This window comes from Rhinolophus sinicus, linkage group LG05, assembly GCF_036562045.2.
Source record: "Rhinolophus sinicus isolate RSC01 linkage group LG05, ASM3656204v1, whole genome shotgun sequence".
In the NCBI taxonomy this organism is placed as follows: domain Eukaryota; kingdom Metazoa; phylum Chordata; class Mammalia; order Chiroptera; family Rhinolophidae; genus Rhinolophus; species Rhinolophus sinicus.
The window spans coordinates 46,260,426-46,332,514 of NC_133755.1; the positions used below are offsets into that span (position 1 = coordinate 46,260,426).

The 72,089-nt window shown below is 42.4% G+C and overlaps 1 long non-coding RNA gene across 1 annotated transcript; it reads left to right on the forward strand.

The window, feature by feature from the left end:
- Positions 1-556: 556 nt before the first annotated feature.
- Positions 557-20,746, forward strand: LOC109438322 (uncharacterized). Its single transcript, XR_002136367.2, has 3 exons — positions 557-867; positions 15,345-15,433; positions 20,587-20,746. It is a non-coding gene; the product is annotated as an uncharacterized LOC109438322 (long non-coding RNA).
- Positions 20,747-72,089: the final 51,343 nt, after the last annotated feature.

Sequence of the window (72,089 nt, forward strand, 5' to 3'; positions counted from 1 at the left end):
GTGTCCAGTAGGGCCGGTAGTGTAGATCTCCCCGGGGTGGGGGTGGCGGGGGACCCGACAAATCATTCCCTCTTGCCCCGCCACCCGGGGCGCGCGTGGTGGGCTGATTTCGCAAGGACTCTCCTGTACGCTAAGGTGTGTGCGGCCCGGCCCGCCGAAGCCCCCCACTACCGCGGCGCCCCTCCTCTCCGCCCCGCGAGGCTCGCGCAGCTGCGCGGGGGCATGTCCTCATCTCACCCCGATTCTGCCCCTTCCGTATTTCTCAATGACCGGCGCTCGAAGGACACTTCCGACGGGGGAGGGAGCGGGTGTCATTAGCACTCGGTTTATCAGTTCCTTCCGGTCTGCAGGGAGCCCAGCCCTGCGCGCCTCGGGCGCTGTGGTGCCTTTATTATTTTGTTTAAATAAGCAGTCGTGTGTGCCCGTGTGTGCCAAGTGAGTTTGTAGCCCAGCTGTCTCCCCCAAGACCCGCCGGCAGGAATGGAAACCCAAGCTCCCTAGTAATGAAGGGGATGATGCAAACTTAGAAACTGACCCGGCGCCCGGGAATGGTACCCCCCCGCCCGCCCGACACCCGGCGCGCGTCGTCCCAGTCTGGGTATGAATGGCTGCAGCTAGATTGCATAATCTGCGCAGTATAAATAGCCGGCGGGCGGGCCGCTGACGCGCTGGCTCGTACCGTTATCGTGCGTGCAACACTTCATCCCTGATGCAGTTCACTCCCAGGTCATTTTCCCTTTCAGCTGCAATGCTGGGATTTTTAATCGCAGAGGCGAAAAGCTCTTATCCCTGCCTCCCTCCTCCTTTGAGTTCATATATTATGAATGAAACGCCAACCTCGCGGCTTCCTGAGGTGCTACACTTCAGGTAGGAGAGAGGCTCAATGTCAAGGCAGCGGTCCACCAAAGCTTGTGTGTGTACATGCGCTGGGGAGGAAGAGAAAGCAGAAAATGATTGACAGGGCTGAGAAACCTTGTCGAGAAAATGTAACCGCTTAGGGTTTGCTTCTGGAGTTTCAGTTTGGAACTCTACAAGCCTCAGTCAATTCAAGAGTGGGTTATGCAAAGGGTCTTTCGACTGTGGCTGCTCTTCCGCCCACCGTGGGCCGCCGCCTCCCTACAAGTGCTGTTTCATTCAGTAGACCTGGTTCCCTTTCCCCTCTGAGGCAGCTAACATCTACGATTCTAAGAGCCCTTGGAACCTTGGAGGTTGGGAAGAAAAGCTAGTATGGCCAGTTTAGCTAGTCTCTCGTTCTAGAACTCTTCTTAGAAGCCTCAGCTATGTCCAAAGGTAAGGAAGTCTAAAAACTTATTCTTCCCAACTGTATTTCACAAATGTGTGGTCCTTTTAAAAATGAAAGTATGCAGAGGGGTTTTCTTCCCTTCTCTCAAACACCAAGTTTCAACTTAATATCTCAAAATAAAACTTACCAGTTCTTCACAAATGGATGAAAGGTGTGTGAAAGGCAATGGTCAGACTCGTTATTTTTTTAATTGGATGCCCAGTCCTTCAATTTGCATTTAAAGGGCTAGGTACTCTATGAAGCAATGGGGATACAGAGGTGAATGAACCCAGGGACCTGCATTCTAGGGGTGCCATCAGGTGGGCAACAGCCCTGAAAAGAAAGCGTTAGGGCAATGGGGTAACTGCTTTAAAACATGGGGTAAGCAGAAGAGAAAATAGAGATCAGGGAGAAGAAAGCTGACCAGAGGAAGGGGTGTTTGAGCCAAATCTTCGATGGCAGGCAAGAATGCAGATAGATAACTGGAAGTTCTCGGGGATAGCCTAGTGAACACAAAGGCCCTGAGGTGTGAAACAGTATGGGGGTGGGGGATAACAGAAAGGCTATAGAAAGGGGTAGGAGCCAGGTCAGAAGGCCACCCTAAAGGAGGTTAGACTATCTTGAAATCTTGGAACCTTTTGTAGCGGTTCACAGCTAACCTTTGTCCACTCAGTTCATTGCAATGGCCCCTATAGTTATGCAAATATAGGGCAAGTGGGCATTCATTATTCTGGGATCAGGGCGTAAAACCAAATTCACAAACTGACAGCCCTAGGACAGATAAGGACCCAGACAAGTTTTGGTTTTCCTGCCTTTAAAAACAAAAATCTAGCTAAATGTTTAAAATCAGAATGTTTCACATAAAAATCAAGATCTTGGGCTCCTCCTGAAAAAACTCTAAAGATGTGACTGTGAGTGCCGAGTTCCTGCTTGGTTACAATTGGTTGGTGCTGAGTGGTTGGCTGCCCTGTCTGTCAGGCTTCTGGCTCCTATAGGCATTTGAGTTTTGACTTCTGGCATAAAAGAATCTTTTGTGACTGGATCAAGACCCCACTCTGAGCCCCAGGTAGGTAGAGCTTGTTACTGGGTACAGCAATTTACATGAGGGGCCCAGGGCTTCTTAGGAGGAAAGACACCGACCCCCTATCTTCTGCCCCAAGATTCTGTATTATAGTTACAGGCCAGGCAGGGTGGATTAGAGTGGGCTCAGCCCCAGCCCAGTGGCAGTGAACAATGAGGTCCCTACAATAACAACTAACACTTATCCTCAGCTCAGGCTCTGTTTCTAGGGAACTCAACCTAAGATAACTAACTAGGCTCTCTGCCAACAAGTCAGCTGGAAGTTCACGTGATCAACTGGAAAAATCACCAAATAGGGTCACGTTGTACCCTAAATTTGTGGAGAAACTTGTGTAAGTTATATAACCAAAGATTTTAAGCAGGGAATGCTAGACTCAGATTTACATTTTTAATAGATTACTCCAGGTACAGAGGATGGTTTGTAGGGAGCAAAGCAAAGACTGATTAGGAAGAAATTTTCTTCTTCCATGACAGGAATAACGGAGCATGACGAAGCACAGTGGCAATGGCCATGAAGAGGGAAAAACAATTCCAAAGATACAGATGGGGTAAAAATGGCTTGGCTTTGTGATCTATTAGATATGGGGACTAATGGAGAAGTCTGGGATGACTTCCAAATTTTTGACTTGGGAAATTGGATGGATCTTAGTGCCTTTAACATGATAGGGTAACAAGTGGGGAGGAGAAGAAGGGCTTGGTCAACCAAGATGGAGAGATATAATAGACAGTGGCCACCACTCAACTCTGGGACCCACAAAATAAGGGATTGAGGGATCCAGGGAAACCAAAACACAGGGACGTGGAACCTAGAGACAGAGATGGAGAGACAGTGCCCTGAGGACATCATGTGAGCAACCGGATTCAATCTTGCCTGAAGCCTGAGGATAATATTGGATATTTAAGGTCAAGTTGGGCTGCTGTCATTTACAGCCCAAATAATTCTAACTACCAAAATAGAAAGCCATATTTTGGATAGTGAAAAAGATTGAGAGGAACTAAGGAATGGAACATAAGGGGAATTTTAGAATGTGTGTTTGCAATTTAACATGGGGACATCTGGGGGCAGTGCCAGGGAGTTTCATAGAGATTCTGATTTAATAGAATGAACTTCTCCCAGGAAGTTACTCAACACATTATGAGCTGTACTGCTGTCTCTTTTTCACCTCCCCGTCCCACCGTCATCACCTTAATTCACATCTCCAGCTCTCTTCTCACCCTTAACATCAGGCCTCATTTTTATTACCTTTGTTCCCCAGCCCCTTTCTTCTGTAAAGGCCATAACTGAGAAAGGAAGCTTATAAGAGAATAAGAGTTTTTAGAAATGGAAGAAAATGAAAGATCATATGTTTGTGGCAACTGTGGCTCCAATAAACCAAACATTTTACCCAAGCTTTTTGGAATGGATAAAGAGAGAAGAGGAAAACAAAACTCAGTAAGATATGGTCTGTGTATCAGTTAGCTTTTGCTGTATAACAAACCACCCCAAAATTTTATGGTTTACAACAATAAACATTTTATTATTTCTTGTGAGTCTCTGGCCTGTCAATTTGGTGGCTCTTCTGGCCTCTGCAGCTCAGCTGGGGCTGAATGGTCTCTCACATATCTGGTGTTTAGCAGACTAATTGGTCAAGTAGGGCCTGAACTGTGCTAACTCAGCTGTGCCACATGATCTGTTATTCTCCAGCAGGCCAGTCCAGATTAGATCACATGGTGAGGTTGCAGGGTTCCCAGATCAGCAAGAGAGGGCAAACCCCAAAGTGCATGCCTCTGCTTGCGTCACATTTGTTAATATCCCATTAGCCAAAGTAGTCACACAGCCAACTCAGGGTCAAGAGTCAAGGAACAGCGAAATAGATTCTTCCTTGATGAGTGGCAAAGTCACATGGCAAGGGTTGTGCTACACGGGTGAGAGGAAGTTGTGACCACTTTTACAATCTACCTTAGTCTCTAACCCAAATTTCACAGTTAGAAAAGGATGTTTATAATAATACCATGTTTTCCCAAAAATAAGACCTAGCTGGACAATCAGCTCTCATGCATCTTTTGGAGCAAAAATTAATATAAGACCGGGTCTTATATAATGTCATAATATAATATAATATGATATAATATAAGACCCGGTCTTACACTAATTTTTGCTCCAAAAGATGCATAAGAGCTGACTGTCCAGCTAGATCTTATTTTTGGGGTAACACGGTAATATACATTGATCAAATATATTTGATAAGTATTGCATATTTATGTATACAAATGAATAATAAATATTTTGTGAAATACACTATAAGCATAAAAATATATGTACCATATATATTATGTACACTTATGTACCAAAAGTGTCACATTTATATATAGGTATACTATTTATACTATTTATATGGTATATAGAATTAACTTTAACGTTTACAGTCATTGATTTATGGGCAAGTAACTAAAACTGCCTAATGCTTAGTAGTTTTGTGCGTGTTACAAAACTCTTCACAATTGATTTAACGAATAAAGAAAGAGATCTTATGAGCTACTTATTATGGTTGCCCTTTTTTCTCAGCATGAAAATCCTGTCTCTGATATGCCTTACTTCTTAAAATAGGTATATTCCTAAAAAGATCTGGGTAATTAAAATGTTGGGAAACTAAAGCACATATAAAAAACACTAGGGAAACTTAACTATTTAAGGTTGCTGTATATTGAATAATTTAGAAAAGCAAATAATCATCCCTTAACTTTGTTCATTATATTAACTCAGATTTTACACATAGTTTTGGGATTGGTTAAAACAAGCCTCACTTGTGTACTTTTTTGTTGATGCAGAGAGGTGGTGCTTATGGTGGTAATGATGGAGGTGTTGAGAGGTGAGGAAGGTGGAGGTGGTGACATTGGTGGGAGTGCTGGTGGTAGTAATGGTGGTGGAGGTGGTGATGGTGGAGGTGGTGATGGTGGTTACGGAAATGAGGTGGTGGAGGTGGTAGAAGGACCTGAAATAGAAAACTTCAGTTTGCTGCAAGAGTTTCCCTGTGATCCTCTCACCAGGTCCCACACTATACAGACAGCTGGGTAAATACATTAAAGAAAGGAATAGAAAAACAATAAGAAAGGAAAAGTGGATAACATGTAGGAGGTGCACTGTAGGCCCAGCAGTTTCTCATGCTGCCAGAAGGGGCAACGAAGTGCTCTTCTTTCAGGCCTCAGTTGGTTATCCCTCCCTCCGAGGAGACTTCTCTCACCTCTTCCCAGCTGGACTAGGTGCTCCCCCCATGTACACCCTCTCCTTCCTCTGTCCTAGCCCTCTCGACACCTTTTGTAATTGCGAATCTGCTTATCTATATTCCCACTAGACGGTAAGCTCACTGAGAACAAAGACCGTGTCTTATTCTCTGTTATACAACCTAGAGTCACTGTGGCACATAGCATGTGCCCTGTGATACTTCCTCAGTAAATGAATGACAAGCCACCATGCCTTGTCTTCTTCCTTCCCATCTAAAAGTACATTTTGCCCCATGACATCAGAGAAAGTGCCCTTCTGAACGACCTCTCATGTGTTGCTGCCCCAGCATGCTGGTGTCAGATAAGGGCTGGGAGGGTCCCCCAGTTAAGCAGGCATATAAAATCATGGAGTATACTAGAGTTCAAAGGACATTAAAGAACTACCTATTTTAAGATGAGGAGTTTGGGCCCAGATAAGCCACGTGACTCAATAAAAAGCACACAGATAGGGTCACATCCAGAATCATAACTCAAAGTTCAAATTCCATGACCAAGGTGCCTTTGTTGGAATACCAGATGGACCCTTGACACTTAGAAAATGCCACTTGGCACTTCTAATTATGCTGGTTGCTTAGCAATGTTGTATGTAGCTCATTCATGAAGGAGAAACTGAAGACTTCCTTTTAGCTACTCTGATATATATATATATATATCGCATTATGGCTCACATTAAATTCTACTGGATACTGTTGATCTGGAGCAATAATGATAATTCCTTTCTCCAGTTCTTGCTTTAGAAGTGGTTATGGTTTTAAATTTCGACTGAGTGCAGTTTTCTTCCCCTGGTTTTCTTTTTCCTTGCACTGAACTGTCACAGTGGCCAATACAATGCAGGGAGATGCCTGCTAGGGAAATTCTGGGCAAGAGTTCAGTCCCTGAGAAAAAAGGATGGAGGAAGAAGGAATGCCCGCTCCCCGCCCCACCATCTCCCGCCTGTAGACCCCCCATCTTGTGTGAGGCATGATGTGCAGTGCTCCAGCCAAGAGAGTCGAAGGAAAGCTGACCCGGAATCGTGAAATTGCTGAGCTACTGAGTTAACCCGACTTGGAATCCCCCTACTTCTGGACTTCATGTTATGTGAAATAGTAAATATTTATTATTTAAGCCACTTTTTACCAGTGTCCTGTTACTTGCGACCAAACTAAATGTTTTATGCTATATTCATTTGTTGTATGCACACCACTCCCTTTTTAAAGTAAATTCCAGTGTTTCCACAGCAGGTGCCTGGCTGGCGTGCTACCTTGCAGAAAAGGACCAAGAGAGTCAACTCCTAGACACATCTCTTTGAGATATCATCTGCTGACATTTGTAGGCTGAGAAATTTTTGTTGCTATTCATGTAACAACTAAACACTGGACAGTCTTAAAAAAACATAAAAATCCCTAGCCTCTGTGCTTACAAGCATACATGTATGCTTGTAACATGTTGTGGTTAAAACTCAATGGTTTTATTGTTATTTGTGATTATAAAAATAAGCCCTGTTTATTGTATAAACATTTAAAGTGCAAAATAGTATAGTGAAGAAAATAATCTTGCAGCAATCCCACCACCCAGATATAACCCTTGTTAATATTTTAAACATATATCTTTATAGACTTTTTCCATTTATAGTATATATTTAATAAAATATTATATAGTGTATATCTTAATAAAATAGAATCAAACTAAAGATACTCTTCTGTAGTCCCTTTAAAAACCCTAAATGTCTCATCCGTGTTCTCCAGAAAGCAGCTGTGAGTTGATGTTAATTAATTTATTTAGTCTTAATGTACATGTGTACAGATGTAAAAATAGCTGGCAAATAGTTTCATATAAATTATTTTATTCTTTTGTACCCCAAATATAACTCATCTAAACTTCTACTTTAGCATTGATAACAAATATTGAACCTATTTGCTCAACTAGCTTTTCTCGCTAACTAAATCATAAATTCCTGAAGGTGATGGGGAAGGCAACGACCAAATTAACTAAGTTCTATACACACCGATTTATATTTACCAGAATGCATAGTGCATTCAAAGTACTCAGTAAATGTTTATGGAATGAGCAAAACATATGTTTGTACAGTTTTTGTTTGGCAATTACTGTAGGTAAATTTCTGTCAGTAAATTTACTGTAGGTAAATTTACACTCCTATTTGTATTGAATGCTCATTTCAAACCAGCTAAGATCACACAATGACTAAGATCCCAAAAGAAACAAAGGAATATTATCGTCATCTGCTTCACCATCATAAGTCTTTTAATGGTTCTGAACTTGAAGTTTCTGCCTGAAGTTCTGTCTGCTAGTTCTAGACTTGAATTTTAATCATTGATGTTTTACCCAACACCAAACCGCTCAAAGATAAGTGGAACATCCATCAAATACCTCAATATTCTAATAAACCTGATATTTTTTGGTAGCAGATTTAAAAAATTCAGGTAGCAGACCAAATGTTTTCATTTTTTTCTTGATACCTGCTGTCACATAGCTGTATAATCTCTACTTTCCTATTTCTTCTTCCTCATTTCCATTCTCTCCTAAACCCACCACAGACTAGATTTTGTCCTCCCCACCATACACATGCTGTTCCTTGGTTAGGTCATTCCATCTGATTGCCAAATCCGATGGTCTTTCTTCAATATCGATTTGTCACTTGCCATAGCTGACCACTTCCACCTTCTTGAACGTCTTCATCCAGTGGGTTCCATGACCCCAACTTCTGGTTCCTCTTTGCTTATCTGTTTATTCACTTATTCAGCAAAATTTTACTGAGTACCCATGTGAAGTGTTATCATAAGGGTATGCAATAATGTTAACAAAACTGGCATCTATTGAGTGCTAACCAAGTACCAGGCAATGTTTTTAAATTTCAGTACTTTCCATGTATGAACTCAATCTCACCAGAGCAGGGGCCAGCAAACTTTTTCTTAAAGGTAAATATTTTTGGCCCTGTAGGCCCTATGGTCTACGTTGCAACCCCTGTAGTATGGAAGTAGCCATAGACAATATGTAAATGAATGAGTGTGGTGATGTTCCAATAAAACTTTATTTACAAAACAAGTGGCTAAATTTGGCCCAGTGGCTGCAGTTTGCCAACCCCTGCTCTGAAAGTTCTACCAGGGCAGGAATTTTTCTCTGTTTTGCTATACGGTAGTCAGTAAATATTTGGTGAATGAATACTCTCCTTCCAAAATAAGAATTATTCTATCTCCATTTTACAAATGAGGAAATGGAAGCACAGAGGTTACGTAACTTGCCCAAGGTCACCAACTGGTAAGTGACAAATCCAGGATCTAAACCCACAGAGTCTGTTGTCAGATCCTGTACTCTTAATCACCACACTCTACAGCAGTGTCACAGAGGAGAAGGTCATCAGCTATTTTCATGGCAGTCTGTCTGGAGAGGCTATTTTCACTGGGTCTTGAAGAATGAAGAATTTACCAGGAAGAAGAGGGGAGGGAGAGGCTTTGCATTCTAGGATGTGGAAACAGACACCTGATACAAAGTGGCATTATGAGCAAAGTGGCAACAAAAGAAGAAAGTTCCTTGGGGAATGCATTCACTTTTCAGTAATTCACATGTCTGGACACAGGGTTTGTGGTGGAAAGCTGCGGAGATGAGGCTAAAGAAGTATGCCAGGGGACTTGTGTGACATGTGAACGAATTTGGATTTTAACTTTACGGCAGATGGGCTACTGAAGTGTTTGGAGCATGGGAAAGAATGACCATATTTGCATTTTGGGTCAAGTTTTAAAGTTACATTTTATTTTAAAATTATGTGACAACACCCATACGGTACAACACTCAAAAGCTGAGGTCTTTCTCCTGTCCCCCACTAGCCATCTAGCTCCCTGCCGCAGAGACACCCACTGTTTCCAGTTAGAAAGACAACTTTCACTTATAGTGAGAAGGGTGGATGGGGTTGAGGTGAGCTGTCTGTCTTATTAATTAATTTAATTACTAAAATTAATTAGTAAATTGATTTAATTTTTCTCCTTAGGGTGGATGGTAATGAAAAAAGGTTGAGAAAGACTGCTCTACACCTTTACAAATAGTTCCTCTGTTAAATCCTCTTCCGGCTGACTGTGCATGTGTTTCTTCCCAGGTGCCTAAATGATAATGGATATTGAGGCTCGGATGAAGGGTAATAGTTATCCACATGGTACATGGTCATAGAAAACGAGCAGCGTACCGTCTTGGTAAGAAATAAGCACGGACTGCTGGAATTAGAATCCTGGCTCTGCCATTTGCTAGCCATGTGACCTTAACCTTTCTGTGCCTCTCTGCAAATTGGGGATAATAATAGTACCAACGTCCTAGTTGTTGTGAGGCTTTCGCTCAGTGTGTGTTAGGTATTGTTCAAAGAGTGGGATGATAAGAGCATCAAAGGAGGAGAGGGTTTTGCAAGAGGGTGGAGTGTAAAGATTTGGAAGTAGGATCAAGGAACGTGGAGAATGTCAAAAGCATTTCCCAGGCCCATGAGTCGGGGGGCATGGGAAATTGAATAGCATCCTTTCTAGAATTCAGCAAAGGAAGACCGTTTGTTAGGGAATGCTTTCACTTTGCAGTTAAGGCAAGGAACGAGCTAGGAGGTTAAAGGTGGAAAGAAGTTTATGTATGATTGAATGGTGATTCCTGGGCACAGAGGAACGACCTGGGAAGGTAGACGGCAGAACTTGGAGCGCAAGCCCAGAGCAGGATGGCAGATTGGAGACGAGGGTAAGGGAGAAGAAAGAGACCTGGCTGGAGGCAGGGGAACCACAACTGACAACTCAGGCTGAGCAGGACAGGGAGGGGTTGGGAAACTATGGCCATATCCAGCCAGCATTTTTTTTTTTTTTAATTTTTATTGGGGAATATTGGGGAACAGTGTGTCTTTCCAGGACCCACCAGCTCCATGTCAAGTCATTGTTTTCAAGCTAGTTGTGGGGGGCACAGCTCAGCTCCAAGTCAAGTCGCTGTTTTCAATCTAGTTGTGGAAGGCGCAGCTCACTGGGCCCTTGTATATACATATACATATACATATACATATACATATACATATATATACATATATATATATACATATATAGTTCACGAGCTAAGAATGGTTTTTACATTTTCAAATGGTTTTTAAAATTGAATGTAAGAATACTATTTCACGATACATGAAAATGATATGAAATTCAATGTCAGTATCCATCAATACAGTTTTATTGGATCGTAGCCATGCTAATTCATTTACGTATATTGTCTATGGCTGCTTTCACACTACAATGGCAGAGTTGAATAGTGGCTACAGAGACTGCATGACCCACACAGCTGGATATATTTACTCTCTGGTCCTTAAAGCTTGCAGGCCCCTGCTGTAGGGCATTATTCCCAGTCTACAATGGGAATGGCCCTTCCTGGAGTTGTGCGACGCAGGGGACCTGGCCCTAGGAGCACTCACGTTGGATGATGATAAAATATCACGGTGCGTAGCGGCAGGATGGAATTACATGGCCTCTAGGCTCTTTGGGGGATGTGGGCACACAGTTTTTTTGTTAGAACAGAGCCAGGCTGTCAGCCTGGATTCAAGCGGCCAGCTCTGGGCTGATGAGGAGCTGCTGTGGGAGACACTGGGGTCGCCTACACAATCTCGCTTCCCCTCTTGTTGCTTACTACCCGAAACCTGATTTCATCAAGGTGGTCATGGGCCCTATTAAAAATAACCTCAGATAAGAAAAGTACTCTGAGACTGATGGGAACATGTCAAAAGGACACAGAAGCCAGCTTCATGGGGCTCCTCATGTCCTATCTGTGACAATTTGAGCACTCAAATAAATTGATAGTAGTGGATTATAACCCATTGACTAGACTAGGACTCTATGAGGCCATACTGAAACAAAGAAATACACACATGGAGGAGGAGGAGAAGGAGGAAGTGCTTCCATAGGATGGAAGGCAAACTAACAAATTACAGAATGAATGACAGAATTAGAAAAATCACCGTTTTGCAATCACCATATTATTATTTCAGGCAAGAATCATCAACAGATGTGAAAACCAGTAGGTGAAAACTCGGTGGAAAACATATTTATATTGTTTCAAAGTGCCTCCCACAGATTCTTTACTAATTTAATTTCAAAGTGTCAAATAGTAACTTTGTAGGAGGGAAATCTGACCAATATTGTCACCTTACCACTGTAACCAAGTGATCAAAGTTAATATCTCTTCAAGTTAATAGGACAAATGAAAACGAGGGGCCTCCTGATAGGTTGCACTGAGAAGGACACCCCATCATTTCTGTAGTGTTCTAGTTGAAAATGTGCCACGTAGAGTATGAGGCAACATCAGATAGATCCAAATAAGGGGTGTTCTACAAAGTAACTGGCCTGTGGTCTTCCAAAATGTCCATGACACGAAGGATAAAGACAGATAGAGGAACGTTCTAGATTAAAGCAGCGAAAGCAGCACAACAACCAAATGCAGTGTGTGATCCTGGGTTGGTTACCGGACCAGAAAGAATTTTTTTTCTGTGCGATAAAAGACATTAGTGAGACAATTGGCCACAGCGGTAGATGAAATAATAGCACTTCATCAATGTTAATGTTCTGATGTTGATCGTTGTACGATGATTACAGAAGAGAAGATCCTTATTTTTAGGAAGCACTGAAGTATGTAGGAGTAAATGGGCAGGTGAGAGATCGCAAACGTGATAAAGTAAATGTGGTAAGTGGTGATATTTGGAGATTTTGGGTGGAGGGTATACAGGAATTCTTTGTATTATTTTTGCAAGTATTCTGTCAGTTTTAAATTATTTCAAAACAAAAGGTTAAAAAACAAGCAACCTCATCTCCCCAGGTCCCCATGCAGTGAGCTATTCATATCCCCAACCCTGGCCAGTGAACGGTAGTTTTTAGTCTGATGAATGGGGCTTCGCAGAAAACTTGTTTTCTTTTTCTGATAAAAATGGGAGCTACTAGGCAAATGCCTTTTGCCCTTTGCCCTGCCCCTTCTTCCTGCTTGGAATGAGGATGTAATGCCTGGATGTGGAGCAGCCATACCTGACAACGAGGAGAAAAGGGGAGAAAGGAAGGCGAGTCTTGAGGACTCCATTAAGCCCTGCCTGGACTGCTCTGGTGATGAATCCACTGCACTCAGGCTTGTGTTGTATGCAGCCACACGCAATTCCAGCTAAGCTAGAACACCTAAGACTCCCAGGGGTGTTTAGAGTCTGGAGTTTGTGTGGCTTTACTCCTCAGTCTTCTTCATGGGCCACTGCTTCCAGCTGCCCCGTAAATGTTCCTATTCCCTAAGTTTGGCTCCTCAGCCTTCTCCTCTCTCTGGATGGTCTCCTTTGGTTACCTTATCCACTCCTACGGACCATTTAAACTCTGATGACTCTCAAATTACTATCTCCTGCCTGGAATTTTCTCCTGAATTAAAGACCACACATCCATCTACCTATTGGAAACCTATGCCCGTGGTCCATAGTCACTTCAACAGTTACAAAACAGAACTTTCTTTACACACACACACACACACACACACACACACTCCCTCCCCCCCACCCCTTCCAACTACTCCGGAAACTCAGAAGCCATCCTCTCCTCTTCCTACTTTTCTCACCCCCTGCATGCAATTACTCATCCAGGTCTTGATGACTCTATTTCCTAAATAGTTTCTTAACGCATTTCCTCCTCTTCATTCTCATGATCTAGGTAGATGCCTCACCATCTCTCACTGGTAGTTTGTCATTAACCTTCAAAACAATCTCCCTGTCTCTGTCCTCTATTCCCCTAATTCATACTGCTTTCCGTTATCCTTCTAAAATGTGTGTATGAGCACCACACTTTCCTACTTAAAAATGTCCTGTCACTTCCACTGCTTATGGTAGTGGTAATAGCTTCCCCCCCTCCAAAAACAAAAATTCCTAATATGGTATGACAATGACCACAGAGGAACATTGGCTGCCCTTCAGGGCCGTGTCTCCATGACAGAAGGACTGCTGACTGCCCTGGCTGGTTTGTTATATTCTTGTCAGGCAACTTCTCGCAGGTTGCAGTAAACTAGTGGTCTTCCCTTGCTCTCTTCCCTCTTACAGCAAGTCATGCGTCACTTTATTTTATGTCAGATGACCTGCAGTGTTCTTTCATTTGTAGCAAAAATAGATTTTATATGTTGATTGAAATGAGGTGTTGGGGCCACTGTGTGTGATAGTGAGGGCTGAGCTTTGCCTGAGTCCAATGAACACTGTTCATATAGATGCTGCTTCAGTCTGTATATGGTGGCCCAGGTAGGTGAGCTCTAGGGATGTTTGTAACACAACCTGACAGCACACTGTGAATCTCTTGTTTCATTGTCTGCTTTTGAGCTCAGCATGCCTGGGTTTCTGGGACTGATTCCTCCATTTCCTGAAACCAGGGCTTACTGCGGATGGGTGACTGACAGCAACATAGCAGGAAATAAGGTCACCTGTCCTTGGAAGCGCCACCTGTCAGCCTTGTCCTGTACTAACCTTCCCTGTTCTCTTCCTAGCAAAATGCTTCCCCTCACCAAAACTGAGATCAAATGGATTCATTTAAGCCTTTCCCCACACAGGCAAAGTTAGACATTCCTCCTAGGAGCTCTCGTGGTACTTACCACATTGTAGTGCAATTAGGTATTTGCATGTTCACTTCCTTCCATTTGGTTTCCAGCATCTGAAGGCAAATCTGACTCCATTTTGTATGTCTCCCATGAGCATATTGTAGAACGTGACATAGGGAAGAATCAGTAAGTGCCTGTGGAGTGATTGTGTTTCTTCAGGTTCCAGGTGGAGCGTAGTGGAAAGAGCTGAGACCTGGGTACCGTTCCAGTTAGTTCTTCCACTAACTTTGTGTCCACAATCTCTCAACAGCTCCTCCCTCTCATCAATGAAGTGCAAATAATAACACCCACCTTAGAAGAAGTTTTAAAAATTAAAAGAGTTCCTGATCACATATATTCATTCAACTATAGGGATGTATTGAATGCCTTTTATGAACCAGGCACTGTGTTAGGTACCAGGGGTTAACATTGTCTTTTCCTCATAAATCTTTTCAACTAGCCAGAAAGACAGATAATTAAACAAGTATCTACAATCAACTATAGTGAGAATTATAATTGGGGAAGAACAAGAGACCCTGGGAACACAGAAGGGGGCATAATCTAGTCTAGGGGTCAGGAACGACCTCCAAATAGTGTGAAAGAATTGTAAAGTACTCTCCTCATGTCACATAGGATAATATTACTAAGAGGAGGCTGCCCTTGAGTTGCATAGGAGGCAGACGTCACACTGTGTGAAGTAAACCTTCCTGGGAAAGTCAAACGTTGAGCTGGACCCTATTTCCTTTGATGTTGCTGACTAATCTTTATCAGGAAGGCATGCCCTTTGCATAGTGTTTCCAGGACCAGGGATGGATTTGCCTTCATCTGTCCATGCTCCAGCTTGCCTTGTGGCTCTAAGAAACGGAGCCCTCCAGTTAAAAAAGACTACGAGCATAAACCACAGAGATAGGGGATGCCAAAGGGAAATCTGAGAGGCCAGTGATGTCATAGGCAAGGCCGCAATGTGACACGCTTGACTTCTGCCTTCAAATGCATCCAGACTCTGACTGCTTCTCACCACCTTTATGGGTCGCTGTGACGACTGTAAAAGCTTCCAAACTGGACGGTACCCTTGCCCTCTACAATATGTCTTCACACATATTCCAACTCTAAAATTCTTTGTTTGTACCTTGGTCACATTAACTAGGAGAAGACCAGTGGTTAGCAAAGAAAGCGGCCCTTGGATGAAAGAATGTGGCAGGAATGTCTGCTCATTTGCAGGATGAGGAAATGCAGGTGAGTGCTGTCTGCCTACCTCACAGTGGGAACCCATGGTAGGTAAATAAACAAGACCAAATAAGCCTTCCCCTGTTGTTTTTGTATTAAACGGTTTTTAGATAACCCCTGCTCCTTCACCCTTTCCCAGACTCCCCTCCTCCACATTTCCCACACATTCCCTCAGTTGTTTCCTGGCTGCAAACATCCCATCTCTGCTCCCTCATCTTTCCCAGTCTTTTCTTGACTCACTCTTCGGGGACTCTCCCAGCAATGCACTAATATCCTCTGTCTATTCAAAGCCAGCTCCAAACAATCATCCTTATGCCCCAGGCTGGGAGAAGCTGCAGGGGAGCCAGCACCCCATTTGGTCAGCTCCTGTGTGTGTGGAACTTAAAGGCTGGACACTCAGTGTGGGTTTGCAGTGAGGACAGTTAACCTGACTGAGCCAGGCTTCAGACAAGACTGTATCTCCCAAGGATGATTTATTTCAAATCTCGGTGTTTTTCAAATGCCAGCAAGGTAAGGAATTGAGGTTCCATTTATTCCAACACCTTTATTTTTCTTCCCCCAATTTTTGTTCTGAAACATTTCTAACTTACAATAAAGTTGTAAGAAAAAGCAATGAAATCCCTGGATTCTTCACCTAGATTAACAGTGGTTAGCATTTGCTTTCTGGCTACATCTCTCTTTTTTCCTCTCTCTTACACTTTCAAGATTATTTTATCTATCATCTATCGTCTTTCTGTCTATGTATCTATCTATCTATGTATCTATCATCCATCTATCTATCTATCATACATTTCTTAAGAATAAGGACCTTTTCCTACACAACGCCATCTCATTATCACCCCCACAAAACTTAACATTAACAAGTTATCTAAAATATAGTCCAAATTTTTCCAGTTGTTCCAAAAATGTCTTTTAAAATCCTCCCCCAAATCCAATCAAACATCAAGTATGGCATTTTTGCATTTGTCATGTCTCTTTGGTTTCCTTGAATTTAGAACAATCTTCTCACCTGTTTTTTTGTTTTTGTTTTGTCTTTCATGACATTGACATTTTGAAAGAGTCCAAGCCTGTTGTCCTGTAGAATGGTTTCAATCTAGACTTGTCAGATTGTTTCCCTGTGTTCAGACTCTGAATAAACATTTTTTGGGCAAGAATATTACATAGGACATATTTTCCATTGCAATTCATCAGAAGGTATATAATGTCAATTTGTTTCATTATTGGTGAAACTAAGTTTTACTGTTTGGTTCAGATGGTGTCCATTAGATTTCTCTATTGTATAGGTACTTTTTACCCTTTGTAATTAATAAGAAATCAAAGGGGTAACACTTTGAGACTGGGAAGTATCTGTTCCCCAACAATCTTATACCCAATTGTTTTGTAACTATTGATGATTCTTGTTTAAAGCATTTATTACATCAGTTATTGTAAAATGATTTTCTGATTATATCACTTCTACATTTATTAGCTGTCATTTATTTGTTTGAAAAGAGCCCTGTTCCATCTTTTAAAAAAGTTTAACTCTAAGTTATAGATTCCTTTTTGTTGTTTTGTTCAATGTTACAATTTTTTATTACCGTTATTATTTTTAATGCTCAAATTGTTTCAAATTTGGCCAGTAGAGCCAATATCTTTAAATTTGATGATTATGTTGATGTCTAAGATTGTTATCCCAGGGCAAAGAGTTGATTTCTGCTTTTTTTTTTTTTTTTTTTGGATAGCGTTTGGGATTAGATTTTGGATGAGAAATTTGAAGAGCTAATCAAAATTGTACGTTCTGGGATGTGTACCCATTTGAAGAATTTCTAGGGGGCTTAAAACACGTTTTCACAGGATGTGAATAAGAAAAAAAAAGAAGCTAATTTATTTAGTAGGAAAAGATGAAGTCATAGGTATCCCCCAGAAATCACCATTTTTTTTTTTTTTAAAGATTTTATTGGGGGAAGGGGAACAGGACTTTATTGGGGAGCAATGGTCAAATTGTTGTCCTTTCAGTCTTAGTTGTGGAGGGTTCTGTTTAGCTTCAAGTTGTTGTTCTTTGAGTCTTAGTTGTGGAGGGCGCAGCTCAGCTCCAGGTCCAGTTGCCGTTGCTAGTTGCAGGGGGCACAGCCCACCATCCCTTGCGGGAGTTGAACCGGCAACCTTGTGGTTGAGAGGATGCGCTCCAACCAACTGAGCCATCCGGGAGCTCAGCGGCAGCTCAGCTCAAGGTGCCGTGTTCAATTTTAGTTGCAGGGGGCGCTGCCCACCATCCCTTGCGGGACTCGAGGAATTGAACTGGCAACCTGTGGTTGAGAGCCCGCGCTCCAACCAACAACTGAGCCATCCGGGAGGCAGCTCAGCTCAAGGTGCCGTGTTCAATCTTAGTTGCAGGGGGCAGAGCCCACCATCCCTTGCGGGACTCGAGGAATTGAACTGGCAACCTTGTGGTTGAGAGCCCACTGGCCCATGTGGGAATCGAACCGGCAGCCTTTGGAGTTAGGAGCACGGAGCTCTAACCGCTTGAGCCACCGGGCTGGCCCCCACCATTTTTATTTTATCATGAAGTTAGCTGACATTAGAGAGTATTTTCTTTTAAGCTAGAACCTTCCAGGACAATGCCAGACTTATGCGAGGCAATATGGTTGATCAAAACAGGGCTTTGTAGCTCTGCACAACTGGCTTCAAATCCCGTGTCTGTCCCAGCTGTGTGACTCTGGACAAACTACTTCACCTTTCTCACCTCAGTTTCCTCGTGTATATAATGAGAATACTGCTAACCAGTCTAAAGATTTTGTAATGATTAAAAATAATGTAGTTTTTGTGCTTGTCAAATAGTAGGAACTCAGGGCAAGTCACTTCTTTCATAAGGGAAGTAGAGACGGGAACTAACTTGGGTTATATGAATGGCTTAAAGCCTGAGTTGTAGCAGCTAAACACATGTAAGAGAGCTGGCTGCACCGCGGTTAAGACATTCTAAAACTATTTCCCCTGCTCTGTTCCTGTAAGCCTGCAGCAAATGCCTGTCACATACTGGAATGTAAGCTCCGTGGGGCTTATTTACTGTTTTTTCCCTAGTGTCCAAAATATAATAGAGGCTCATTAGATATCTTTTGAATGAATGAATGAATACAGCTTACCAGATGAAATAGAGACACTTTCTGCTTATGTAACTCAAAAGTGTCAGCCTCTATCCTTCTCCTATTCTGAAGTTGGCTTCCTCTAACATAAATTGGTATATCAGTCAGCTACTGCTACAGTTATGCTGTCTAAAAAATTATCCTGAAACTCAGTTGCTTGAAAGAGAAATCTTTTATTCTCATGCTAATGGGTCTACAGGTTGGCTTGACTGATCTGGGCTGGCCCTTGGCTCTGGGCTCCAAACTCCAGGTTAGATTCAGTTGTGTTTCTCATCTTCCTTGGACCGGTGGTTACCTGGGGCATGTGACCTCTTCCCGTATCACATTCTGGAGCCCCAGGTATAGAGTATGAGTGTTGGCATGGGCATGGTCTCTCTAAGCTGAGTTGGCTTTTACGTTTTCACTGTAGCTGAAGTATGAATAGTCATTTTCCTGACAATTTCAGTGGGTGATTTTTGGATCTGCTAGATACAGACATAAACACACACCTCACATTTCCTTCTTAAAGACAGACGTGAATTTTCAGAGGCAATACAAGCTACTAGGAATAAGAAAGGAGCTATGCATCTCTTAATGAATGCTCTTACCTTCTGAACTTTCTGGAAGGGACTTTTTCTCGGTTTTCATGGTGGTAAGAGTAGGAAGTGGTTTATTCCTTAAATTAGACATATGTAAACGAATCATGGTAGGATGAAGAAAAAAACCCCTGTGATTACAATAAACCTTTACAGTTCTCCTTCAGCCCTCCATCCAAACCCCAACTTCTTCAGGCCATCCAACATCCCTCTATCTTAAAACAGGTGACTTAACAGGTGAAGCCTTCAAAGAGGAGATCTTGCAACCTATCTCTGCATCCCCAACCTACCATCTTTTCCACATCCCCACCCACCTTTACTTTCTTGTCTTTTCCCGTCCAAGGCTAATTCTGCCATCTCTGCTAAAAAACAAAACAAAAAACATTCCAGATTTCCAATGTATCAAATCACTCCCTTTCTCTCTTCTATCTTTAATTCTTTCTCACCAAGTGCTTTTTTCCTGTGGCCATTTAAATCTCTTCCATCTTAAAACAAAACAAAAAAAGGTGAATGGATTAAAAAGAGCAATTAGTTGTCACAATATAGTCATGGGGATATGAAATACAGCATGGGGAATATAATCAACAATGTTGTAAAGATCATGTAAGGTGCCAGATGGGCACTGGACTTATCAAGGGAATCACGTCATAGACTGTATAGATGCCTGACCAATGTGCTGTACACCTGAAGCTGAAGTAGAATAATATTGTATGTCAACTATTTTATATATATACACACACACGTATACATATATCTGTATATATATAAATTCATGGGAGGTGGAGTATAGCATAAGGAAAATAATCAATGGTATTGTCACAATTATATAAGATGTCAGAGGGGTAGTAGCTAGGGGGAGGGGGGTTATCACTTTGTGAGGGGTGTAAATGTCTAACTATCATGTTGCTTTGTACACCTGAAAAAAAAAAGTTAACTATGAAAAAAAGAAATCCTGTTCTTGACCTTGTTGTTCCCCCTGGAATCTGTCATACAGAGTTGTCTACAGGAATCTAACTGGAGAAGGTGAGAGAACTCCTACAGGAATTGGTAGCCCTTTGGAAATGAAGCTGGTTGAGAAGGCTATTAGATAATGAAGTAAATGTATAATTGATGGTGAAGGAAACAATCAACATAGAATTAGATTTAATAAGTGAGTTCAGGAACGTTGCTAGTTAACATATAAAAATCAATAACATTTGTCTATACTAGCAATAATCTTCTAAAAATGCAAGTAGAATAAGAGAGCATTCAATGTAGTCATCAAAACCATAAAGTATCTAGGAATTAACTTAACCAAATAGTATGGGATGAATTGTGTATACCCCCCAAAATTGATATGCTGAAATCCTAAACCCTAATAGCTCAGATGTGACTATACTTGGAGATAGGGTCTTTAACGAGGTTATTAAGTCAAAAGGAGATCATTAGGGTGGGCCCTAATCCAATATGACTGCTATCCTTATATAAGATGAGAAGAGGAGGAAACAGACATGCACAGAGGAAAGACCATGTGAAGACACAAGGAGAAGATAGCCATCTACAAGCCAAGGAGAGACCTCAGAATGAAACCAATTCTGTGGACACCTTGATCTCCAACTTCTAGCCTCTACAATTTGTGAGAAAATAAATTTCTGTTGTTTAAGCCACCCAGTCTGTGTTACTTTGTTATGGGAGCCCTAGCAAACTAATACAGCAAGAATATACAGAACTTCTGTTGATAAAACTTTAAAAACTCTAAGCAAGGTTCTTCCTCTTCCTTTTGCTCCCCTCCCTTCCTGCTCAATTTGGTTCTTAGCCATGAGGTGGGGCAGAGTAAGGTGAGCTTCTGTGGTTGGGGGATGGGAGCCAGTGGCAGCTGGTGCAGGGTGAGGGGTGTGTGTGTGTGTGTGTGTGTGTGTGTGTGTGTGTGTGTGTGTCTGGGGAGGAGTGGTGACCTAAAATGGAAGTCAGACTTCAGGTGAAATGGGGTGATGAAAGTACCCAGAGAGATGTCCTGGCACATTCCATTGTGCCAGAAATCAAGGAAGTGCTCAAAGAATGATGGGGACATATAAAAAATTCTCACCAAAGGGACTCCCACTGGCCATTCTGGGGATGGTTTGAACATCAAAATAATCGTGATGATGATGGATTATATCCCTTTGAATAAAACAGAACATCTTTTCAATACAGATATAAATAAGTAAGTTAATAAATTGAACATTTAATGAGGAATGGGATATTTATGTTGTTTCAAAATATCCCCCCAAACCCTCATTAATTCTAAAGGAGGAATTAATAACTTCACAGAAGAGAAACCTAGCATGCAACACCATAGACAAGTGATCAAAGAGAAGAGAACATCACCCATAATGAGGCAATTTGGCACACTATATACCTCTTGACACGCAGGACGCAGCAAGAGAAACACAGCATCACCTCTGTGGTAGTGTGCGTAACCTGACTCATAACCTGAATCTAGTCCCAAGAAAACATCAGACAAAGACAGTTGAGGGACATTCTACAAAATAAGGTCGTAAAAACCCAGGTCAGGAAAATCAAGGAAAGACAGAAAAAGTGTTCTAGACTGAAGGAGATGAAAGAGACATGACAACTAAATGCAACGCCTGATTCTGCATGGGATCCTTTTGCTATATAAAATGGTATTAGAACAATAAATGAAACTTGGAGTCCTAGGATTAGAAGGTAAAGATGAATCAGTGTAAATTTCCTGATTTTGATGGTGTGTTGTGTTACATGGGAGAATGTCCTGGTTTGTAAAAAATACACACTGAAGTACCAAGGCATGATGATAAAGCATCAGGTCAGAAATTTTCTCTGAAATGACTCAGAAAAAAAAAAGTGTTTATTTTGCATGTTCGCATTTTATTGTAAGTTTGTAGTTATCTCCAAATTTTTTAAATGAAAAGAAAAACTCTAATAAAGGACAGAAGACGATCTGCATACTCATCTATGCTCCATTGGATTGGATAAGTTAATACAGAAGTATCAATTCTCCCCAAATTAATCTTTAGTCTTACGTCACCTCCTTCAAAATTCCAGTTACATCTTGTGAGAAACTCAAAACAAAAATAAAAACAAAAACAAAAAACCTACTCTACAATGTACGTAGAGAAGTAAAGTTCTATGAATAACTGAATCAACTTTATATTGGAATCAGTATATTTTATGCTGTATATGAGGCAATATATTACCCTTAAAAAATAAAGTATGGGGTTTTACCCTACCAGATATTAAAGCATATTAAAAAGCCATAGTAAGAGTAGCATGATGGTTGCCAGGGCCTGTGGGTGGGGAAATGCAGAGATGTTGGTCGAAATGTACACACTTGCAGTTATGTGATGAATAAGTTCGAAGGATCTAATATACAGCCTGGTAACTATAGTTGATGAATCACACTGTATTGTACACTTGAAATTTGCTGAGAGTAGATCTTAAGCATTCTCACCACAAGAAGAAGTTAACTCTATGAAATGGTGAGTATGTTCCTTAGCTTGATTGTGGTAACCACTTCACAATGTATCTGTATTGCGTACATGAAGTCATCACATTGTACACTTTAAATATATAAGAATTTTTTGTGTCAATTATTCCTCAATAAAGCTAGGGGAAATTTTTTTTTAAAGCCGCAGTAGTAAAAATAGTGTGGTATTGGTGCAAAAACAGGCAAATAGGTCAATGAAACCTAGTTCAGAGACAACCTCATGTATGTATGAGAATTTTGTTATATAATATGATTCATAAATCAATGGGCAAAGGGTGAATTACTTACCAATTGGGGTTGGCTCACCTTATGGAAGAAAATTAAGCTAGATTTCTATCTAATCCCATATACAAAATTGGATTCTGGGGAGATTAGAAACCTTAGTTTGCATGGTAATAGTTGAAAGTTAATAAACAAAGGTGTAATGGAATGTTTTGTGAACTGCAGTTTAGGAAAGATTTGTTAAACAAATTAGAAAAAGCACAAATCCTAAGACAAAACAATCCAATAAATTATATCACCGTAACATAGAGGATTTCTGTTCAATGAAGGGTACCATGGACAAAATTAATAGACAGCTAACAGAAGAGAATAAGGTACCATTTGCAATGTCTAGAACAAACCAGAGATTAATATCTAGACTGTACAACGAACTCCTACAAAATCACAAGGGACAGAAAGACAGCGACCCCAACAAGAAAACAGCCACGTCAGAGTTATGTTTATATGTAGGGGACGTGGGGCTCTGAGAGCTTGCAGCATGAATGTTCCTGCTTCCCCTTGCTCTTCAGTTTAGCAGACAGGAGCACCACGCTGGTAGCATTTCAGTAGTGGAGGAGGTGGCCAGAGAAGAGTTCAGATTCCCAGTGGATTCTGACGGCGGTCAACAGGATTTGCTGATGCATGGAATGCCAGGTATGAGAGAAATAAAGGCATTGGGGTGACTACCAGGTTTTCAAGCTGAGCAGCCCCAAGGATGGATTTGTATGAGACTGGGAGATGGAAGGCTGCAGCTGGAGCAGGTCTGTGTGGGAAACGATCAGGCGTTCAGTCTTGGACAGGCTGAGTTTGTGCCGGCTCTGTCATTCAACACTGCTCAAGCCCTTAATTGCGCTATGTTTTAATTAATTTTCCTTTCTGGCAACTTTTTAAGTCTTAGAGTACTTTTTGTTGTTGTTCTTAGAAGGACTCTTGGAGAGTATTTAGTTCCTCTTGCGCACTTTGCAGGTGAGGAAACTGAGGCGAGAGAGAGAGAGAGAGAGAGAGAGAGAGAGAGAGAGAGAGAGAGAGACTAATGCTAGGCTTAGAACCCCAGCCTCCCATTTCCTTTCCCTTCTCTTTCCCTTGTATGATTTTGCTTCTCCTCTGCTCTAACCAAACAGAGGTAGAGAATAGAGAAGACCACTGCTCTCTATGGAGTGGGATACAAATGCTACGTATCAATGTTGTTTGAGCTGCAGGAAACGGCTTTCTAATTCCCTGTCAAATTCGCCTTAACTAAAAGATAAGGGCATCTGTAAGTCATATAATCCCCCTCCATCCCTTTTTCTGGTAGCAATAATACAAGTGAAAACGTATTTCTTCTGGTACATACTTTTCCTTATGAAAAGGCAGGGCCTTCTAATTCAATTTGGAGCCACGCTCCTGTCACTCTAAACAAAGCAGACCTTTCTCCCTCCCTGCAAGCGTGAGGCCACCTGGTGAGTGGGCACTTGGCTTGGATGTGGGGAAGAAACCAACTGCCCAGGAACCCCACCTGTCTACAGCTGGGCTTGAAATGCCATCATCAGTGATAATAGCTAATGTTTACTGACTACTTACTATGTGCCAAGCACTGTTCTAAGTTATTATTAGAACACATGTATTAATTCATTCAGCCTGCCAAACCATCCTGAGATATGGTACTATTAATATCAAACCCTTTTTAGGGATAGGAAAACTAGGTCCAGAAAGATTGAGTAACTTGCCTAAGGTCTCGCACTGGTAATCAGGGGCAGAAGCAGGGTCTGAACCCAGGAAGTCTGCCCTTAGGGTCCAGGCCAGTGTTTCCATTACACTGTGTCTGGTAATTAAACACTGCATTGGAAATGTACTTCTCTAAAAGCCTTCCTCCTCCTCCACCTCCTCTTCCTTCTTTTTCTTAAATGCAGGCACTTACACTGAGAAGATGATAGGAAATCCATTTTCAATCATTCACAGTGCCGTGTGACTTAGATTCTTAGATGATTTCCTGTCCACTTGAGAGCAGATCCCCAAGACACTAGATGTTTTGGCATTGAGGAGGAAGCATTATGCACACGGATTTAACATTTCCTGGGCAATGACTGGGATTTGACACGTTATTTATAGAACCCTTCAAATGTCCCTGCAGGGTAAGAATTAGCCTCCTTTTATGTCTGAAGGGAAATGAGGGTCTCTGAGGTTGGAGCCAAGTTTGATCCCTGGGTGTTCTGAGTGGAACACTTGTGGCTGGCTAGAAGGACAGAAAAGCTTTCTGGAAGGGAGCTGCTGGGTGCTAACGCCAAACATCCTAGTTCTGTGTAGCTCTGAGCCTAGAAAACACAGCTGGATTTATTCAGCAATAACATTGGGACAAGCCAGCACTTCCCCACCTCTTAGGGCTTTCGTGTCAGTGTGGAAGACTAGGACATGGCAGTAGGCACTGTAATCCCAAATTAGTGCCACAGGCTACCTGAACCCTCCACCTCCCCAGCAGGGACATTTTTGTGGTTGAGGACAGAGAAAAGAGGACTGGAGCTAACTTACAGCTTTAAAATTTGTCATTACCTTTGTTATTTGCCTCGGTCTTTCAAATACAAATGTCCTAAATGCATCAATTTATGTGCATCTGGAATCTGAAATCTAAGGCCACCACACCCTATACAGACCATTCTTTGTTTTGTGAGTTAACTTTATCTACTGTGCATTTCAGTTTAGTCTGGAAACTTCTTTGCTTGAGATTACCAGCTTTGGCTTTTTACAGAGGCTTAAAGAAGGGGTGACTCTGGCAGACTCAAGCTCTCTGATGTTTCAAGGTACAAATATGTGACCTGAAGTCACGGTTGGTTTGCACATCTGGATTTAAAAAGTTATTATTTATGAACTAACTGACTGATGGACAGAGAGGCTCCAGTGGAAGCAGGTTGAGAGCAAACCAGGCTTTGTGGTGCAGTCACCGTTTGGCCTAACTCTTCTTTCAGGAAATATCTCTCTGGAAGGGAGGCCTCAAACTGTGGGTCCCCATCCAGGCATTGAAATGGCAGCATACAACCCTCCTTTTGTAGGCACCTCCCAAAATAACTCTCAACAGGATATGGCTCATTATATTAGTTCTGTAATTTTATTTTCCAAATGATGCTTGTCTTTGAAGCTTGGCTGGGGGAGCTATAGCTAAGATAAAATGGGGTTCAATGTTTTGTGACAATACTTCCTTAGATTTACACATGACTTAAAAAAAAAATATATATATATATATATATGTAATCTCTTAAAACCTGTGACACAAAATATTATAACATCTTCCACCCTGTCATTTATTTCCCATATTTGATATAAGTATCTAGTGCCTCTTTTTTGTCAGGTTCTTCCCTGGAGCTGGGAACACACACCAGTGAGCACAAACCAACGGGCCTCTGATCTCAAGGAACTCGTGGTCCAGTGGCGAGGTGCATGATAAGCCAAGGATCTCAAAAATAAATGTACAATGCAGCTGTGAGATACGCTACAGAGGCCAGCATTTAGGGTCAGGAGAGTGTGCATGGGAGCAATTTGGGATAGTCTGGGGAGTCAGGGAAGGAATGCTTAAGTCAAGAGGGGGCACAGCGTGTGCAAATGCCCTGGACCGTTTCCAGCACCAAGGACTTGGCCAGTGAGACCCAGCAGAGCCAGTCAAGGGAGGGCAGTGAGGGGACTGGGGAGACCACGTGGCTTTTACAAAATTTTAACCGAGGCCCCACCCACAAAGATTCTGATTCAGTTGGAGGAGGAGCGACTAGATACAAGGATTCTTTTTTTTTTTAAGTCCCCTAGGTAAAGCAGCCAGGGTTGAGAATTATTAGCCTAGGTTATTGGATCCTTAATCTAAGGGCTGGGGGAAACTACTCAGTTGTTAATCGCAGGGATAACACATTCAGATATACATCTGGTGTCCCTAGGATGCCTGCACATACATACACCCAGTGAAGAAAAAAGGAAGCCTTAAAAAAAAGTATTTAAATATCTTTCAACTTTGCAAAAATAACTTTTGTTTTTAATGTCAAGATAGAGGCAACAATAGATGTGCATTCCCCCGCCCCCTTAATGCTAGTTAGGTATTGCTTAGAATCTCTGGTATTAGGAATTCAAATTTAAATAGGGTTGTGTCAATTTAAATTCCAAGTCTTTAAAGCATTTTCTGTTTGTCCTCAGACACTGCTCACCTTAAATCATGGCAGCCCCTTCCTTTAAAATGAAAAGCTTATAGTCACCTAGGCTCTTTATTTTTTAGAAAATGTTTTCATAAAAGGACCACAGATCCCAGAAATTGTTCTGATGTGAACACTACGGTTGCAGTAGGGAATTTGTGATGTTAGAATCATGGGATACCCTCCCAAATAAATTGCCTTCCAAATAAATCAGTTTATTGATAATGAAAGTGTTTCCATAGTAAAATCTCATTTGATCCTTACAGTGATATTGTGAGGAAACTGGGGAACAATGAGTCCTTCAAGATCAAACAGAAGTCAGTAGCCAAACCAGAACTAAGCTTCAGTTCTGACTTCTAGCTTCATGGCCTTGTTTTCCCCTCGTGCAAAAACTAGGAAATGTGATCTCGTAAATCAGGACTTTTCAGAAGATTCTGGTCATGTGAGTGTAATAATTGTAATGTACTGTTCCCTTTTGTAATTAACTCAATTAATCCTCACAACTCTACTTCAAGGTGAGAGTTATTTCCATTTTGCCTTTGTTCACCCAGGTTCAATGTTTTCCCCATTAACAATAAGCCCCATGAGGGCAGGTTCCATGTCCGTCTTATTCACCGATATACCTCACCCCGAATGCCTAGCATAGGTAGGCAGTCCCTAAAAATGTGTTGAGTCAATACATGAATAAATGACTGGAAAACGAACTCAGATTGCAAATTCTTTGAGGATAAGAAATAAAACTCTTTTTCAATTTGTCTTTATTTATCTAATATCCCCTGAGGTGGCCTCTGGAATTTAGTAAATTCTTAATGAAGTAGTTAGCCTGATGAATTAGTCCAAAGTTTAAAAAGGTTAGGGATGTCATCATCTCTTCTACTCTTACATTCTGGTTGGCTCAGGACTGTCCTGGGTTAGCACTGAGAAGTCCTGCATCCAAGGAAACTCTTCAATCCCAAGAAGACCAGGACAGTTGGTGTGGGAACAGAGGCAGGAGTGCAGTTTCCAGGCTCTCGGCCTCACGTGGAAAGGTGCTGGCTGAGGTAGTAAATGGCCATCAACTGTGATTGGATGGGCATCAGTTGTGGTTAGTTGGCCGTCAGCTGTAACCAGTGAGCCATTGGCCACTAATATAACTGCCGTGGCTACGCTAGCAGCAAGTGGGGGCTAGCAAGAAGATGGGGGCTGAGCTAGCAAGAGTGGTTGCAGTTAGCTTGGCTGATTGCAGCTAGCAAGTGGGGTTGGATACCAGAAAGAAGCAGACGGCAGGTTGCAGATAGTGTGACTCCTGCTTCCTGTATCTCCAACCCAGCCACCAGCGTGACTATACTGTTATGACTCCCCTATCTGTGGCTCCGTTGGTGTTCCTTTTTGGCCTCACCATGTCCTACATTCTTATGCAGGGAGCGGGACTAGAGACCCCGCATGACACCCCACATGACAGTTGGTTACCCTAATTAGGTACAGAATCTATGAGTTTCACCTGTAACAGTGTACCTTTCAACATTAACGTAGTGCTTCTCAAAGGGTAATTCCCGGACCAGCAGCAGCAACGTCTCTTGGGAAGCATCTGTCGGAAATAGGCAAATTTTCAGCCCCCTCCCTGGTTCTAACTGAATCCAAAATTATGGAGGTGAGGGTGGGCCCAGCAATCTATATTTTAATAAGCTCTCCAGATGACTCTGATGCCTGACAAAGTCAGAATCACTTGTCAACCTGAGCATTGTCTGATCAAACAGGAAGAGATAAAACCAAAACGCAGACCATTGAAATAACCCCATTTGTGTCCTTCTTTGGCTTTAACTTTCTTTGATTGCTTTAAATCCTCTAATTCTGACTAGCTCTCCTCCGACTGAAGTGGTAAAGAAGGGAGGGGTGGGTGCCTCTTAACACACCTTACGGCTTCAAGACTTGGAAGACTTGGTTTACAATACAGCAGTTTCCACTTTCAGGGGCAACATCCCTGATTCCTCACACTGAACGATGGGTAGAGAAGATGAAAGAAATTATTTCGATATATGAGTGAGCAAGAATATGGCATGAATAGCTCCAAGAAGATAGTTGTAATACTTGAAAAGAGTGTCTTTCAGAAAGGATGTGTTCAGCAGTTTCTCTTGTTTAAATCACCAGATTCTCAGAGACGCGAAAGACAGGGTCAGATCTAAGGCTCATCTTTACATCATCCAGTTATTCTAATTCCTGAACCATCAGTGACTCCAAAGAGAACGAACCAGGCATTTTGCTAGTCTCTGTAATGCTGGGCACTTTAAGTAGGATTCTTAGTTACACAGATACACTGAAGTACTTAGGGAGATAAGTAGGTACAGAGGCACTGAAAGGATTCTCCTTTTTGTAGATAAGGAAATTGAGTGGGGTGGTGACTTCCTTGAATGACTTTTTAGAAATGGCATCTGAACCAAGAAGGGAAGTCAGGATCAAGGGGCTTTGCACACAGCTGGGGCCATTAGGGTTGATGGGCATTTATCTTTGAAGACTTGAAGATGGTGAAACATTTTGAATGACTTAGACCAGGGTGGCCTGCGGGCCAACTGCGGTCCGGTCCGCAATCCATTGTTAATTGGCCCGCAGCAAATTCCAAAAATATATTCAGTTTATTTAAATAAACCAGGTGAGGCAATACGTACTTCACCTTGAGTGAGTGGCCTGGCTGTTTGGCTGAGTGGCCCCGCATATGGCCCTTGGTAAAAAATGTTGAAAAAAGTTTGGACACCCCTGACTTAGACGGATGGAGTGATGGCTTCTAGCCATGGAACTCACTTACCCTGGATGGCTGTCAAGATTAAAAGTTCCACTTCCAGGTCTTCTCATCAGTTTGTTTTGTTTTAATTTTTTCCTAACATGGCTCTCAACTTGTTTGGTTAGCCTGAATAAAGGCATTCATCCACTGGTCTTTGGGGTGTTGGACCATGTAGTGGGTAAAGGTGTGGGCACCATGCCGGAACATAAACAGGTAAATGGTGCCAGTCAAGACCAATTTCTTACTCACCAAGAGATAATGCCCTAGGATTCTTTAAGGTGCCAATGTATTTTTCTAGGGCAATGAATTGACCAAATGACCTTGCATATCTACCTCCTTCCCATCTCCATTTTCTCAACATGTTGTGGCTCCATTAACTAGGGATGAATGAAATATCCTCTCAAGTTGACCTCCAAATTTAAATTAGCTAAAAATAATAATAGGAAACACAAGTGGTGCTTACTTTGTGCCAAGATCTCTTCCAAGTGCCTTACATATGTTACTAACTCATTTAATCCTTACAATTGCCCTCTCAGGTAGGTACTATTACTATCCCCAATTTACAGCTAAGGAAAGTGAGGCTCAGAGAAGTTAGGTTACTTTTCCAAGATCACACAGCTAGTAAGCAATACAACTGGAATTTGGGAATTTGACCGTGTGCTTGCAATTGCATCCCCCCAATTATTCCGTTTATAAAGTATAAATTAAACTGATCTTCTGATCTCCTCCACAACAAATATATCTACAACACATTTATCACATTGACCACAGCAAAGATGGGTGGTGTTACCTATTAATAACTAGAATGGGAGCTGCTTGAGGGTCTTTCTCTAAGTCTTCCTTGGAGACCTAACACCTTACGCAGAGTAAAGGTCACTAAGTATTCCTTGAATGTTATGCCAAATCATTTACAAAACCAGGAAGCAGTCTAAAATCTATCTATAAATGTTCATATATGCTCTTATGTACCCATATTTCTATGCCAATGAGAACTACCTTTATCAGTATTTCTACCATTTCCTTTTTTCTCTCTTTCTATATATATCATGCATGCTTTGTACAGACATTCCTCGAGCCATAGAGCTTTGTTAATTATTCCTCAGTTGCCCCTATGGCAGCTGTAGCATGATGTACCCAGCTGTAATGCCTCAGCTTGCTCATGCCTCACTCTCTTCTGCCTTTCTTCCCTTCCATGTTCACCCAGCAGAACACATTTCTACATTACCAGATTGGCCTAGTCAATGCTTTAAAAAATAATCAAAACCTTAAAAATGCTTTTCAGTGGTCACAAAATAGTAAAGTCACCTAAAAGTAACACAATTGTCATTATTGCATTAGTTGGCAATGATTTGAAAAACGACAAACACAAAACCTTCACAGCATGAAGAAAGTGATTCTCTTATTAACACAATTTCTTTTTAAATTTACATTTTGAATGAATAGAATTCAAGTATTTATAACATCAATTTTATTATAAAGACCCAAATCCAGTTTTTATCGTCTATGCAGCAATTTATAAACGGACCTACCCACTTGTGAATGGGCTAGATTTTTTTGTCTCTGGCATATTACCACATGAAAGACTAGCAGATGTATAACTAGCCTAGTGTTTGTATTTCTTTTCTTTTTTAGTATTTTCAAATAATTTCTCATAGTAACTTAAGACAATAGCCTATTTTCCATACAAATAGCACTTGAAGTAGAAAATTACATAGGAAAAAAACCCTGATCTATGACTTCACTAGAACTGATATTGATTGTGATTTTAGGTTGTTTTTTGTTTTATTTTTTCCTTTTAAATTTTCTAAAGGACTATTTCTCAACCTTTTTGGCCATTTTATTTATTTATTTATTGTTTTTTTCCCTTTTTAAATTTTCTTTCTTTGTAAAGACTTTTAATAAAAATATAGCTAACATGCAACATTATATGAGTTTCAGGAGTACACCATAGTTATTCAACATTTATGTACCTAAAGAAGCTATCACCATGGTAAGTCCAGCAACCATCTGACACCGTACTACGCTATCACAATATTATTGGCTATGTTCCTTATGCTATACGTTATATCCCCATGACTTATTTGTTTTATACATGGAAATTTGGACCTCTTATTTCCCTTCACCTTTTCCCCCTTTTTAAATTTTTCAATTACAGTTGACATTCAATATTATTTTATATTAATTTCAGGTGTACAGAATAGTGGTTAGACATTTATATAATTTAAGACGTGATCCCCCTGACTAATCTAGTACCCACCTGGCACTATACATAGTTATTACCATATCATTGACTGTATTCCCTATGCTTTACTTTACATCCCAATGACTATTTAGTAACTACCAATCTGTATTTTATAATCCCTCCACCTTTTCACCTTGACCCCCCAGCTGCCTCCCATCTATCACCCCAACAAATCTAGTACCCATCTGACACCGTACATAGCTATTACAATATTATTGATTATATCCCTTATGTTATACCCTACCTCCCCATGACTACTTTGTACCAACCAATTTGGTACGATCCCTTGCCCTTTTTTCACCCATACTCCCCTCCCATATGGCAACCATCAAAATTTTTTCTGTATCTATTAGTTTGTTTCTGTTTTGTTTGTTAATTTTGTTCTTAGATTCCACATATAAGTGAAATCACATTGCATCTGTCTCTCTCTGTCTGATATACTCCACTCAGCATAACATCTTCCAGGTCCATCCGTGCCACCACCAATGACAAGAACCCATAACGTTCCATGGCCAAGCAATATTCTATTGTATATATGTACCACCTCCTCTTTATCCATTCTTCCATTGATGGACACCCAGGCTGCTACCACATCTTGGCCATTGTAAACAATGCTACAATGAACATATGGATGCAGACATCCCCTCAAACTAGTGGTTTGGGTTTCTTCGGATAAATAACTTGAAGCGGGTTTACTGGGTCCTTCATTGTCTCTTCTTATAGCCTTTGTTTTAAAGTCTATTTTGTCTGGTATAAGTATTGCTACCCAAGTTTTTTCTCCCCCATTTTTCATGAAATACCTTTTCTATCCCTTTGCTTTCTTTCTGTGTGTGTCTTTCACTCTGAAGTGAGTCTCTTGTAGGCAGCATATGTAAGAGTTTTGTTTTCTTATCCATTCTGCCCTCCTATGACTTTTGATTGGAGCATTTAATCCATTTACATAGAAAATAATTGTTGACAGGTATATAGCTATTGCCATTTTATTATTCATAATTCTGATTTTTTTTTTTTTCCGTCTTAAAGAAGTTCCTCTAACATTCCTTGCAATACGGGTTTAGTGGTGATGAACTCCTGTAGCTTTTTGTTGTCTGGGAAGATCTTTATTTGTTCTTCTGATTTTAAATCATAGCCTTGTTGGGTAGAGTAATCTTGGTTGTAGGTCCTTGCTTTTCATCACGTTGAATATTTTGTGCCAGTCCCTTCTGGCCTGCAAAATTTCTGTTGAGAAATAAGCTGACAATCTTATGGGGGGCTCCCTTATAAGTTACTAGTTGACTTTCTCTTGCTGCTTTTAGGATTCTTTCTTTGTCTTTAACCTTTGCTATTTTAATTATAACGTGTCTCGGTGTGGGACTGTTTGGGTTCATCCTGTTTGGGACTCGCTATGAGTTTTGGACTTGTATGTCTATTTTCTTCACCAGGTTAGGAAAGTTTTCAGTCATTATTTCTTTACTTCTTTCTTTTTTAAGGAGAGCACAGCTCACAGTAGCCCACGTGGGGATCAAACTGGCAACCTTGGTGCTATCAGCACCATGCTCTAACCAACTGAGCTAACTGGCCACCCCTTATTTCTTCAAATAGGTTCTCAATTTCTTGCTTTCTTTCTTCTCCTTCTGGTACCCCTATGATGCAAATATTGTTACACTTGATGTTGTCTCAGAGATCTCTTCAACTATTCTCATTTTTTAAAAATTCTTTTTGGTGTTCCAATTGGATGTTTTATGCTACCTTATCTTCCAAATTGATGATTCGATCCTCCGCTTCATCAAGTCTGCTGGTGATTCCTTCTAGTGCATTCTTCATTTCAGTTATTTTATTCTTTACTTATGACTGGTTCTTTTTTATGGTTTCTATGTACTTTTCCTGTTCTTTCATTTGGGACCTAGTTCTTTGTTTCCTAATTTTGGCTGCCTCTCTGTGTTTGTTTCCATGTATTAGGTAGATCTGATATGTCTCCCAGTCTTGGCCAGGTGGCCTTATGTAGTAGGTGTCCTATGGGATCCAGTGGCACAGTCTCTCTGAGTCAGGTGCTCCAGGAGTGTCACTTGTTTGCGTTGTGTATGCTTTCCTGTTATAGTTCAGCCTTGATTGCTATTGGCATATCATATCAGTGGGTCAGATTGACCTTCAGGCTGACTGGCTGAGGGGTTTTGCCATGTCCACAGCTTATGGGCTACTGTGTGAGAGGTTTACCTGTCTGAGTGGGACTCACCCCAATGGGCTCTGGTGCCTGTTGAGACCACCCTTTGTGTGAGCCACTTGTGGGACCAATTGGGCAGTGCTCTGCTGTGGTCTGAAGCCAACCTCCAAGTATGTTGGTTCTGGGGCCTCTTGGGAGGGGCTCCAGTGCAGGCCCACGTCAGCCACTGCCTGTGACTGGCAGGGGCTACCTGGTAGGTGCCATAAAGCAATCTGCAGTTGTTCATTGCTTGTGCTAAACCTAGAGGTGTGTGGGAGAGGCCACCCTGTGAACAGAGGATGGTTGCCACCAGTACCAGGCCTGGGGTAACGCCACAGAAAGCCAGGACACCCAGAGGCCTGCTGTCACCTGCCAGTTCCCTTACGTTTCAGTCATTGATAAAGCCTTGTGTGGTCTTTGAGTCGGGTGAAGCAGGGTCTCAGGGAATCACTAGAGTGGGAGGCATTAATGGAGTCTGGTTTGGTCCCATTGCTGAGCCTGGAGCAACTCAGCAAAAGTCTCAGAGCTCACCGATGCCAGTCATCACCCACCTGGGGCCTGTGGACTCTGATAGTTTTCCAAGAAAGAATGCAAAGTGGGCAGGGCTGGCTGCTCATTGAGTAAGTGCCTCCAGCGGTGCACATTTTGGATGGGGTGGGATCCCAGCTGAGTCAGCAGGGCAGAGCAGTGGAGCTCACCAGGTCAATCAGATTCAGATTTGGCCTGTGGGGGCAGGCTCAACATAGGAAAGATGGCCCCTGCCTGCCCGCTCCATGGGAGAAGGATCCCTCATTGGGAAAATGCTGACTGTCCTCCAGTCCTCCCTCTGAAACCACACACTTCAGTCTGCCCTTATATGTCTCTGAAGGCCCGCAAGTCACTTTCCCTCCGCTGGAACCCGAGGTAAGTGCCTGCGAGCGAGTGAATCTGTGCGACGGCCATTTAAAAGGATGTCTGAGTTTCCCGCAGCCTTCCATCTCACTCAAATGGTCGGAATCCCCACTGTTTTTCACAGCTAAATGTGGGGGCTCCTCTTTCTGGCACCAGTCCTCTGGGCTGGGAAGCCTGGTGTAGGGGCCTGAGGTCCCTTGCTCCTCTGGGTGCGTGGGGGAATCCTCTGTAGCTGAGATATCCTTCCTGATTTTCAATCACCACAGGGAGGTTTGGGGCCCATTTCACATCTCAGCCCCTCCTACCAGTCTTGACATGGCTTCTTGTTTATATTTTTAGTTGTAAGACTACTGTTCAGCTAGACTTCAGATGGTTCTCCAGGTTGATTGTTCTATAATTTAGTTGTAATTTTAATGTGTTTATGGAAGGATGCAGGCACAGTGTTTATCTACTCCACCATCTTGGATCGCTCCCCATGTTTGTATTTCTATTGTCCAGGATAATCATTTAGTAAGCTGTCTCTTACATAAATATCAATGCTTGATTGAAAACTTAGTTCTTAGTTCTCTGGCCCCAGACCTTAGAAGGAACTGACCTCAATGTTGTAAAGCTGTGGGAGCCAAGAAGGGAGATTTGAGAAGGATGGTGGGTGTGCTCCAGGATCAGACCTCATCTGCTCTGGGATGCCTACCCCATGGCCCCAGAGACAACACTGCCACCTCCATGAGGCCATGAGTCACTTGGAGAGCTGTTGGAAATGGGACACAGGAGTAATCTGGGGAAAACAGTACAGAATGGATAGATAGGTCTGGAAACGTTAAGACTTAAAAATGTCAGCTAGTGGAGACCAGAGTCTTCTCAGCTAAAAGGCTGGTGTTGTCCCCAGGCAGCCCGGAGCTTCCAAGGTATGATTTTAAGACCTCATCCCAATGAGGCCTGTCCCATCCAGACCCTGCCTCTAATTTCCCTCTGTTTGTCTAGTGGCTAGTGCTGCTTTTTGCCTTCCTGATTTCTGCCTGCCTGCTTGCTTACAGCTCCCATTCCTGGTCAGCCCTGAGGCTTCCACTCAGAGTTCTCAGTCCTCTTTCTGTGCCCTTTGCTGCAAGGCACATGTATACCATCACAATCTTATATTAACATATGCTAATTTATGATGAGAGCTAAAACTTGTATGGTGTTCACTTTGTGCCAGGCACTTTTGTAAGCACAAAGGTGTGCTTTCTTAGCCCAGTGCATCAGTCCTGGGCAGCTTGTTAAGCACACATTGCAGGGCCTCAACTCCAGTGTTTCTGAGGACTTGCATTTCTAACAAGTGTAGCTGATGCTGGTGCCACATTTTGAGAAACTCTATTGCAGAGCATCAGGTGGGCTTGTTGGAAATATTCTTGTACACCATTGGAAGGGCATTTGATAATATTTTTTTAACAGAAGAAAGGCTGAAAGAAACTCTTCATTGTAATTCTCTATCAAGGGTTGGATATCGATAGGTCATACAGAGTTGGAGAATCAGTTGACTCTTATGGGCCTCAGTAGTCGGACTTCAAAATGGAGGTGGAGGCAAAAAAAAAAAAAGGCACTATTGGTAGGTACCTGCTGTATGCCAGGCCCTGTACCATGCACTTCTCCATAATAATTTCCTGGAGTCAAACACCCAGTGCGAGTAGAATTATTCTCCCATTTTGCAGATGAGGAAACCATGGCTTAGAGGGCAGCGGGTCTACAGCTGAGCTTCCCAGTTGGTGTGCTGGAATGGGTTATGATCTCCTCAGTACCTGTGGTGCCAGGAGGTGGGGCTGAGGTACCTGGAGCACCCTTTCAGTCACCATCTGAAGAGAACCCCTTTCCTTCAGCCCCGTCAGTTTATCCCATGGGCCCTCGACAGACCTTCCGTGAAATCAGATCTAGGGGCAGACACTGCTTCTCGGTCCTCGGACACAGATCTGGGTTGCAGGGGCAGGACTACAGGGGCGGCCTCAGGAACCTGCTCATGGCCAAAGGCAGAGAGCAGCTGGCGATTAAGGCTGAGGCTGAGGCACTAAATTGGTAAAAACCTCTCAGGTACCTTGGGGTAAACAGACTCCCTCGCTGGTAGGCAAAACAAAAGGTTCCCGACAACACTTATGCACCACAATCTTAGGTTACAGCTAAGAAGTCGAGGAGCAAACAGGACTCTTCATAGAGTTATCTCTCATCAAGCCTGGAAGGTTGCCAGATAGTGTTCTTGGTGAACTATGGCAGAAACAGAGATTCATGACCCATATTTTAATAATCAATTGATTGAATGATTGGAGCTCCCTATATTTTTTTCTGCTGGCTAAGTAGTTTGATGTCTGCACAAGGCCCAAATGCTATATCCAGACTCCTGGAGAAGCAATGGCTATACAGGTTGGGGGAAAGCTTAAGTAACTCAACTCAATTGACTTTCAGTTGTTGAGAGCATTGATTTTTTTTTTTAATTGCACTTATGGTTTATAAGACCCAAAATAGCCTTGGACAATAGAACACAGAATGCGCTATTAGTTCTTTAGGCAACTCTTGACATATTCTGACCTCTAAAAGGGCCAGTTAATACATCAGTTAATTTATTAGGAGCTTCGAGTTCAAGCCAAAGGTTTCCATTGTTATGACTACAGGACAACTGGTGCTTATATTTATTCCCATGGGTAGGGAACTTTCAGAGATTCTCATCTGTCTACAAAGGTTCTGGGAGATATCCTACCTAAATCAGATATGTCTGAGGAGCTCTGCAGCCTCTCTTTATTCTGTGACCTGTGATCTGCTGGCACCTTTTCTCTTTCCCCAGTGACAACCTCCCACCAGCTCATGTTGGGGGGTGGGGAGTAAGGAAGGCATTTTCCAGGGAGAGTAATCATTCCTCATGGTTGTACAATGCTGTCTAGTCTTTAGTGTTACAGAGAACGTTAAAAAGTCCTAAGTTGCTCCTGCTTTTATAAGTGAAGAATTGAGGTCAAGGGAGGTTAAGTGATTATCCAAAATATCACAGCCAACAAGAGACAGGGCCAGGGATTATCGGTCCAGGGTCCTTGCCAGGATACCAGATGAATCTATTTATGGGTAGGGGATCCAGGCTCCACGAGATTTATGGAGAGATGTTCTCATTAAGTTTATCCAGATACGTTAGTTCTTTGCTATTGCCATGCCAGCTGGGTTAATGATCAGATTAACAGAGACAGATTAACAGGAGAAAATTGAGTTTTAATATATACTCATGGGGAATTCACCTAGGCATGAAAATTCCAAAGACAGTGAGGCAACATTGGATATATATGACATTTTTGGACAAAGGAGAAGGGGGGATGGGGTATTAGATTTCAGAAGTGAGAATGGATGATTTACAGGAAGTACATGGCAGGCAAATTCTTGCTAGGCAACTCAAACAATGGGGCATAGGGTATCTAGTTAACAGGCTTGGAATCTTCCTGACTGACGCTAGGGTGAAGATCCTTAAGGTGGGTCAGTCCAGACTCCCTTCCTAAAGCGGTGTTTTCTGTCTGAATCTCTTCAGGCAGGAAAGTGGGGAGGACCAAAGGTTCTTTTCGAGTTTTGTTTCATAATAAACAGCTTAAAGTCAATATGCCCAAAGCAGCTTCAGGGTGGCAACATTTTGGTTCCCTTCAGTCATATACAGGATTGTGGTGAGAAGACAAAGATACGCTCAAATGAGAGCCACAGCTCATTAGTCCTCTCCTCAGACAAGCTATGGAATGGTGCCCTCTTCCCCATCTTTCTCCCAATTTAGAAACTAGGTCAAGAAACTAAAGCTAATGGAATCAACATAAAATAGATTAGCTCTTTCATTGGTCTAAGTAGTCCAGCTTAAGAAATGTTAGGGAAAGATGATACTTGGGAGACCAAGGTACTTATGCAATGAACTGTAATGAACATAAAGATGGTGCCAGAAAGACCTGGCTTTTTGAGGTGACACTTAGCTAAAGGGCAGCAATGTGCACCAGGTCTGGAAAAATAAGATTGCAAGGACTGGAAAGCATTTGTTTTGACCCATCTATGCAGGCCATAGGACTGGCATTGGTTACACAGGTACATCCTAGAAAGAGTGGGGAGGATTTTACAGCCTCCCACGAATTCATTCTGGAAAGGTTTACAGGACGTGTACTGTGCTGGAGTGGGTGTACAGATATGAAGCCTTCAGGGCCCCATTTCTATGAGCTCTTAGTCTAGCAGAGGTAAGAATGTGGGAGCTGGAGTGAAGGTGGGGCTCAGGGTTAGAGCCTGGCCCTGTGAGCTCAGCAGAGGTTGAGGGTGATTAGGGCTGCCTCTTGGGGCAGGGCAGCTGTGATCTCATTATATCTGCAGCCCGCAAGACTCAGTGCTGACATGGTCTCAGAAGGATCACCTCTGATAGTTAACTGGTCCTCTTATGGATTCATTCTTCCCTGCAAATGGCTTTCAGGGTCCTAAAGAAATTCAGTTGTATTGCAGGAGTCAGCAGACTTTACTTCACACCCCCTCCCTTGCTCAAAATCCAAGACATTACTTCAGGGTTCGCATTTTCACAGCCGAATGTCAGTATCCCTGGTCTGATGAATTTGAAATCAATGCCACTATGTTTCCCAACCTTAGAAGTGTGGTTTTAGGCATTGTTGCCTAAAAGGTCTTGTTTAAAGCAATCTTCATCTAAAATCTCTTTAACAAGAAAAACATTTGACATTTATTGATCACTTACTTTGTGTCAGGTGCTGTGTATGTATCAGCTCACTGAGTCCTCCCTACAGCCCAGTGCTATTACAGGCACACCTCGGAGAGATTGTGGGTGCAGTTCCAGAACACTGCAATAAAACGAGTTGTAATCTTATTGCTGGTGGAGGGTCTGGCCTTCAATTTGTAAAAAACCGCAACATCTGTGAAGCACAATAAAATTATGCCTGTATTATTCCCAATTTACCGGTGAATAACTGAGGCTGTGAGAGTAAATGATTAGCCCAGTATCACACAAGGGGCAAGTGGGTTAGTGGGGATTTGTAACTCCTGAGCCCATACTTTGGGTCCAAACAGCTTAATTACCACTGATACTGGGTCTTTATCTGAAACAATGCAGCATTCAAAGCAAATAAATTCCTGGTTCAGGCATTCTCAGAAGGGTGGAGGGGCTTCTCAGTCTTAGAAAAGTGTGTAGTGTGAGGAAATTAGGTTTACCATAATATTTTTTTTTGAAGGAGGGCACAGCTCACAGTGGCCCACGTGGGGATTGAACCAGCAACCTTGGTGTTATTAGCACCATGCTTTAACCAACTGAGCCAACCAGCCATCACTGTACTTTCATATTTTGAAAAGGACTTTCATAAACCTTAATTAAGGCAGGACACACATCCATAATGCCCGGGGAGGGGGGGGAGACGCCACCGTACACATCTCCGTGGTGTCTGCAGCAGTGAAGTGAATAGTTTCCCCATCTATAAAGTGGGAGGAATAATAGCTCCTACCCATTAGGGTTACTGTGAGGTTTAAATAAGATAATGCCTGTAAAGCTTTTAGCACCGTGCTCAGTGCATAACTATAATTGATTACTCAAAGATTTAGGGGGAAAGATAATTTGACTAAGTAATCAAAATAATTTTTTTATTAAAATAGATGGGCAAGCCTATGACTAGAATGAAAACTTCACATATTTTAAAAGATATAGATCAAAATTCAAGGAAATATGATTCTTGTTATGGGACCTTTCAGGGTATACTGAAGAGAGATCTATCTCCTGCTTTGGGGAATATTTTGATGCAAATGGCTAAGTTGCCAGGCTCTAAAAGTCCTTTCCTGTTTAATGCCCCAACACCTGGAAAAGGGGCCAGTGTGACTTCCCTTGAAATATAAATGAAGCCTTTGAGAACGGGGCACCCAATGTGGTCCATTGCAAGTTTGTTGTTTCCCCGGAACTCCCTCATATCTCCTAAAACTGGGGAAGGCTGGGGGAGGGTCTGTCTTCCAGATACCATCAGTGTGAGGGATACTTTATAAGAGTGACAAGCCTGAGGAATGTTGATAACTTCCTCTTGTGTGTTTGCTTATCTCCTTTCTGTCTCCCTTTAGAGATTAGCAGTAAAACCCATCTGACCCCTCTTGTGAAGGAGGCTGACCTAATACCATTATTTCCTTTAGCAACTCCCAAGCCTAGAGAATTTGGACCATTTCTCATAATCATACAGAAAGTTAGGAGGTTGCCTGGAGGTTCAAGCACACCTCTTTCAATGTCTCTTCTTGAATACTTGCCATACTACAGAGGGTGCCAGAAAAATGTATATGCATTTCAAGAAAGGAAAAAACTGTATTAAAATTGTAATACAATGACTGATGCTAGCATTCATTTGATTAATGCCATCTTTTGAGCGAGTGTCATACTGCACATTGCTATTGTAATTCAATTCAACTTTGAAAGTAACACATAGATGACATCTCTTAAAATTTTTTTGGCAGCCCTGGTATATCACTTGCATCTCACCAAGGGCCCTTCCGGGAATCATGGTTAGGAGCTCTGAATGAAGAGCTAGATAGAGCATAGTTCAAATCCCCACTCTGCCTCTTACTGGCTGTGTGGCAGTGGAGCATTTCATGACCCCGTTAAAGCTTCAGTCCCCACCTCTGTAAATGTAGGGATTAAATGAGGTGATCTAGAGGGGCTGCCAACTGTGCACATTTTCCTTTCTTAAAATGTGTATGCATATTTTTGGGCACCCTCTGTACTTAAAGACTGAGCACAGGGCTTGGTAGAGTGTAAGCCCTTAGAAGACGTTAGCTGCTCATATGCTTTCTTAGAAGTAATTCAAAGAAGTGCATTTGGGGATTTGTGGGGGTGGCACCTGACAGTTATCCAGGTCCACATCCAAGTAGCGATGGCCTTATCTCATGGGGAACTGTCCTTACTCAGAACTATCCCCATGGAAAAGAAGTGTTTCTGCAGCATATGAAATCCTGCTAAATATTTAGCAATAAGACCCGGTTTGAGGAAGCTGGGGTCCTTGGCATACCTTTAAAACCAGTGGGGGTAGCATATTCTCAAGAAAAGAGAAGCTGGCTGTGTGGCAGCTTTGTGCCCTGCCCAGTGAGATTTCCACCTTGAAGGATGAGTTACTGGTGCTGGAGCCAGTGCTGGTGAGGGGTTCCCCAAGCAGGTCATTGCACTGGAGACCAACTAGTTTGTAGGACAAAGATTTTACTCAGTGGCTTTAAAGGAGCAGAAACTTAGTCCTTGCTTACCACACTGGGAAAGGATGCCCAGCCCAGGGACCTGGGAGGATGATTGTTAAAGAAAAAAGGACACTTGTTAAAGATGGTACAGCAGACTTTATTCAGGACCGTCACCATAGGTGTAAGGAGCACCACAGTGGGATTTTGCAGTGGGGGAGGGAGATTGGGCTCAACTCTGAATACAGTGGGCAAGTGGGGATTCATAGCCGAGGAGCAGAGAGGGGGTCAGAGGATTGAAAATTACTAAGAGGAAACATCAGGAGTAAGGGTGGGGGTGGGGAGTCTGGCTAAACTGACCTAATAGAATTCGTGCAGAAGGTAGGCCAGGGTGACCACACATCACCTGGGGATGGTGGAGGATGAGGAACCCAATCAGATAGAGGGAAAACAGATATCAAGGCTGGGGTTGCTGGTTAAACTGACCAAACAGGGTTCTTGCTAAAAGTGGATTTTACAAGGAAGTGCACAGATGGGCCAGGGAGAAGTTTCAGGGGTCTGCTAAAATTTGGTCAAGGTCGTAGCTCCAACATTCCCCAGTGCTAGCCAGGTAGGGGGCTTCCTGGATGACTCTAATCTCTGTCTGTGAAGGAAGTCATTTATCTGGAAAGAAGGTTGGACAGGTTTATAAACACCCAGATTTGAGTGGGGGAGGAGAAGCACCCCATGCAGTAAGGAGTCCTTGTCTTACTGAGAGAATTGGCAGGCCAGGAGTAAAGGGAACCCAGGTTAGAGAAAACTCCATCGCTGACATAGCGGGCAGCTTGTCTCTGACCACAAAAAGGCTGGGATATCACTTGGGTTTCCTCAAGGAGGCTAAAAGCACCCCCTGTCCCTTATCTTCCTTGTTGTGAAACCATCTAGGGGAAGAGGGAGGGAGGTTTCTCCATCAGAAACCATCTAAGGGAAGAGGGAGGCTTCTCCATCAGCCTGGCAGCCTCTACAGAGATGGGCCTCTACCCAGAGAGGCCACCACTCAGACACAAGTCCGCTGAGGGAGGATACAGGCTTAGGGATCGGAGGGGCTGCCTCGCATCCCAGGCGGCCTGGGCTTTCCTCTATACACTGGGACAGAGGAGCAGCACCTTGGTTCCAATCACATTTATTATCAAAGAGGTGAGTGATGAATTCTAGTGATAAGAAGTTGAAAGCCTGGGTTGGAGGCTCCCAGTTTAACTCCCTTGAGTGGCACACGCCTTGCAGTCACGACCTCGGTAAACACCCTCCTCCTTCTCTCCTTCCCCCTCGTCTTTTCCGGCGGACTAGTGGGAGGCAGAAGTCTACAAAGCCGGATTATTTTTAGCCTTTGAGGCCAGGCTGATTCACCACTCCCCTCGCCCCTTGCTTTGAAACGCGGAGTGCTTTTCGCTCCCAGCTCGCGGAGGCGCCGCGTTCTCTCCGGAGCCTTCCTTGAGCAAAGCGAGCTCAAAGCTGCTGCATCCACAGGATGTCGCGGCCACGGTCCCGCAGGCTTTAGAGGAACTGAAATGCCGGGGCTTTGGCCATCATGATTTAATTCCGAGGTCCATTTGTTCAAACAGTATAGGCAAGATCCCACAGAACATTTAGGGGGGAGAGGAAAGTGGGGGAAAGGAAGAAACAAAGAGAGGATGGGCAGTGAAACGTTATTTCTAAGGAAATGCGGATTACTCAGGTAAACACAGCGATACCCCTTCTATGATGAAAAATGCCCCCGCCACAGCTTTGTCACTTAAAAAAGCAAGGAATGTGTCTTTTACAAAAACTATCAAGAAATATTTCGAAAATATGAAAAAGTGTGGTGTACTCACCGGTATGAACTAACATCCCAATTCAATACTTAGCCCTGTTGAGTTCCTTTCTTATTGATTGAAAGACAGAAAACATTACAAATATCATCTGAAACCCTCTCCACTCTATCCCCACGTCCCTACCCCATCAGAGAGGCCGGGTAGCTTTCCAGTCCATCATCAGTAGCTTCAAAGCAGCAAGACGTTTGGAAATTTGTAAAATAGCTACTACCATTAAAAACATTCCTTTCACTTCTTGCTCTTCTTCAGGTCAGTAATATCATCTTCACCAGCACCATCATCATCATTTTGGATAAAAAAAATAAGTCCCCTATCCACCAAAGATTGCAGTACAATCGCCAAGTCACAGATTGTTGGTTCTGGAATGGGTCTGGAATGGCATTAACAATTACAGCTGAGAAAACTAAGACTCTAAGAGGCGAGATGTCTGTACATTCACAGCGTGCATACTCAGGTGCAGAAGCTGAGATGGAGTAATGCGACCCCCCCACCTCCCCTGGCACAAACCCTGGCTCGGAGTCATCCTCTGTAAACGCTCATTGCCTGAGTGCCTGTGTTAAGGAAGGAATGAGCAGTCAAATTCTGCCCACACTGCACATATGGTTTGTGCCCTGAATTTCATCCTAATCAATGAAAATATGTTAGGAGGGGGTTCATCTTTTTACTTAATGTAATGAATGGAATCTTTCACAAAACTCTCTATAGAAAAGTCTGCTTGGGACCTTTAAAACAGTTTAGTTGGGCAGTAGGTTTTCTTTCCTATGAAAGAGACTTAGCTAGGAGACACACACACACACACACACACGTATTGAAACCTGCATTCAAACAATATTTAGCATAGTCCATTAGAAACTCCCAGGAGCTCGTTGCCCTGGGATGGTACATCCTATTCATTTATCTAATGTTTACTATGTGCCAGGAAATAAAGAATGGACAAATCAGAGCCCTACAGGAGCAGGGGAGAGTGAGCAATCATGTCTTTTGCTTGGCATGACATTTATGAGCTTACTGGCTCCACTGAGGGGCACAGCTGGTGGCTGCAGGGGAGAGAGATTAAAAAAAAAATCCCAGATGGTTATTAGACTTAGCATGATCCCATCGTAAGGTATATAAATGTCAGATCACTATGTTGTACGCCTGAAACGAATATAATATTGTATGCCAATTATACTTTAATAATTAAAAAACAAAACAAAACACACACACACGAAAAACAAACACCAGCTTATTGGTTGGGACTCCAAGCCAGGTTTCAGGGGCACCCAACTCTAACCCAGCCCAGATTGCTTCCCTGAATTCTCAGGGCATGGCCTGAATTTCTCCCGAGGAATCCAGGCTGGGCAGAGGGCAGGTGGAGGGAGGCAGATATCAAGACTATCTGGGGGGGGGGGGACTTCATGCTATGACTTCTGGCTGGTCAGTCATAATGAAATCTAATGCTGAGTGGGCATCAGACACTGCATTACTCACTGAATTCTCATAATAATCCTGTGAAGTAGCAGCTATTAAACTGTCCTGTACAGACGAGGAAACCAAGGCCCTGAAAGCTTAAGTAACTTGTCCAAAGTCACATAAAAGTGGTGGAACTGAGGTTCTTTTTCAGGCCAGTAACCCCAAAGCTCATTTCTTTTTTTTACATTGATTTACACACAGTAAAATTTACCCTTTTTAGTGGTGTACAATTCTATGAGCATTGACAAATGCATACTTTTATATAACCACTACCACAATCAACATATAGAGCATTTGCATCACCCGCAAAAATCCCCTGGCGTCCATGTGTGGTCAATCTCCTCCTGTCATTCACCCACAGCCCTGGACATTCAGTGATCCCTTTTCTGTCTGTTTTGCCTTTTCCAGAATGTTCTATAAATGGAAGTATCATATAGCCTTTTGAGACTGGCTCCTTTCACTTAGCAAAATGCATTTGAGATTCATCCTTCTTCTGTTGTTGCCTACATCTGTTGTTTGTTCCTCTTTATTGGTGAATGTTATTACATTGTATGGATGTACCACAGTTTGTTTCCATTCACTAGTTGAAGGACATTTGGGTGGTGCCTAGTTTGGGGGGATTAGGAATAAAGGTGCATAAACATTTCTGTACAGGTTTTCATATAAATGTAAGTTTTCATTTCTCTTGGACAGGAAGAAAAGATTTTTGTTTTTGATTCACACCCTTCCAAAAAACTCAGAAATAATTTTTTTGTTCTTCACATTTTTTTATATAGCAAAAATAATGCTATAATCACAACAAAGTCTTAAGCTTAAAATGTTAATTTTTGATCGGTGATGAGTGCTAAAAACTAAACACTAATCTTTCTTTGTTCACTATTTATAATCTTAATCCTCATGCTTCAAACTCAACCTTTTCCTTCCATGACATGTACATTTCTAGATGTTCCCTATGTTACTTTGAAAGGCATAATGGTCAGACCCAAGGGTTCAAACAGAAGAAGGTGTAGATGAGGTTTTCTTTCCGTCCTCTCTTTAGAATTCTGTTCTTTCCTCTCAGGTTTATTTTAACTCTAATTCCATTCTTCCCACATCCCCAGATCCTTCCCTCATTCTTGCCCATCACCTGCTTCAGAAGAGGGAGCTAGATTCTCAAATGGAAGTCTCCTTGCTATATTTGGATAAAATCTCTCTATTGAGTGGAGGGCACTCAGACATCAGCCAAACCACATCACCCCACTTTGTGTCCTGACGTGTGTATGTCAAAATTGTGTGAAACATCCCACTTGTCATGAAACTGTTCTTCCCATTTTCACATGGTGGGTCACTGGCTCTCCCACAAGATGGGTTCTAGGGAACGGACACCATGAAATAGGACTTGTTGAAAAGAACTCATCTACTGTGCCTCCCCAAGGTGGGTAGGGGGAATCATTGTCTCCTTCTTTGGGCCGGATGTATTGAGGAACTTTCTCAGGGTTAGTGCCTGACTCGTTAAAATAGGAAGGTTCACAATCAACCCAAACATGACCAAGGATCCAGGAAATCCTCATTGCTGACCCCTACAGAGTCATTTTCAGAAGCCAAGTGATATCTTTTGAGGTTCCTGAGTGCCTTAATCTGGGTTCTTCCAAAAGCAGAGCCTGATAAGAATGTTTATATGTGAGTAGTCTATTTGAGAGTGAAAGAGGGAAGGAGGGAGAGCCCATAAAAGTATGAATTATTGAATTGACCACCACTAAGCAAGACCTTCTGAGAAGCTTTGTAAAATGCGTCTATCTCAGGAACATCTAGGGGTCCGGGAGAGGAAATGGGGAAGCATTTCTTCTTCTGCTCCCAGACCCTAGTGGGTGAGGGTTGCCCCACGGGCATCAACAACCCTGAGTCTGTGGCCTGGTCTGTGGCCGAGTGTGGGGGAAGCCAAAGGCATGACCCCCGCATAGTCCATTGGCTACACAATGTCCCTCCAACTGCTGGTGTTAGTTGTGCTTCAGACTCTCTGGCTGAGTAAACCGCAAAGCTATCTGGAGCCTCCCGGGACTTGGATCCAGCCTTTGTCTTCCTACAGCCCTAGCTGTAAAATTCTAGTTGCTCTGAGTGAGCGGGCAAGAATGTTGGCTGTGGAATTTCTATTTGGGAAAGGCCTGGGGGCAGCCATCTGGTTGGGACTTGGGGGTGGTCTTAAAGGTGTGTTTGCATAACCGACCTTGTGTTTACTTAGACTGGAGGTTTATTTGAGGGTGGTTGAAGGATAGCGGGGAACTTTTAGCTCTGGACACAGCCACCAAGAGCGAGGTCCTTTTGAGCAAGTGCTGCCCATGTATCCCAGAGTCTTCAAGGCTTTCCATGCTCGATCTCTTTACAAAACTGTACAGAGTGCTTGGCTGGGCTTTTTCCCTTTCACATGCAGTGTGCTAGTCTGGCCTGCCCACTCCCTCACTGGGGAGAAGGTGAAGGCGAGCAAAGAAGCACAGGAACTGTAAGTGAGGTTTCAGTTGCCAAGTCTTCAGGGAAATATCTTCAACCCCCAAAGTTTGTGACCCCCAGGTTCCAGGCAGTGTGATCCAAGTACAACAGTGAGAGCTGGCGGTTACCCAGTGTCCTCCGATGCCAGGTTTTCTCATGCGTCATCTTACTCAATCAGCCCTTCGACCTGAAGGAAAGGTGACCTCTTTAGTATGTGACTTGTATTCCTCTGTGCTTGTCTTGGCTTGAAACGCAGTTGCGAATTATGGTGTATGGATCTATAATCCTCAGTGATTGTCTCTTAAACCTTGGTTTTGCTCCTGGTAAACAACTCCTTTTCCTTCTCAATTAGCTTTGGCTTGAGGAATGGGGCAGGGCAGAGTGACGAAGAGAACCGTTCCCTGGAATTCCCTTGTTTTGTGGGGCTACTCGCGTTTTTCCCCTTTCATTCTCCCTCTCTGTCCCTGCTTCTAGAACCAAGTTATCCCCATTCTTTAAGCCCCATTTCCTCCAGGTTGTCTGTCCACACCAGTTCCCAGAGGCCATTTTCTCCTCTGAAAACAACGTTTCTGCTCAGCTCACTTGGTCATGCATCACTTCTGCCTGATGACAGCTCTGGTTTTATAATTTATCTTTTCAGGTACTTTTGCCTTATCTTTATTGTTTTCCCATACCCTTCCCTCCACCCCCCAGCATCCCCCAGTAGATTGTAAGCTCTTTGAATTCGCTATAAATCTCTTTATAACCTCCACAGGGGCTAGTTGGGTGTCTTAGACACAATCGAGATCAATAAATGCTTCTTAAATCCATAAATGAATAAAAAAAGGGACTGGTGGAAATTCAGAGAAGGACACTCTGGTAACCTCTATCTCCACTGGGTCTGGAACAAGTTTGAGAAATTAGCTGGTCTTGGGCCCTATCTCCAGCATCCAGATAATGAGCACTTGGTACTAATGCCCGTTGAGTTTGCTTGCTAGCATCACCCTTGCTTCCACAGACATTTGCTGAATACCATTCCTAATGGCAATCAATAGTGTAGGCTTCAGAGAGAGACTACTTTTATTCAAATCCCAGCTCTGCTTTGTTCAAATCCTAGCTGTGTGACCTTGGACAAGTGACTTAAGCTCTCTGAGCTTCATTTGCCTCATTTGTAAAATGGGGATAATAATAGCAGTGGCCGGTAAGGGTTGTTGTGCATGCATAATGCATACAAAACATTTTACAGAGACCAAATATAAGTGCTCAGAGGCATACAATCTGGTGCCTGTCCTTGGGGAGCTTGCTATCCAATAGGGACATGCACTCTGGAAATAACTGTGTATTTTAAGTGGGGTGTCCAGGAGACATGAATTTGAGTGCAAGTAGCTTATTTGGGAAGTGATTCCAAGAAGCATGGGGAAGGGAGTGAGACAATACAGGATACTTTAATGAGCAGGTGACCGACCACTGCAGTCTACTGGGCCTCAATCCTGCTGAGACCTCTGGGAGGTGGCAGAAAGTAAACCACAGTGTTTTCCCCGCTCCCACGGGCAAGAAACTTGGGATGTTGTTTCAATCATCTCCTACCCCTCATAGCTTGAGTGCTGCTCCCAAAGGCTCACTTCCCCTGTACTTTTAGCCTGCTCCTCTCAGGCAGTGAGAGAAAACTCTCAGGCCAAGAGTGAAAGGTGCCTGCAGAAGATAGCCTGGGGTCAGGGTCATAGCCCTCACTGGGCAATATGCCTGGGGTCTATAGGTGAGGCATCTACCATGAAAGCACCTGTTACGACTTAACTCCCATCATCTGTAAGAGCTGGTGGAGAAAGCTAATAAACCTCCTTGAGGTGGTCCAAGGGGAAGGTTTAGGTCTGGGGCGAATGCCTCTGAAGAGGACCCTGCTGCCTCTGCATCGAATTGTTGTGAGGTGGTGACTCTCAAATCTCAGCATCCACCATGTCTTTCCCCACTGAAGGTCAGCTCTGGAAAGGCAGAGACTGCTGCCTGAGCTCCAGAGAAGGGTTCAGCCCTGTCTCGCCAGGAGTTACGACCTTGCTGTGTTAGCAGTGCATGGCTGGGGCAGAAAAGAACAATCTCATGGATTCAAAAAGGATACTGCTGCTTCCGGCACCTCCTCCTGCTCTTTAAACCTGAGATAGCAGAGGAAAGGAAAAAAATGCAAAAAGCATAGCAAATTGGGGGGAAGGGTGCTGCAGTTTTTCCTTTGTATGTTCTTCATTAGATCTGTCTTTTTCCCTGCAATGATTTCCTCCAGAACTTATAGTCGAAAGGAAATAGGGGTGTGAGTAGACCTGGAGAGAATTCCAGAAGTCCTTATTCCCCAGGGAGTTTTAGAGGGCCCACTGGGGGCTCACAGCAAGTCTAGCTCAAAGGCATAGCCAGACGAGGGGGTGTGAGACAGGGTGATTTCAGGCTGCTTGTGGGACACCCCCAGGTTTACTATTTCTGGCACCTCATATTCACCCCCACATCTTATCCTACCTGGTCCATTTCAAGCTGTAATAGTAATTTCATGCCTGTGGTTTTGATTTTTTTTAATCTTCATTGTTGCCTCTATCAGAGTGTGTACTGGGTTGAGTAGTGTCCCCTCATAATTCTTGTCCACCCAGCACCTCAGAATGTGACCTTATTTGGAAATGGGAGTTTTGCAAATGTAATTAGTTAAGATGAGGTCATACGGGATTAGAGTGGACCCTGAATCCAATACGACTGGTGTCCAGTAAGAAGAAGGACATGTGGACAGAGATACAGATACGCAGGGAAGAAGGCCATGGGAGGGCAGAGGCAGAGATTGGAACGGTGAAGCTACAAACCCAGGAACGCCAAGGGTTGCTGGCCACCAGGAGATGCCAGGAAAAGGCAAGGAAGGAATCTCCCTAGAGCTGTCAGAGGGAGCATGGTCCTACCAACATCGTGATGTCTGACCTGTAGAGAGAATGTATTTCTGTTGTTTTAAGGCACCCAGGTTGTGGCACTGTGTTATGGCAGCCTTAGGACACTAACAGGAGGATGAGTGACCCCAGGGCAGGATAATGTCTTACTCACCTGTGTCCCCCTGCAGTGTTTAGTTCAAAGCATGTTGGTGGACTCAAGATATTAAAGGGAACTTTTTGAAAAGTATACATTCCTGGCAGGTATGGCTCTTTACTGCCTGGCTGCTGTCACAGCTGCAGAAATTAGGGGTTTGGGGCACTGGGAGTTGCCACTGGGGAGGACTGTTCAGCACTAGGGCAGGGAAACACTTAACAGGGAGTTAGCTGAGCGTGAGCCAAGACTTCCTTCATCTGTTTCCCAACATGGCTAGAGCTGGCCTGTTTTCAGGGCCCTCACATCTAATTATGTGGGTTCAAGAAGGCGCAGACACTCCTTCTGGGAGTGGGGCAAATCCTCAAGAATCCAAGGTCTTGACCGTGGATTCCTCCAGCTGGACTCTGGAGGACTGGGTGTCACCGGGGCTGGGGAAAAGCGGGTGGTGGTTTGGTGTTGAAGTCGACTTGAGCAAATAGCCCATTGTTCTCTTTCACCCTTCTGTGAAAGAGGATCAGAAGTTCACTGCATGGCTCTTAGGAAGTTCCTGGCAGCTCTGTTTATAATAGCGAGATTTTGGACATGACCCAAATGTCTGACAATAGATGATTGGTTGGATAAAGTATGGTTTAGCCAGACATTGGAATTCTATTCAGCCATTAAAAATGATGTCATGGATGATTGTTTATTGACATGATAAAAGGATGTCATATGTGGAAAACATACATATTATAGATACGTAGTACTTTACATATGTGATACATATATGACACAGGCAGAGGAAAGATCCACACAGAAATAAGACCAAGGTTTTAACAGGGATTTGCTCTGGCTGGTGAGATTATGGACAACTTTCCCCTCTATGATGGGTACAGTAGTATAAAACTAAAGTTGTTTTTAGTTAAAAAAAATGCTCCTGCATTATTATAGGATGCACCCTGAGCTTCCTTCCTTCTTCTCCCCTGTGGGAACTTACTTTTCTGCATTTCTTTGCACATTTCTTTGGGCTTTTTCTCTCTCAATGAGAGAGCAGCAGAGAGCCATGACAGCAGCACAGAGAAAACCTCGTTTCCAGGGCAGATAGGACGTCTTGCTGCCAGCTCTGGCAGTCCCTGAGGAATCACCTCTTTGGTGTTGCAGGCAGCTGAGGTCACCTGCAATGGTCCTTCCCCATTATGAAGAAGCTTGCTTCCCTGGCCATCCAACGCTGTGTCAGCCTCTCATTCCCTCTAATAAATCTTGTCTTGCTTGAAATCCCAAACCCTACACACACCGTGTCTCTAAGCACTGATTTAAAAAAGTTACAATGCCCTCCTCCAGCTCAACTCAGCCAACATTTATTTGACCGTTTACTCTGTGCCTGGCACTAAGTTCAGCTGTTGGTGAGCCACGATCACCAAGACAAGGGGCTGCACTTGAGAAGGGTCTGTGGCTGACGGAGCACCTATTAGGTGCCAGGCACTTGGCTGAGGGCTTTGTCTACATACTCACTTGGCATTTAATCGACATGGCTCTTTGGGTGAGCACTAATATTTTCATGGTACAGATGGAAAATTAAGGTTAGGAGAGTGCTCACTACTTGTTTCAACAGCAGGATGGGAAGTTAAGTCCCGTTCTGTCGACTCTATTACTACTACTGTTGCACTACTCTAACTTCTCTTCCTCCTCTACTAGTACTAGTGCTAGTGCTACTCTAGGGTAACCACCCCACCTGCTGTTACCCCTCCTCTGATCAATACTACTGCTCTGCTCTAACTGCTACTTGTACGATGACTCTCCTCCTTCCCTAACGCCTCCTTTTTCTCCTTTATCTCCTAGCACTAGTGCTACTACTACTACTCGACTCTAACCATTCCTACCCTACTTTAATTGATGCTACGACTACTGTACGCTCACTACTCTTCCCCTCTGCTCCACTTTAGTTGTTAGCACTACTGCTCTGCTCTACGGCTCCTCCTCCTCCTCCTCTATTCTAATTACCTTGGAGTCCAAAGTGGTTTCCATTACACAGCTCTCAGGTAGCAATATGGCAGAGTTTGCTTAACTATTCCTTATTGAACAACTGTATGATTTTAAGTATTTCCACTCTTATAAGGAGATCCTGCTATAATCCTGTGCGTACAATAACTTTTGCTGACCTTTAAAAAATCTTACCTATTCATACGTATTATGTGTGTGAGAGAAAAAAGACTGGAAGAAAGTGCACTAAACATTTAATAATAATTACTTGTGGGGAGTGGGATTGAGCATAGGAGGCATAGGGAAAATAACTGTAAAAAACTTAAAAACATAGACTTGATTGTTGGGAGTAGTTTTAGGTTCACAGCAAAACTGAGCGGAAGGTGTAGAGATTTCCCATTGTCCCCTACCCCACACCCCTAGCCTCCCCCCTCCCCACCATCAATCAACACCTCCCACCAAAGTGCACATTTGTTAAATTGATGAACATAAATGGGCACATCATTGTCACCCAGAATCTGGAATTTATATCAGGGTTCACGCTTCGTGTACATATATAGGTTTTGACAAATGTATAACGACATGTATGTACCACTACAGTATCATACAGAGTATTTCACTGCCCTGAGAATCCTCTGTGCTCTGCCTGTTCATCCCTCATCAGTAATACAACTGCTGTTAGAAATACTCCTAGGCAAAATGAAAGATTTTGCCCAATCAGAAACCCAGTTTCTGCTCCGGGGTGAGGAGGGATCAGTATGTGTGGTGAATATCTCCCACTGGAGTAACAGACTTTTTAATGGCTTGTGTGTGGTTATGACTGTGTCATGTATTCTAGAGTTTAATGCCTATATTACACATTTATATGGCTGATAGGGGCGTGAATAAACAGGAGAGTCTCTGTCTCCCTGAAAAAAAATCCTAATGAATTGGATTCCCTTCGGCTAAAAGAAAAAACTGGAGCCGGCTGTCTCAGCTAGAGAGAGCAAAGAGAACAGTTAAAAACGAGAGCATCCTAGAGGCCAGAAAAAGCCATTTGGCAGAGGACAGAGTTCTTCCGCTGATGGACTTCTGTGGCTCTTGTAAGAGGGAGTTCCACATTTATGGTCAAAGGCCTTGGGTCTCAGACCAGCCCCACCAGAAACTGACTATGTAACTTGAACAAAATGCTAAGCTTTTTTGAGCCACGGTTTCCTTATTTTGGAAAATGTAGATGGTAATAATAGTAACTATCTCAAAGGGTTGCTATGCGAATTAAATGATGCTTCACTGTCAGAGTCCTTTGTAAAGAACAAAGTGTTTGTTCTAACATGCTATCCAAGCATTCCTTGGGTATGTAGACACACTGCGTTCTCAATGCCTACTGTGTGCCATCCACTGGGTGGATAAGAAACACTAATGCTTGGTGCTTACCCTCAAGAAGCTGTTGGGCAATATGAAAAGCCAGATATGTGAAAGGATCATCCAGTTGCACTGGAACGTATACTGGATAATTTGCCAGTTAAAAATAGGGGGTCATCTGTGTTGGTCATTATTATAAGAATGTTCTTCTCACCTTCCAAAGTAGATTGCAGGCTCCTTGACAGTAAGGCGTGGCTTCTTTTACCTTCCACCACAACTTGTATAGTGTTGAGGGAATCCTATCTATTACCATATATGGAGGGCTCTCTCTGGACTAGGTTCTGTAGTAAGATCTTTTAGATATATATTTATATATCTTATGTGATCTTTAAAACAACCCTATGAGGAAAGTAATATTATAATTTCAATTTTACAACAAGGGAACTGAGGCACAGAGCAGTTAAATAATGTTCATGAGGTGTCTCAGCTTGAGTGGTGGTGTCAGAATTTGAACCTTGATTTATCCAACTTCACAGCCCATATTCTTAACGGCTGTGCTGGGAGCTCAGGAAATTTGTTGACTGGTTGCTCAATTTATTTTAGGGTCTAAAGTAGAGAATAACTTAGTGTTAAAGAGGGAGCACGAGGTGAAGTATGAGAGGGCCAGAGAGGTGACAGGGAGCTTTGGGCTCTAGTGGTGTTCCTGTGTGTGTGGGGAGTGGTGTTCCTGTGTGTGTGTGGGGTGTTCCTATAGTTGGGGACCACAAACACTTCCGTGGTCCTGCACTGTGAGAATGAGAGTATTTTCCAGCTCTCATTTAATAGCAGCCAATTAAAGATCCCTGTGGGTCCCACGCATGAGAACAGGTCAGTCAGGACGAGGACTCAGTGTGCTCATAGAGTGGCACACTGAGTAGAGAGGTCTAGGGGCTAGGGAGATCTGGGGCTGGGGTTCATCTGGGATGCTGCTGCATAAGGACCGAGCGAGCGAGAGAGGAGATGAAAGCAGAACCTGGGAAGCGGGAATGCTGGGAGAAACAGGCAAATGGGAAGCTGGGCAAACGGAGCCTTGCATTGAAAGTGTCAGGTTTTTATTGTTCTTGCGCCTTTAAATGAATGCAATTAGCTCTATCAATCAGAATTGAGCAGGAAACAGACAGCACCTAGAGAGGAATGGTCAAAGAGGGCTTAATTAAGGGGCTAGTTCCTGACTAAAAAGTCAGGAAAATCAACATGGGATGGTGACACACCTTAGGGTTAGCAGTAGAGAGAAATGCTACCACCCCTGGGCCTAAAGCAGCAAGGGGACAACAGCAGATACTGGTATGCCCTGGGACCTTTAGCTGTAGGGCAGGCCCCTTGATAGGAGCTGTGGTCTTTGGTAGAGGAACACAGCCACTGCCAGCGTGCAGCTTGGCAGGGAGTGAATCAGGGGAATAAACATCCCAACTTCTCTTTCTTGCACCCTCTGATTTCCTGCCACTCACATAAGTTTTACCCAATCTGACGCCAGAGAGCTAGACAGCCAGCTCATGCTGTTTATAGCAGTCAGCAATCTGAATACAGAGCAGAGGAAGACGGACCTGGGGGGGGCGCAAATGGAGAATACCCAGTGCCTTTGTCCGATGAAGTGCTTAGAAGCGGCTCCAAAAACAACCAAGAGGATATTAATAGGGAAGTATCTAAATAAATGGTGATATGTCCATGCTCAGAACACTGTGCAGCAGTTGCAAAGATACACTAGATCAATAAGTACTGATGTGGATGGCTCACTGAGGTATATCATTGAACGGTGAAGCAAAGTGCAGAAAGATGGCTAGAGTAGGATGTCATGTTTATCACACACACACACACACACACACACACACACACACACTACCATAAGTCTATTAAATATCCCAAGTCTAATGTCTATTATAGTGTGTTATGTATGTAAAGTCTGGAATGATAATAGTGGTTTGCCCTGGGGCTCAAGATTGGGGTGCTAGTCAAAGGGGACTTTAGGTATGGTAGACAGTGTTGCTTCCCTAATAGCATCCATTCCCCACCTGCCCTCCATTCTTCCATGCTAACCATTCCAGTTTTGTTCAGGTGTCAATGGACAGCACTGTGCTCAGGAAAGGTAGGTCCAGGTGTTGAATCATGATTGATCTAAGCCATGGATACTTATTCCACTCCTTTTTGCCTCTGATTTATCTAGGCGTAGGCATGGGACCTAGTCCACCGGTGACTTCTAGGAAGTTTTTTATTTTTTTTTCCCTCTCTAATGACACAATGGGAGTATAGTGAACAAAGAGTTCTGCCTCTCATCTTTCTTTCTGCCTTGGGGTGATGTTTGAAAATGTGATGCTTGGAGCCAGGGCAACCATCTAGGACCATGAAGTAAAGGCCCAGAAACTGTAGAGACATCAGTCTAACACCCTGACATCTTCTTGCTGCTCCAAAGTAGAAACCATTCTCTTTCAAGTTTCTTGTTACCTGAGATATTGAAATGCTTTATTGCTTAAACCACTGTTAGGCACACCGTCTAGCACAATTAAATATATCCTAACCAAATACAGTAGCTTACTCTGAAACAGTTTAAGAATTTCTCAGAATTTATTCCTGTGCTACTTGTGTAATTAAACTTTTTTGGTAAAGCCACCTCAGGCACTTGTACTTCCTCTGTAGAACTGACCTGGTCCCCTTTCTGCTGGCTCCCCGAGACTGGCTCTACCCTTCAGGTCTTTGTTTACCTGTCTCAGGGCCACCTGCTGCGCTGCTTGATTGATGACTCAGGTGAACAAGACTTTTGGAATACACCCTCTTGGGGCAGCTCCATCCCTTCCACCTTCTCAGGCTGGGGGACAGCATTGCAGGGAAGAGCCTGCTACTTGGTAATGAAAGGTGTCTAGGGGGGCTGGAGAGCTGCATGTGGAGTGGGAGAGGCCCAGAAGTCCAGGCTTAAAGTCAAGAGCAGGACTGAATGTCTGCGGGATTCCTCTGTTCTGCTCCTAGGCCTGGTGTATGGATATTATAAAGAAGCTCCCTCTAGGGTTATCCAGGGGGAGTCCTGCAGTCCCTGAGTTCTGAGGCTGCCTTTAAATCACTGGTACTCACTGCCTCTGCCGGAGGTCCTGTGCACTGGATCTGATCCCCATAGCTATGGGGGCTTGCGAAAATATCTTCAAGAGGAGAATGAGTGGCTCAGGCAGGTTTGCACTTGAGGAAGGTCACCCTGGAGGCCCTGAGACTTGCTGGGACGCACTGGTGACAGGCTGAGGTTTTAGTTGGGGCCCAGGACAAGGGTGCAGGGGAGGGAATGGGTGTGAGGTCCCCCCTTCCCTTCACCATGGGCGATGCTCTACATGTGGTGGCAAGGCAAGTGTTCTGCGTTCTTCAGAGCAAGGGCAGAGATCTTTGGGATGCTATTTTCCAGGGTGTTTCAGGGAGCTCTCTCTAGTAGTGGTTTCCTTTGTGGCACTTGGCAGTCAGGTTAATAATTCCTTTGCAGCCGGGCTCGGCAGGGGGATGGGAGGAGAGGGCTCTGTTGTTCCTTTGCTACTCTGAGCTCTGCACCCCTCTGTGACTGGTAGCTGCTCCCTCCCTCTACCCCTCTCCACCTGCCCTCTTCCTGTTCGCTCTTCCTCCCCAAACCTACAGAGGGCTGCATTCAGGCTCGAAGGAAAGTGATACCTGCATTTAAAGACTCAGGTGGGAGGGTGAGGTTAAGGGAAAGCAAGCTTTTGCCTCAGATGCCTGGCTGTCTTATTATGCATGCTTCCCTCTTTCTACTGTGTTTTGGAAAGGCTGAAAATAAGCACTTTTGTAATAGTGACTTGTAATCCACACTTTCCTGACGAGTCACTCAAACTTGCAGCCACAGCCACTTAAAGAGGAATTTGACATAAGCCTCTTCAGCAGTCGCTTTCTAATTCAGAACGTTCCAGTACTGGTGATCTTGGCTCCCTCTAAATTAGTCGAGGGGACTAGGAGTGAATCCGGGAACCCTGGGCCAGAACTCACCACCAGCATCTCTACCACCAATTCAGGCTTTTGAAACTGCTGGTCCTCAGGACTGCTGTTCAACTCACTTTTTTCAAGTAATATAGTGGAAAACCTCACCTGGAGGGATTATGGAAATCCATTAACTTAAGACCCTCATTCTATAGGCCAGCAATGTGACTTTCCTGCTTAAAATGAGCAGACTGGTTAGTGTAGGAACAGAGACTATAACCCTAAAAGCTGGACTCCCAATCCTTCCCCACTAAGCCACGCCTTATTCATTTTTAGGATTTTATTTCTTTCATTTTTATTATAGAAAAATTCAAACATGCACAAAAGTATAGAGGTGAGTATAATGAATGCTCAAGTACCCATCCCTTTACTGCAGTAATTGGCCTTGTCCTGACGTTCTTGTTTTATCTGTTGCCCCTCCCTTTCCCCTTTGCAACTAGACAGACTTCATACCATTTTTTCACCTGTTAGTATGTCTAACAGAAAGCTTTGCAAAATAATGTAACCACAGTATCATTATCACACTCACAAAATTAACAGTGTTTCTTAGTATCATAATACTGAGGCCAGACTCAATTTACTCCGATGGTGTCAAAAAGGTCTTTTTATGTCTTGTTTAAATCAGGATCTGAACAAGGTCCACACACGGCATTTATTGATTTTTTTAAAAAGAGCTTTTAAATGATAATAGTCCCTCAGCTCATCCATCCCCTGCCATATGTTTGTTGGAAAAACTGGGTCATCTGTCCTTTAGAATTTAACATATTTTGAATTTGGCTAATTATGTCCTGCGGGTGTCCTTGAATGTATTTCTCCATCCCATTTCCGGTAAGCTGGCAGTTCAGTGTAGAGCAGTGGTTCTCAGCTGGAGGAGATTTACTCTTTACTCCGCTGCCACTCTCTCCCTCCGCAGCGTGGCAATATGTGGAGTTAGTTTTGATTGTCACAACTGGGTGGTGCTCTTATATTAGCATCCAGTGGGTAGAGGCCGGGGACACTGCTAGACATCTTATATGCAGAAGAAAAATTGTGTCCCAGGATGTGAATTTTTAGAAACATTGATACTGAGGTTAATCAGTGGGTTTAGGGAGTGTACGCCTGACATCCATTATAAAGTTAGCCAAACTGAGACATTTGGAGAGTAAAAGAGAAATCTATGACTAGTCAAAAAACTGGGAATGTTTCTGGCAAACAGGGACATGTGCTCATTCTATCCACTGACTTTTCAAGAGCTTTATTCAACTCTAATTGATTTTCTTTCATGTTTCCCCCAGTTTTTATAAAAGTTACATGGGTACATCATTTAAAGAGTCACATGATTCTAGACTTGTTGCTACAGCAATTCCCTTGTATCTCTCCATTTTTCCTTCCTGAGGGGCAATGATTTCCAACTTTTTTTTCAGCTGGTTCTTTTAATATTTATCTTTGCATATCCTAATAATGGGCTGAAATTGCTACTTCTTGGGCAATTAAGTTTTGGGCATTTTCTAATGACCTCTCCCTAACGAATATGATAATCTATCTTTCCAATAATCCTCCCCAGCCCCTTGTTCAGCTTTTCTATCCCTTTATCTTCTCAGACTAAATGCTAATTTTTGTCATCTGCTCATGTTTAAGAGTAGAAGCTCTGATCTCATGAATAGGGCTTGTTGACTAGAGCTTCACTGCAGGGTTATCTGGCTGTGCTGTTCTGTTAGGGAATTCTTAATGTCAGAATGTTTAATTCTTTCTTCTTGGACCACTATGATTGCTCAGAGTTTTTCAGTCTTTTGCTTGGAGGAGATAGGCCTGGTTGCCAGGGTTCCTGGAGCCAAGAGGTGCTAGTGGGCTGCGAGCCTCAGCATTCAGTATGCGCCGTGGGCTTTCCTGTTTTTGTTATAATTCTCTTGCCATCAACTGTGTCTGCTGTCCTCCAATCCAATGACGCTCCGTTAACTTCCTCCAGAGAATAAACCCGAGTCTAATGGCAGGATTATGAAAGGGCAGTTGCCCAGTTGTACATAGCGGGGGATCAAACCGTTATATATTTTCAAACAGCTTTATTGAGTACAATTGACATAAAATAAATAGCACTTATTTACAATGTACAATTTGATAAGTTTTGACAGGTATATACATCTCTTCCTACTTTGTTGAAAGTTTTTATCAGGAATGGAAGTTGGATTTTGTTAAATGTACTGATGGAGATACTCACATAGTTTTTCTTTTTTGATTTGTTAATATAGTGAATTAAATTGACTGATTTTCAGATGTTAAATCAACCTTGCAATCCAGGGATAAAGCCTATTTGGTCATAATATATTATTCATTTTATATATTGTTGGGATCAATTTGCTAAAATTTTGTTTTGAGAAATTTGCATCTATGTTCATGAGGAATATTGGTGTGTAGTTTTCTCTGTTTTTTCCAATGTCTTTGTCTCTTTTGGTATCTTAGATTGCTGGCCTTGTAGGTTTTCTTCCCTCTTCTTTAATTTTCTGGAAGAGTTTGTGTTGAATTAGTATTATTGCCTTAAATTTTTGGTATTGTTATTATTATTTCTTCTGCTTGCTTTGGGGTCATTTGCTCTTTGTTTTCTAGTTTCTTAAGATGGAAGGAAGCTGAGGTTGTTGATTTGCAGCATCCTTATTTTTCATTTTTCCTAATTTCTCCATTTAGTGCTATAGATTTCCCTCTAAATTCTGCTTTAGTTTAAATACAAATTTTGATATATTGTGCTTTCATTTTCCTTCAGTTCAAAATATTTTCTAATTTTTTATTTCTTCTTTGACTCATGGGTTAGGAAGTACATTATTTAGTTTTTAAACATTTGACATTTTTGAAATATTTTTCTTATTGATTTCTATTTTAATTTCCTTTTGGTCTCAGAACATACTTTATATGACTTGAATCCGTTTAAACTTACTGAGACTTATTTTGTGGCTCAGAATATGGATTATTTTGGTACATGATCTGTGTTCACTAAAGAAGAATGTGTGTTTTGCCAATCATGTGTGAAAAGAGAAACTATCTCAAGACAGTAAGCTGCGTCAATCATAGAACTCACCTGTATTTCGTGTCTCTCAGGTATGGCTGTATTTTGTTGCCTAATATCAAATCTCTTGAGAGCAATTCCTTCATATAGTTTGACTGTTTTATAAATTGTGTCTGATGGGAAAATAAACCTGGTCCCTGCTGCTCCACGTTGGCCAAAGTGGAAATCTCCTCAAACTGCTTTTAATCTGATTTTCAACCAATATTCCAGTTAGTTCTACCTTAACCTTCCACTTCAGAAGTACCTGGTTCTGACAATTCCTGACCCTTAAGGGGGTTCTAAGATGTTTGTTGTGTTGTTTCTTGGGTTTTCTCACTTCTGGCTCTGGAATCTAACAAATATTCTAGGAGCCTTATTAAAGCAGAGCTGGGACAACACAGGGGGCACCAAAATTGGACAATCATGGCTGAGGTTGCCATTTTTTCATGAGTCAACATTGCCTGGAACTGGGCCTCAAACTCAAATACCAACAAGGGGCCTACAGGGAGGGAAAATGAATGCAGAGCACTGGTGCAAAATAAGGGGTGGGTGGGCGCCTACATAACTCACCTTGTTTAGACAGCTCTGCTCCAGTCTCTTGTGGTTATGCAAGAAAGAAGGCCTAGTGTCGTCAGATCTTCCTCTATTTCAGATAAGCTGAATATTCAGAATTTTACGCAAAATTTCCTGTTTCAAAAATCTTGACAACTAATCCAAATTTTAAAAAATGTTGTGGGCCCAGTGAAAATCCAACCAAGGACTAGATCTGCCTTGTTGAGCTGCCACTTTGGTACCTTTGGATTTTCTTTTTTCTTTTTTTTAAATTAAAGTTTATGGGGGTGACAATTGTTAGTAAAGTTACATAGATTTCATGTGTACAATTCTGTATTACATCATCTATAAATCACATTGTGTATTCACCACCCAGAGTCAGTTCTCCTTCCATCACCATATATTTGATCCCCTTTACCCTCATCTACCACCCCCCTCCTCCCTTACACTTGGATTTCCATGTCTGCTCCTCCTTTGCGTGTTCCTGCTCTATTATGCAGGCAACTTTCCCATGTGTCTGCTCCCCAAACACTGGCTCACATGTGGCTCTGGTTTGCCATGGCACCTACTCTGACCGCCATTCCACATGACCTTTCAATTCAGGTTCCCAGCACCATGTCACTGAATCAGTGTCTCAATATGACAATTTCAGGTTCCCAGAAGCGAGAATCTGATTGTCTAGCTTTGGTCTTATCAACTGTGGATGGAAGAGGTCAATTAGGGTCCTATTTGCTGGCCTTTTGGGGGTTGAGGGTGGGGCAAGTCACTATGGACAGTGAGCAAATGATTGCCTTTCTATGGAAACAAACTGAATCATGCAAGGGGTGAGCTAGACATGACCATAGAAAAATTTGGTCAAACCTCATCATATTATATATGAAGAAACTGGGGCTTAGAGAATTGAAGTGACTGCTCCAAGTTCAAAGAGTTTATTAGTTAACCGTCGGGCTCAGTCTGGGATTTAGTTAGTTGCCTAGCCAAGTTTTCTTTCTTCTTGTGTTCCATAAGAGTAAGAAATCAGTCAGTATCCTTAATGCAATGCTTGATGCATAGTAGATATTCACTGAATATTTGTTGAATAAAAAGATGTACTCAGTTGTTTTACATAATGTTAGCATACTTTTTTTGTGTGTTAGGGTAAGGTTTAACTATATATAATAGAAAATCCTCAAAAGAATGGCTCATGCACAGTAAAGGTTTATGTAACTCTCACGTGAAAGAAGTGTGGATCTGGGATGGACCTTTAGGCTGTCAACAATATCTCCATATCTTTGTTTTTGTTTTGTCATCCTTAGTGCGTAGCGTCCACCTTTAAATTTGTCTATGGTACTGGATCTCTAGTCATATACTTGAATTCCAGGATGGAAGAATTAGAATGAATCTATGACAAAAGATTTCCTGGAATTTCCACCCAACTTTGCTTATGTCTCGTACTTTGAAACTTAAATGTGTGGCCACACTTGGTTCCAAGGGAAGTTAGGAAAAGGAAGCTGGATACATTGTCTTCTTGACTAAATCTGGGTTTTGTTAAAGAAATAGGATGGAATGGGTACTTTGTAGACAGCTAGCAGTGTCTTCCAGAATTGAAAAGAGTTAATTGATTGAAATAAGTTCCCCGTAGTTTTGTTACATACAATAACCAGAACAACAACGTGAAGGCCTTTAAAGATACTTATTAGAGAAGGTGCAAATAAAAAAAAAAATGCTGATTTGGTTTTGATAATATTCTAATGTTCTGGTTCAATTGCTTTAGAAAACACTGGTTCAGTTACAGTTCATAGTAGCACAATAGGATTTTCTTCGTTTTCAAAGAAATCTTTTTGGGTAAGTCCACAATTAAAAAGTAATGTTTGGTTTCAGTGTAGTACTGGGTTTCACTAATTAGTGTGATCCCTTCCAATTTTTGGTTCATAGCTGGAGTCAACTCCCGTTGCTGGTTATGATGTATCCACACGAGGAATTTTGCAATTATCATTCAGAATAGCAGACATAGGCCAAAAAACTGATTTCCATTTAGGCAGGAGTTTATTAATCCTGCTTTTCATATGTAGGAACTAATAATCCTACTGGCTTTGAATGATTCTAAATTTATCTCTGCGATTCGGTATGGCTAACGGGCCTACTTATGATCGATATGTCAAAATGAACACATCACCCTGTTTCATCCTTGTTCGATAATATACATGTACCCAGTTGAAAACTTCTCTGTTCTTATTCATAAGTTTTACATTTCTGTGGATTGAGATTTCTTTCACCATGTTAGTTCTAGAACACAACACTGGGTTTTGTCTATATGGTACATCAGGAAATACACTTCAAATTAGACATTTGCAAGTTCTTTATTTTTTGTTTGTTTTTTGTTTTTTAATGGGGACTAAGGAGGTATTGCAGATTTTGGAAGCAGAACATGTACTGCTAAATGGTGCTCCTGCTAAAGCAAATCCAGCTTCTTAGGGCCTTGAAGTAACTGTGGCTCAACATTCCTGCATACCATAGAATCCTGATTTTTACATTTCATTCACTAATATAAGAAATTGAAATCAGAGAGTGGGTCACTACGGTACCAGCCACGACTGTTCTCCGTGTCTTTCTTGTTCTCTCCTATGGTTTACTTGATTCTTCTCTTCTCAATAAAAATGTTGACAAAGCATTTGAAAGTGGCGTCCTACTTTCATTGGTATCAAAGTGTTGCCTGTGATGAAAACTACTTGTATATTGCCTGAGATTCAACCTGTACATTTCTTCTGATTGTCTATGAAAGAATAATTCAATGAGAAGATGATGATAATGAGGCAAGAAATTAATGTCTCTAGGTATGATCGTATGCGGCTTGTAGGCTCTGATCATCCCTATAAAATTCATCTGGTCACTTGGCACATATGACCATTGGTCATAAAGTAAAAAAAGGCAAGAGAGTGTAAACAATGCATTACAACCCATCCCACATAATCAATCAAACAGCAGGTCTGCGTGTTTATATGCTACTTATTTTCCAAAATGCGTTCAATGAATGCCAGCGGTGTGCTGGGCCTGTAGTAGGATGGCAAGTGGAATGTACAGTAGGGGAATGCTTTTCTCTGGGCTTTACTTGTTTATTGTTAAGGGAATTAAGGGGAATTAAAGGAAAGGAGGGCTTTATCCTCTGGTCATGAGCTATGAGGATGTGAGCCTTGAAGCCACCCGCAGATATCATTTCTTCATCGGGAAGAAGTTGGCCTGAGAGCGTAAGGTACACAGAGTTATCTCTTCCCTGGATACTGAACAGCTTCCTGACGTGTCTCCCTGCTTCTACCTTTGTTCACTGATGGTCTGCTTTAAAAATGGAAGTCAGATGTCACTCGTTGGCTCAACACCCTGCTTTGGGTCCCTGTCTCACACAGAGTAAAAACGGAAGTGTTCACCATGGCTTATGACTCCCATGTGACTGGCCCCCTTTATCTCTCTGCCATTATCTCCCACAATAACCCACGTCATACACTCAAATCAAGCTGCTCCTCCAAAATGCCTGGCAGGACATCTGCCCTGGTTATTATCTGTCCTCAGGAGATTTCCTATAGATTTTTGAAGTCTGATGCCCTCTACTCCTCCAAATGCTCAAATCTCACATTCTGATTGAGGTTTGGTTTAATGGTTTGCCCTCTGTGTAGCCAAGCCATCACTTTTCCTTCTTTCCTTTGATCTTGGCCCTGAGAGATTCTAACTCCATGACCACTAGGACTGGCCTTATAGAGGAAAGGACTTGGAGGGTGAGCGGGATGGGTCAGGCAGTGGAGCTTCCTTGAAACGGTAAACTCAGTGACTTAGAGAAGCCTTGCTTCTGTGAGCTAGTCTGACTAATTTTAGGCTGTTAATTAGCATCTGACAATTACTTTTCACTCCAGAATTCCCCAGTTTTATTTACAGAGTGACAGTCTTTTCACAGACCTCATCGTCATCTTATTTTTGGATCTGTTTTAAAATGAACCCACCAGCCCCCAAAGACTCCCAGAAAGCTCTGCTGGAAGTTGAGGCTGAATGTCTACACCTTCAAAGACAAGGAGAGTCTAGAGGCCCTCCTTTTTTTTTCTTCTTTTTTTCTTTTTAATAAAGAGAGCACAGCTCACAGTGGCCCATGCGGGGATCAAACCAGCAAACTTGGTGTTATTAGCACCACCCTCTAACCAACTGAGCTAACCGGCCACCCCTCTTCCTCTCCTCTTAAAACCCCTCCATTCTTAATTTGCTTGGCTTATAGTCATCAACAGTTGCTAAGCATCTATCAGGAATAAAGTTTTATCAAGAGTTAAAAGAAGAGAGGATACATTTTTAGAAAGGTGTCTATAAAGGTTCAACATAGACACATAATCTTAAGTTTGTGCTGTTTCATTTAGGCTCCAACGCCAAGAGCAGCAGCTCGTGCCAAGAACTCGGAGTCCAGGGTGTGGCAGCTTAATTCTGGCCAGGAAGTTCAGGCAGCCACTCCAGGCACTAACGACACCCATATCTTGATCAATACCTTATGCTTTGCTAATTAGAATGTCAGAAAGGGGTTTTATTGGCGAGAGTGGCAGCTGGTAGCCTGCATAATGAAATGCAGAGTTCTCAATTTGGTGAAAATGAACATATTTGTGATGTATGGATGGACTAAAATTTCAGAGCCACTTGCAGGAATGGTAGAAGAATCTAGCAAAGCCAGTAGGTAGCCTGCTCCCTTAGGGCAGGTAACAGACACTTGATCCCTAAATGGTCCCATATTCAGCCACTGGTTTAGGTGAATGTCTGGTTACCTAATGCCACCTGTGCAGGTAACAGCATCTTGTTTCTGGAATGTTGTCATGTATCTCAGATAAACCTTTCATATGAGGTGATAGTCAAAACATGACGAGGTACAGAGCTTAGACTCCATGGGACTTATGGAACACGCTTTATAAATGGCTCTGTGTTTGCTTGTTTATAAGTTGTTTTTTGCCAATGTTTGTATATGTGGCAGAATCCAGTTTTAAGTTTCCCATTGTTGTAATAGGGTGGTGAGGGTGTGGGGAAGCAGCTAAGCCCCTCCCACCTCCAGCTTCTTCAGTGGCTCCTGACTCCACCAAAGACGACCAATGTTGTGTATAACCAAATTGGCTTTGGTAGGTTTTTAATAACTCCCTCCCTGCAGAGAATTTGCATTTTAGCTAGAAAGATTAATGATTGGAATAACAATTGGAAAAAAACCACAACTGTTTTTTAAGAGCCATACTTCATACAATGCACAAGCAAGAACAGGAGGGTATCAGAAAGGGCAGGAAAGAGTGAGAAGGATTTTTTTTTCTTTTCTGTATTTTTGTTAGCTTTATTGAGGTATCATTTACATAGCATAAAATTCATCAATCTCAAACACATTATTTGATGAGTTTTGACAAATGTGTATACACTTGGGTAAGTGCCATCACAAGCCAGATTTAGAACATGTGCATCACGTCTAGAAATTCCTTCCTTCCCATTTGTAGTCAATCCCCTTCCACTGCTTGGCCCCTGACAACCACTGATCTGGTTCTATCACCATAGTTTTGCTTTTAAAAAAAAGAATTTCATATGAAGAAAATGCTTTTGTAGCCTTTTGAGTCTGGTTTCTTTCATGTGATGTAATGTATCTGAGCTTCATGTATGTTGCAGTGTGTATCACAGTCCATTCCTTTTCATGGCTGAGTACTATTCCATTGTATGGATGTACCGCAATTTGTTTATTTCTTTACCAGATGATGGGCATTTGGGTTCTTTCCAGTTACAATTGTTATGAATAAAGTTACTATGAACACTCATGTATATGCTTTTGTATGGACACATATGCTTTCATTTCTCTTAGGTAAATATTTAGGAGTAGAATTGCTAGGTCACATGGTATATATTTAAGTTTGTAAGAAGCAGCCATACTGTTTTTTAAAGTATCTGTACTCCATCGCAAAGTATGAGAATTCCAGTTACTCCACAACCTCACCAACATTTGGTATAGTCCATCTTTTTAATTTTAGCCATTCTAATGGGTGTGTAATGGTATCTCACTGTGTCTTTAACTTGCATTTCTCTAATGAGTAATGATGATTAGCATCTTTGCATGTGCTTATTTTTCATTTGTATATCTTTGTGAAGTATTTGTTCATTTTTTTTTGCCCTTTATTTTCTTTTTCTTATTGAGTTCTAAGACTTGTTAATGTATCCTGGATACAAGTCTTTTGTCAGATATTTGTTTTGCAAATATTTTCTGCTGGTTTGTGGCTTTCTTTCTTGAGTACTTAATTATGTTCTTTTATTTGTTTAGTTTCTGAACTGTCTTTTTAAAGAATGGTATGTAAAATTTTGATGGCGTTCACTTTATACATTTTCTGTGTCCTATTGAAGAAATCTTTGCCTAATCCAAAGCCACCAAGATTTTCTTCTAAGTTTTACACTAGTAGTTTTGTAGTTTTATCCCTTACATATAGGGCTATGATACAAATTATTTTACTTTTCATAAATGGTGTGAGGTGAGTGTTGAGATTTATTTTTCTTCTGCATGTTTTATTCTTTCATCGAGTGACTATCTTTAACACCTGTAAAAAATCATTTGGTTCCAGCGGCAAGATTGAAGCTCTGCCAGTTTTACCATAATTTAGCCCCTTTCTACTTATCCAAGGAAGAAAGACGGGAGGGAAGGAACAGTGTTGCATGTCTACTGTGTGCCAGATATCGTGCTAAGCATTTTACATGTCTTTTCTCATTTAGCTCCACAACAAGGCTGTGGGTAGGAATTCTCATTATTTTCTGGAAGAGGATACTGGCCTCTGAGTGTTTAGAAGGCTGTCCATGGTCCCATAGTTGGAAAGTGGAGAAGTTAAGATATTAAGTCTGTCTGATTCTAAAACACCATGCTACTGTACCAAGCTTATCCCACCTGTTCCCCAATGTTCACCTTTATTTGGGAGATTCATGTTTATTGATACCCAGTTTACTGGAATATTTTTGAAATATGAATCCTCTAACAATTACCTAAATAGTATTCAACTAATCTTGCGATTACTTATTATTATGTATGCCCTCAAACCCCCACGTGGCTGGCTGCTGTCTCTTGTTCATCCCCCACTCTCCTCCTTCCTGCCCCTTTCTATACCTGGTTCCCTCAGAAGCAGCCATGTTCTTCCATGGCCCTGCCACCCTGGTCTCAGATGGACACCTGGCAGTTTGGACCAGTGATCTGTTCACTGGGATTTTTAGACTAGAATGGAGACAGTCAGGTTGTCACTTGTTGGCTGAGGGCTGCTGCTGGTGGTAGTTGTGGGTGTAAATTATCTGGGAGAGCGAGCTCCAGCAGGCAGAGAAAGCCTTCAGGCAAAGAGATGTAGGTTGGCAGCTGGAAGTTGGGCAGCTGCCTGCAATGACAGGGAGAAGGAAATGGGTGTGGCACTAACAGCTTCTGCTAGAGCACACTTATTACACCTTCTGTCTGCATGCTTGTGTGAGACACCCCTTCCATAATAAAAGCATCATATGGCAGTATCATATCAAGATAAAAGTATCATATCCAGGTAGATTCAAATTGATTTGGGGTTTAAGATCAATAAAAGGAAAAAATGAATTCTTTGTATGGTTATTGCTTAAAGCCCATCCTCTTCTGTTTGACTTTAAGGTTTACGAGGACAGAAGCTGTGTCTTTGTTTGATGGCTGTTTTCTCTGCAGATTCTAGCAGGGTGCCTGGACCATATCAGAAACTTGATGCGTTTTTGTTGAATGAACAGTGCATAACTGGAAACAATGTGAAGTTTTGCTAGATTTGTGAAATTTTGGAAAGTCTGAATGTGTGCAGTATAAAAATATGCATCTTTACAGCTCCAAAATGTCATTGTTACTTTAAGAATATATTACTGTTTAACAAGCAAGTTGATTTGCTTATGAAATTATTAATTGGTATGTTTAAAGGTCTAAAGACATTGAAAACCATTGCAGTATTTTTTTTTCTTTTTTAACTCAAAAAAGTCTAAGGAGGGGGAAAGAAAAAGCTGTTTTTCAGCTGTTTGTTTTCTTTTCCCTCCCAACTCTGAGGTTTCTATATGCTATTAAAACCAGGCCAAGAATCCCTGGCTTGGATTCCGTCTTTCCTTGGGAGCAGAAGTTCCCCCCTTAGGCACATGTGTTATTTCATGGAGGGGTATTTTTTTGAAAGAAAGGCTGCACAGTTTTCATTTGCAAGGGAGGAGTATATTTTCAGAAGCTACTGGAGGGAGAGGATCTTTGCCCTCATACTCAGAGCCTTCAGTTTGGGTTTTTATGGGGAACCCATTTATTTCCTTCCTTCCTCCTTTTCTACCTTCCTTCCCTCCTTTCTTCTTCCCTTCCCTCCATTCCTCCTTCCCTCCCTCCTTCCTTCCTTCCTTCCTTTGCTAGTTTTCTCAGTTCTATGGGTAAACATGTTTATTGGATGAATTTTACAACAGGGAGGGAATTCTTTTTGTTGTTGAAAGCACGTCTCAGGCTATTGGAATCCAATTGGGCTTAGGGAATAAAATTTGGGAATTCAGTTTCCTCAAACTGCACAGACACTTTACAACCCCTGTTTCCTGTGCTTTGAAATGTGGCATGTTCATATGTGAGGCCACAGAGAGAGTTGAACTAATTATTAAGTGAGGTGTTCTAGGCAAGCAAATGAGTTGGCACTAATATTAAAGTAGTCACAATAAATGCCCCCTCCTCCCCAACAAAAGGCAACACTATGTTAATTAAACTCCTCCCTTCTTTCTGGATGCTGCAAAAAAACCCCAAAACAAAACTCCCCTTCCTTTGTCCATTGGGAACAATGGGCGAAATGATGAAGTAGTCAGTGGAGGTGGGGAGAAGTGTTTGAAATGAAAAACAAACAAAAAAATGTTTCATGTGGTGGGTCAGAAGCTGACCAATAAAATATTGCAACATTTATACCATCCAACCCTATGGTTATGGTTGTAACCATACATAATTATATCTCATTTTCATTTATTTTTCAAGCGTTCAGAGATTTCCCTTTCAGCTAAAAACAGGACAGGACACTTCATTGATAATAGGGGGAAAGAGGCAGGCACGTGATAGTGGAATTGCCCTGTAGCAGGCAATCAGAATATAGGCTTTGGTCCATGCCAACTGAACTCAGACCTGACTCTCATTCAGGAACAGACACTATCTGAAGAAAACCCAATGCTATGTACCCCTTAGTTATTTATAACCAAACGCAAGTCCTATAAATCTGCACATGTACACAAAAATTCAAATCTAGCATCAAGAGAGAAAGAGCCTGTCTGTCCATTTAGGGCCCTCCCCAATGGAGCCCCAGACTCCTTTTCAAACCCTCTTTACCACCCTTCTCCCACAGGCAACCATCGCAGCAGACGTGCTCTCCACACCCACGGATGAAGGGAGGAATGCTCCTAGTCGTGAACTGTACGAGCCTATTGTGCAGATGCTTTATTTTGATTTGTTAATATGATATTTGAATCCATGTGATATCTTTATTCTCAGTAAGTTAGCATATTTCTAATCTAATTTCACACACTAGGCTGTAATTGTTGCCTTGAAAGAGCTGTGGAACAACCTGACTTTAAAAGGAAAGCAATAGATTAGACATTTATATACCTTATGAAGTGATCACATGATAAGCCTAGTACCCACCTGGTACCATACATAGTTATTACAATATTATTGACTATATTCCCTATGATGTACTTTATATCTCTGTGACTGTTTTTATAACTGGCAATTCGTATTTCGTAATCCCCTTCACCTTTTTTGCTTATCCTTCAACCCCTTGCCATCTGGCAACTATCAGTTTGTGCTTTGTATCTATGACTTTGTTTCTGTTTTAATTTTTTTATTTGTTTTTTAGATTTCACATATAAATGAAATCATATGGTATTTAACTGGCTCTGTCTGGCTTATTTCCCTTAGCATAATACCCTCTAGGTCCATCCATGTTGTTGCTAATGAAAAGATTTCATTCTTTTTATGGCTGAGTAATATTCTGTTGTATATAGGTACCACATTTTCTTTAACCATTTGTCTATCCATGGACACCTAGATTGCTTCCATATCTTGCTTATTATAAATAATGCTGCAGTGAACATAGGAGTGTATATACCTTTTCAAATTAGTGTTCTTGATTTCTTTGGCTAAATACCCAGAAGTGGGATTGCTGGATCATATGGTAGTTCTATTTTTAATTTTTCTAAGGAATCTTCATACTGTTTTCC